Source organism: Lolium perenne, chromosome 3 (assembly GCF_019359855.2).
Source record: "Lolium perenne isolate Kyuss_39 chromosome 3, Kyuss_2.0, whole genome shotgun sequence".
Classification (NCBI taxonomy): Eukaryota; Viridiplantae; Streptophyta; class Magnoliopsida; order Poales; family Poaceae; genus Lolium; species Lolium perenne.
In genome coordinates, this window is record NC_067246.2 from 191,571,783 (window position 1) to 191,643,871 (window position 72,089).

Genomic DNA, 72,089 nt, shown 5'->3' on the forward strand with positions numbered 1-72,089 from the left:
GCAGTACGTCGTAATCGGTCATGCTTTTTGACGCCAAGTACTCAGCTTGCATCCCGAAAGTTTCTGATAGCCGATGAAAATCCTTGTCGCATTTATCGGCTAAGGCAAAGCTTCCTTTAACTGTGATTGGTCCCTTTGGTCCAGGCAATCTCCACAACAGGTATGTATAGTGTGGCACCGCCATAAATCTAGCATATGCTGGTCGTCCCAACAAAGCGTGGTACTGTGACAGAAAATCCACGACTTCAAATTCCAGCCTCTCGATTCTGTAATTTTCTCGGGTCCCAAACTGAACGTCGAGATTGATCTTTCCCAATGGATAACTTGGTTTCTCGGGTGTGATGCCGTGGAACCTTGTGTCTGTTGGTTTCAAGTTTGCTAAGGATATGTTCATCTTCCTCAATGTATCTGCATACATAAGGTTTAGGCTGCTGCCGCCGTCTATGAACACTCGGGAGACATCAAATCCTGCGATAACCGCCGGCGAGAATAAGTGCTGACTGCCCTGGTCGAGGGACTTGCTGCGGGTGATCTGCTATTGTGAAGCCAATATCTTGTCCTGACCAATTAAGGTACTCAACTGTTGGTGGAGGCATTTTTTCTGCCATAAACACCTGTCGTGAGATTACTTTCTGAGCTCTATTGGACGGCCTTCCCTTCTGAATCATTGACACCGCTCCGTTGGAGTTAGGATCAACATAAGGTGGTGGTGGAGGTGCTGCCGCTATTCTGAGCTGATGCCGATTGTCGTCTGTAATCGCGGGAGGAGGCGGCAAGTGAATCTCGCTTCTGGGTTCTCGAGGATTTCTCTGTGTTGCCCGCGCGTTAGCGTTCTCTGCATATCTTAGCATTGCCTGAAAATTTCGACAGTCTTTCTGCAGGTGTCCTGACTGTCTTTTACCGTTGCTGTCGAGGAAAAAGTGCATTTGACACGGCCCATTCATCATCTCTTCAGGGGACACGAAAGGCCTTGGGAACCTAGGCCCGCTATTTTGTCTGTTGTTATGAGAATCATCCCTGTTGTCGCCTCGCTGTTCACTGCTTCTCTGATAATCCTCTCTGTTGCTTCCTCCTGTGTTTGCCCGAAAACCTGCCGAAATTTGCCCTGGAGCGTCATAGTTCGGGTACTGCCGAGGAAATCGTCGCCTCGGTTGATAATTTCGACCACGGTCCTCCTCTGGCGACCTGTGTCGCTTGTTGTGGACAGCGTCTTCTCCATCTGCCCATCTGTTTGCTATCTCCATTAACGCAGATACTGTCTTTGGATTGGTCCTTCCTAAGTCCTCGACAAAATCTCCACGCCTGATTCCTGCGACAAACGCATCTATTGCTCTCTCGTCAGATATATTTTCTGCCGAGTTTTTGATGATATTCCACCTTTGAATGTACTTTCTCATTGGCTCATCTGGCTTTTGTCGACACGCTCTCAACTCCTCTAACGACGCAGGTTTTTTGCACGTGGATCTGAAGTTCTTGACGAACATATCCTCGAAACTTTCCCAGCTGTCGATAGATCCTGGAGTGAGTTTCTTTATCCAAGATCGTGCGGCTCCACTCAAATGCACCTGGATGCTTTGCATAGCTGTTGCCCTGGTTCCTCCTGTGAGCTTCACTGTCTCGAGATAATCAACTAGCCAATCCTCTGGATCTTGAAGGCCGTCGAACTTCTTGAAGTTGTCGGGTAACTTGAATCCTGAGGGGACTCGAGTTTTTCGGACTCTCCTCGTGAAGCATGGCAGGCCGCACATATCTTCATCATTAAGCTCTGGAGATTGCCGATGATCCCTTCTGCTTTGCCGCGCTCTGTCGACCCTTGCTTGTCTTCTTTGTGTCTCTTGCTCCACTTGGTCCTTCAGTGCCGCCGTTGCTGCTGCAGGTCGTGGACTATTTTGCCGTGCCGCTCCTTCGGGAGGCGTTGATACAAACGCTGTCCCCATAGCTCCAACTCCTGCTACCGCCATATTGTATAGTGTTTCCCTTGGATCACCTGGAGGTGGTTTAGATGCAAGGATAAAAGCATGTGTCGCCATATACCCAGCCTCTGGTGTCTTAGGGATGATATTTCCTCTTGTATCTATCGACATGAAGGACATGTCGAGGTTTTGGACCAAGTGCTCTCTTTCTGCCTCGGGTATATGTTGCAACCTTGATCTTGCTCTGTTCCGAGCCTCCCTGTGGCTATCACCCGAAGTTCTAGATTGTCGACTTAGATCTGCCCTTCTCCTGCTGGATGCAGAAGCTGCCTCCTTTCTCCTGTTTAACTCGGCTGTCTGTTTTTCCACTTCTCTGGCAGCTCGTGCGAGCCTATATTGATATGCTTGTAATTCCTCTGGTGTGGCCGTGGTAGCCATTGGTTCTGTACCATTCATAGCTCTCGCGGCTCTGTCCCACGCTGCTTGTGAAAGTTGAACTCTATCTCGCGGCTCTGGCCCGACGTATTTGTTGCCCAGGCCTTGTCGCAGGTTGGAGGGATCGACGTATGGATTTCCCAGATCGTCGAAAGCCTCAGATGTTTCCTCTTGATCCTCAATGGCATAAATCTGATGATATTTTGTATTCAGATCTATGTTGGGTTTGGTGACATCATCGTTGAAATTGATGAAGACCTTGCCCACTGTGATAGATTTGTCGATGAAGTCGTAACTGTCGACATCGCTTGAGCCATCGCTTATATATGAGTCCGCAGATGACTCAAACGATATGTCGTTGAAGATCTTGGCGAGTTTCTCTCTTGCTCTGGTGCTGACGTAGCGTGTCGACGAAGTTTCTTCTTCTCCTGACTCGGTTGACGATGCATAGCTTGAAAACTCGGAATCGACCGCCGACGATCCCGACGAAACCGGAATCTCGACACGATACGATCCTTCCTTCTCGACGCGAAAGTGAAACCTTCCGAACGTCATCTCCATGGGCTCCGCCAGATACGCATATGCATCCAAACGGGAGGGTGGGTGAGGAACAAAATTGACAAGACCAGCAGCGATCTGTTTACCTCGATCCATTGTGTTGCTTGCGGTTGACGATGTCGAAGATCTTGAACATGCCATCGAGATCAGATCCTTACGCCTCTAGTTCCCACAGACGGCGCCAATTGACAAGGTATCAACTTGTCAATGCCTATGGATTGTAGGCTAGGGTTTAGTTAGAAGTAGAGGGCAAGTAGATCTCGAAGGTTTCAGCCGAAAAGTACTCGACGATTATGAAAACTAGGGTTTGTAACAATGATTCGATTGCCTCTTCGTCCCTCGACTCCCCCTTTATATAGGAGGCGGAGCCGAGGGTTTCGTTTTGTACAAGTTACAAAGTCCGGGACGGTATCTAACTCATCCCGCCAGATTTACAAATAACACTTCCTATTACAACTCTAACTTTCCTTAATATATCTTGGGCTTCCGAATCTTCTTTATTCTTCGGGTATTGGGCCTTCAGTAAACCCCGGGTACTATCTTCGGTAGGCCCATTTGGGATGCCTATGTCACCGGGAGCTTCGCCGGTCGCGAGGAAGACGGACTCGGCGGCGGTGATTCGAGCGCTCCCCGGACGATTCCTTCGACGGGGAGGTTGCTGGCGGCGATGCGGAGCTCTTGGCATGCTCAGATGGACGCGGGGTGGCCGGTAGTGGCGGTGCGAAGCGGTGACTGCCGGTGGCCAGGGTTTGGTCGCGAGCGCGAGCAGAGCCTGAGAGAGGGGCGCGCGAGAGAGGGGAAGATAGGGACGAGGGGGAGGGCTTCGTCGGCCTTATCCTCGCCCAGGGGCGGCGAGCGGCGGCGCACACCGCGGTCGGGATCGACGGCCAGAGCGCTGCCAGGCAGCTCTCTGCTTGTCTGTAGGTAGAAGACAAGGGCTAATTTGCCCATAACCCCCTAGGTTTTGGGGTTTCTCTGGAATTTTAAAAACAGGGTTAAAATCACTTATATTTTGCTGTTTTGGACTATTTTAAAATCCCAGAGACCCTCCAAACTTGGTACAAGTATTATGTGGCATTCTTTGAACAATTCATAAATACCACATAATAAGATTTTGAATGTTTGAAACATTTCAAATAGAGGTAGAATTTTGGAATTTAAGGTTTCCACTTCATTTTGAAATGCAAATTTTTCTTAATGCATTCTAAATGATGCTCATGAATGCACAAACAACTCCTAATTAGGGTTTAGCAAAACAGGGATGTTACAACTCTATCCCCCTTACAAGAATCTCGTCCCCGAGATTCCTAAGGTTGGAAAAGAAAAGGTAACAAGGACTACACCGATCTTCAACGAGCTTGTCGATACCATGATGATCTTCTTTGTTGAAGAAGTTGATCCATGACGTCATGAATGAATTTGGTCCACAACACCACGAATGAAGCACTTCATTTTCTTCCTTTGAAGTTGTTGCTCAACTGCACCTAAAGGAAAGAGGGAATAACATTGGACGGTGGATCTTTACAAAGATCGAGTATCTCATGGTCAACTCATGGAAGGAGTGTTTAAAAACAGCTCTTGAGCTAACAAACATGAAACCCATCAAGGTAACGAAGGGTACAAAAGAAGTTTCAAATTTTGGTAGAAAATTGCTCCACACTTGACAAGAATACGAAAGGATAAGGTATCGTAGAGTTGAATTGTCTTCGATACCATGACAAGGGACTCTTAGAGAGGGTGACTCGTGGAAGCACAAAGGACTATTCAACCATAGCAACTTTGGATTTAAGAATCATAGTCACTTTTCTAACATGGGTACATGAAATGATTGTTGTCTAATCAAAAGGCTGGGGCCTAGATGACTGACAAATTCACACAACGTGTGAATTGATTGGAACTTCAGGTATAAGCCAAAGGAAGGGGAAAAGCATCATCGAAAGACGTAGCAAGGATCACCGGGGAGTGAATTTTTTTTCTTACGAAGTTGTTGTCACCGGAGAAATGATTTCGAGGGATTAACCAATAGACATTTAGCAACTCTGCTTCTAATGTTCTCCTTGATGTTCTAGACACTAATATCAGGCGATTGACTAGCCTTCAATAGGTCATCAAGCAAAGGTCAAGACTTCAGGATTTGAAAAGACATTATAAGGAAACTCCTAGAATAAGTCGCACAAGATCCTTATGGAGAGTGGTTATTCTTGTTACTTCAATAATCTTGGCATTAGGTCTTCCGACTAATTGTGTTAACCACGACATCAATCCTGCCGGATTTACAAAGAGACCTATACCATGAATCCTTGAGAACCACTAACCATCATTGCCGCTTGAGATTCAGCTTAGGTTAGGTGTAAAGATATTTCGGACTTATTATGTCCAATTAGAAATTTTCAACAGTTACCACCTACGTAAAGTTGATAGATTCTTAAGATATGGACCACAATGTCAAGCTCCAAAGGATTGAGCTAGATTGCATAACACATATGGATGCGTCTGCCAAAGGCAATTGCGTGCATATGAATTTGCAATGTAACACAAGTGAGTCCTGATGGGGACATCAAAGAAGATTTTGAAGTTCTTAAGCTTCTTCTCTTTCTTGAACAAATCAGTCAGCGGCTTAATGTGCATAGAGGAACTTTTCAAGGAATGGAGGTAACAACCTTGCATCTCAAGAATACTTCGCACATGCCTGACCGACTTGCGATGATTCCCGAGGAAAACAAAGGGAACTCGACTCAGATCCACGGCGACATCTTTCAGCAAATGCACATGAACCAGAGAAGGTCAATTCCAACATCCATAGCACATACTTCATGATAACACAAAGATGGTTCTCAAAAGTTTCAACATTAGTGCCAAACGTCCAATATGAACCTCTTTGAACTTGGAGGGATTAAGAATGTCATCGATGGGCTCAATAACAGACTTATCAAGATACTCCAATGAGGGACTCATATTCTATATGGACTCGGCAGAAATATTGGTCAGATCAAAGGACATGAAGGTATACTCAGACGAAACACCATGAGTATAAACATCATCAAAATAGTCCTTGGAACTGAGTTTGACTTGACGATAGCCCAAGCTCAAATCAAATATGGGAAAGATAGCATATCCATAAAGGAGATACTTCCTGACTTCAACACAAATAGAACTAGACATTCCTTTAAGATGAATCAAGTTGGATAGAGCTCTTGTCTTTCAACTCTCCAAGTTGTTGATTAAGCTCAACCAACTAGTCCAGGGTTATCCAGCACGGTTCTTGGAGAAGGAGTAGTTGAACGAACCAACGTACTCATGAACTCGACAACACGGTCATGTAACAACATGGTGATACTCCTAGAAAAACATCCAGAATATCACAAACCACCGGTATATCACTAAATTCAATAGGGGAACTTGCTTTACAAAGCAAACGATATGGTCTCGAGAGCTTTGGCATAACCTAACTCTTTGACCGAAGATGTGTGCCTGATCGAATGGACTTGGCAACACCATCAAACTTCGCTTAATAATTGGCAAAGCAATTATGCTAAAGATGACACAATTGTCCTTGGATTTCGAAACAATAAGAATTGCTAAGAAAATCTCGGATAGCCACATCAATAAGTACACCCCAACATTCCGAAGCATGGACAGCTCGGAGGAAGGGTGAGTAAAGACGTGCAAGATAATCACTTCATTAATAAGGCCATGATACTCAGCACGACCTCATGATATAAAAGAGGGTGATACTCTAAGGTAGAACAGAGCAGAAGCTAACGAGGCCTCTTAATCTGCGGATTGCAAAACTTTGACCAAGTCCTAGAAATGGACGAGGTACTGGAGTTTGTTTCTCCTGACATACCAAAGTGGAATGTCCTGACAAACCACAAGAGTAATATGCACTGGAAAACACCAATGCACATTAGCAGACAAAGGTCGGAAAGCAACTAAAGAGGAAGAACACAATCAGGATAAAAATTCCTGAGAGGTAGATGCACAAGTTAACACTCTTGGGAAACCCATGCTGAAAAGGGAGGTGTGGCAGAGTCACGGACATAGATGCGAGACTCACAAAGAGCACTCTTGTCGTGATCCATTTGGTTCAATGAAAGAACATCTGCGATAGCTAGTGAAAGGGAAAGATCTTTATTGCCGCAATTCAACACGACAATAACCACAAGCTTGAAGGGTAGCTTGATTTTAGTTTAACCATCCTGATGTAATGTTTGAACATTAACACCGGTGTTTAATGGAATGGATCTTTGGTTAAAGGCCAACTTCATGTACTAAGATTCAAACACTTGAATCCAGCACAATCGGGGACCTTCGGTTCAAATCCAAGGGTTAAAAGCCGAGAAAGAAGTAACTACTAGATGAGTGACACAGAGGACACTGCAAGGTAGTAATCACAAGGTAACTTTCAAGAAGCCATACCTAGCTTCAGAAGTATCCAAGAAAAAGGAAAAGGAGGTATCCAAGGTGAAAGGAAACCTCGAAACCGAGAACAGAAGGATGTGAAACCCACAAAATAGAAAGACCGTGATGGAAGGAGATCTCTCTATCAAAAAAACAAACAAAACAAGGAGGAAGCAAAGAACACACACAACTCTAGAGAACCCTGCACTAGGTCAACTGGTTTAGAAACGACATGCCTTCGAGGCACCTAAGTTTGAAAGACTAGAGACGATAGGAAAATTTTCAAATCAACACAAGTTAAGGCACCTTAGAATTAGAGCGATACCAGATAAGGAGTAAAAAGAAACCTAATCAGATTTTCGGAAATACTTTTAGCTTTCAAATAGTTTTCACAAACACTAGACTCAACATCGACCAGTAGAAAGGGTTTCTACAGGCAGTCCTGCTCTGATACCAAAACCTGTGGCACCCCCGGGATCAGGGTTAGACAAATACCAGATCTTCGTCTGACATAAGCCTAACCTAGAGCTCGAGAGACTACAGTGAGAGAATCGGTAACACAACAGTGACTCTACGACTCCAAGAAGTAATACAAGCTCATAACCGAGCAAAGAACCAAAGTATTACAAGCAGAGGTCACTGACCTGACATACATCAATCAACAGAAGCGAAGTTATGCTATTAGACATAGCAAGATAGCAAAAAGGCCTAAGAGGCCAGGAGCATAACGGCGACGTCCCAGCCCATAGATTCCAGGCTGCCACCTGGGAACCCCAAGCTACTCGTCGATGTCGACCTAGAAACCACCATCTGTCGGAGCAACTTCGTCTGAAACAAAAGCATGCAAAGCTGAGTACAGGGACTCAGCAAGACTTAGTACAACCTTTTAGCAAAGCGGGTATGCGGGCTTTCTGTGGAGCTTCTTTTGCGTAAAGCTAGTTTTCCTTTGTTAAACAAGAGGGATGAGAAGCTCGACTACTCAGAACCTTTAAAAGGGGATAAGAGAGCGATATCTCTATCTCTATTGATCATCATGTTGTATCCACCAATCTTCATCATCTCGAACCACTATCCTCGGATCACCCCCTCAACACCCGGAGAAGGTATCCGTAAACACACATTGGTTGCCAAGTTTTACGATTAGCTAGGTTCATGTTCTCTATGATCTCCACGTCCGTTCCCAAGTCGTCCGTAACCGTGGACACGGCTTTTCGAAAAGATTCATAACCCTGCAGGGGTGCACAACTTTACCCACACGCGCCGACCGACTCTTAATGCCACTAGTATAACACACTTCCTTGGTGTGCTGGTAGAGGGTGGTCGACCACGACCTTTACCTTGCTGTCGCCGAGACCATGAGTCACGCGCTAAGGATTGCTTCGCCGTAACGGGTCAAGTCCCGAAGTCGGTCCTTAACGATGTGTACCGAGGTGGGTTTCCCCAGAGGCTGCAACCCCCAGCCACCACGACCACGCTTACCTACCTGTTATGTACCTTTTCCCCCAAGCAAAATGCAATGCATATGACCAGGTAACGGGCAAACTATGTGACTCATGGAATCTACTAGGCAAGTTAGTCAGTCGAGAGGGTACCATAATAGGGCCTCATGTGGTTGTACGCTCAGTCTTGGTTCAAGAGGCGAGAACTCGGTTCCTAGGGTCGGCAGAAACGAAACAACCCACCACATCCCAATGTGGCCTTTCGTCTGAGCCTTTAATCAGGTTTATCAACATCTCTACACTTACCACGTCAACCTGTCATGCTAGATTCATTTCATTGTAAGACTCCAGTCCGAAGATCAGAGTAGTAGCGTAACATACTAAGCATGGCTAAGCATAAAGATATAAAGGCTCTATCGATGCACACATGCCAAACCTAGTTATGCTAGGAGCTGTGGATTAGGTATTTGAGGCTACAAGGGTGGAACATGCAATAGATAGGATAACTCTACCTATCGATAAAAGACAGTTGAATCGTATGCGATATGTAGGATCCAGAAGTAAAAGCATTTCAAAATCATATATGAACCAGGCTAGGGCTTACCTTTGTCCCTGACAAACCAATGTGCATCTCCGATAATCTTGTACTTGACTTGTTTCTCGGAGGATGAGTATTGATCTTCAGGGTGGTTGATCTTCATCGTCTCAGACTCGTGCTCTATCGCTCGCGAAGAAGCAAACACTAGAAATAGAGAAATAACAATCAACACATGGCATCGATGCAATGGGCATACAAGGATGATGATATGACATGTTTACTTAGGTAGTGAAGCTAACCCTAAGACATAATCATCAATTTAATTGGGTTTCGGTGAACTAGGGTTAGTAGTCCCGGAACCTCAAAGGGGTTGTTAAGTTCTTCTATTAAGGACAGGGTTCAAAGTTTTTTAACAATGCATGCTTTTGATACTAATGTGTAGATCTCATTTTTCTGAAGATTTTGATATATTATACACATTTTTCTGATTTAAAACGAAATAGTTATGGATTTTACAAGTTTTACCCATTTTATGGAATTTCTGGAAATTATTAAAAATCTGACAATCGGACCCACTGTCAGGGTTTTATTTATTTCCTAAACATTTACGAAATGATTAATCTCTGACGAAGGGCCCCACCTGTCATGGATTTATTATTTACAGAAACATGAAACAAAAACAAAAGAAAAGAAAAGAAAAAGGGCCGGGTCCCAGCGGAGTCAACCGCCGGTGGTTGACCACGGCGGACCGGCGCCAGGGATGAGCGGCGCGGCGGCTACGGGGCGCCCCTGGTCGGGCGACCAGGCGCGTTAGACGCGCGCTGGCGCGGCGGTTCCAGTGGTGCCGGCGCCGCCCGGAAAAGGTCGTCGGAGCGGCCGTGCTGGCGAGCAGCGCGCGGCCGGGCATGGGTGCGCGGCGGCGACAGAGAGGGGGAGGGAGGAAGAGGAGGGGCTCAGGAGGAAGCCCTGCTCACCAGGAGCGTGAAGGGCTAAGCAGCGGGGTCGGAGGAGGCCGCATGGCGAGTCGGCGGTCGCCGGGAGCTTCGCCGGTCGCGAGGAAGACGGACTCGGCGGCGGTGATTCGAGCGCTCCCCAGACGATTCCTTCGACGGGGAGGTTGCTGGCGGCGATGCGGAGCTCTTGGCATGCTCAGATGGGCGCGGGGTGGCCGGTAGTGGCGGTGCGAAGCGGTGACTGCCGGCGGCCAGGGTTTGGTCGCGAGCGCGAGCAGAGCCTGAGAGAGGGGCGCGCGAGAGAGGGGAAGATAGGGACGAGGGGGAGGGCTTCGTCGGCCTTATCCTCGCCCAGGGGCGGCCAGCGGCGGCGCGCATCGCGGCCGGGATCGACGGCCAGAGCGCTGCCAGGCAGCTCTCTGCTTGTCTGTAGGTAGAAGACAAGGGCTAATTTGCCCATAACCCCCTAGGTTTTGGGGTTTCTCTGGAATTTTAAAAACAGGGTTAAAATCACTTATATTTTGCTGTTTTGGACTATTTTGAAATCCCAGAGACCCTCCAAACTTGGTACAAGTATTATGTGGCATTCTTTGAACAATTCATAAATACCACATAATAAGATTTTGAATGTTTGAAACATTTCAAATAGAGGTAGAATTTTGGAATTTAAGGTTTCCACTTCATTTTGAAATGCAAATTTTTCTTAATGCATTCTAAATGATGCTCATGAATGCACAAACAACTCCTAATTAGGGTTTAGCAAAACAGGGATGTTACAGTGGAGATACATTTTTGGGAGGATATATGGTTGGGAATTCGTGAACACAGTATCCGGCCTTGTACACTATTGTTCGTCACAAAGGGGATACTTTGCAGAAGGTGATGGAATCTTCTCCCCCCTCTATGACGTTCAGGCGTGATCTTGTCGGTCCTCGGCTAGATTCCTGGAATGAACCGCTTCAGCGGTTGGATTCTATCCAGCTAGTTCAGGCGACAGATGAATTCCGTTGGAGTCTCACCAAAAATGGCATATTTTCGGTTAGCTACATGTACAAAGAACTATTCCTATCTACACAACCGGTTTTAAATAATAAATCCATTTGGATGATGAAGATACCTCTCAAAACAAAGGTCTTTGCATGGTATCTTCGTAGAGGTGTGATTCTTACTAAAGATAACCTTGTTAAGCGCAACTGGCAAGGCTATACGAAATGTGTGTTCTGTCATGAGGAAGAGACAATAAAACACCTTTTCTTCAAATGTCGTGTTGCTAGATCTATATGGTCAATCATTCAGATATGTTCTACCTTATATCCTCCCCATAGCATTGCAAACATTTTTGGCAACTGGCTTAATGGGGTGGATTCTAGGTACAAAACGATTATCAGAGTGGGAGCGATTGCTGTTGCATGGTCGCTTTGGCTATGTAGGAATGACAATGTTTTTAATGACAAAAATTCTTCTCTTATGCAGGTCATCTACCGGTGTACGACTTTGCTCCATTCATGGTCGCCATTTCAGCGTTTGGAGGATCGCGACCTCTTTATGGAGGTGTCTACACGATTGGAGAACACGGCCACGGAGTTTATTTCCCAACATGGGTGGCTGCATAGTAGGAGAATTGAAGCCAACAGAGTGTCATAGTAGTTGGCTGTATCTTTTTATTTATCGCATATAGATGGATCCTAGACTTCGGAACGGTTGTGTGAATCCTGGTTATACAGATGCTGGGTGTAATACTTAAAACTCTTTGAGTAATAAAGTGCCCCTTATCGAAAAAATCTTTCTCCTATGTGCGACGCGGGCAGGTAGGAGGCTGTCCATGTCTTGCCAACGACCTTAGAGACAAAGCGACTATATTGGGGGAGGAAAGACCACCAAGCTAGGCTGGGCGAGGGGGAAGCGAGCATAGGCTCCCCACCATCGTCATCCACTGTTGGACGACCTCCTCCAGCAATGATGAGGAGAAGGAAGGTTAGCGGCGCTCGTGCGTTAAGGTCCCCCCAAGTCGCCCTAGGCGAACGACGCGAGAGTATAACGGGTCGATCAAAGATATTGACTATGCCGTCTTCCCGACTCCTTCCTCCACTGCGCCGCCCCGGCCACCTACCTATAGCGCCCATCCTCTGCCAGCTTCTCTGATCCACCTCTCGGGCGGCCACCACCTGCCGTGAATCCACTGCCGAATAGCACAGCCCCGGCTGCATGGCCATGGATCGGTGGATGCCCTTCGTGGCGTCACCGTACCTCAACGGCTGGAACTTCTATCGACTACTCTACTCCCGCTGCTTGGTCTTCCCTGACTCACCCGGCTGCAGCTCACAGTTGTGCTTTCTCAGGGCATCTCCAGCGCGGCAACCCATCCCGCGCCCGCGCGTCCGGATGGGTTCAATCGGACAAATCCGCGGCCCAACGCGGCCATGCATCGCAAATGCGCATGGCCGCGGGTGTCCGGGACGACCCAAATCCGGTCCAAATCTGGGCGAGTTTTGCGTGGCCGCGGATGGCACGCGGCGTCCTAGCGTGTCCGCCTGGTCCGCGTGGCTGGCCCAGCTGTCGGTGCCCCAGTCCTATTAAATGTGGATTGGGGAGGGGGACTGTCCCTATCCAGTCTCCACTTCGGCCGCACGCACGCACGAGCTCGAGCTTCCGCGCCGCTATGGCCCCGAAGCGGGAGTTCGAGCCGTCCGCCAACGACCACGAGGCCGGCAACAGCCGGCGAACAGCGTCGGCGGCGTTCGAGATGGGGCCGCCGGCTCTTCCCATCAGCGACCGGATCTACGTCACCGTAGCGGTGGCACAGATGTTCTGGGATGCCGGCGTCCCAATGCCGTGGGGCGACGTGCACCTCCCCCACGGCTGGCACCTGAGCTCAGATCGGGTTCCGGTGCCACCGATCTCGGGCTCCTGCCGCGCCCGCATCGCGGAGATCCGAAGGCGCCGCGTGCACCTGCCGGCGGACCTCCGGGAGCACCCCGTCTACGGCGACACAAGTCCCAACTGGGACTTGTGGTTCGAGGTGGAGCATGATGCGCGCCTGCGCACGTGCTTCACCTCGGCGACGGCGAGGCCTCGCGTGCATCCGTGCACGCCTGCTAGGCGGGCTGGCCGCCGCCCCGGCGGCCTCTACATCAACGAGCCCGCGGCGGCACCACAGCCCCAGCCCCAGCCCTAGGAGGAGGACGACCCCGAGCTGCAGGCGGCGCTGGCAGCGTCCCGCGAGCTCAACGACCTCGAGGAGCTGGCCAAATGGCCGCACCTCGCCTCCACGCTGCGCGCCTCCACGCTGAAGGAGATGGCCAGGAAGGCCCAGGAGGATGCCCAGGCAGAGGTGTGGGCCTTCCTCGAGATAGTTCGCCGGGAGGAGGAGGAGCGCCAGGCCGCGCTCCGGCAGGAGGCGGAGCTGCAGGCCGCTGCGGCGGAGCAGATCCGGAAGGAGGCCGTGTGGCTGGCACGCCTGCGCAGGCCGGCGAGCCCTATGGACCCGCACTCCGTCTGGGAAAGGGCGCAGTGGTCGCCATGGCCGGAGTCCCCGGCGCCTCCGGCGTGTCCAGCCGGAACAGCGCGTCGCCGCCAAGGGGCGTCGTCCTCATCGACGGCGACGACGACGAGTACTACTGGGAGTAGTACTGCGCACCGGCGGCCACCGCGTCTCAAACCCTGGCCTAGGGTTTTCTTTCTCTTTTTTTTAGTTTAAAGCTCATATAGGGCTTTCTTTTGTGTAAAAATTGCCCAAAATAGGGCTAAGTTTAATGAACTCTAGTTTAAATTTACTTTTTGTTGTTTTCCTTTTTTATATTTATTTTCTTTTATTTTTTGACATTTGCGCTGCGTCCGCGCATTGGGCGCTGCGTGCGACCCAAACGAACACGCGGGCCGCTGTTCGGGTGACCGCGCGACCACCCAAACGGCCCGGCCCAACGAGTCCATTTGGGTCGCAGTGGTGGAGATGCCCTCAGATCTTCGGTTTTTTTCCCGCTGTCTTGGATCTTTGATTTGGTGCTCCTGCCCCAGGCTCCTGTTTCAACCGTAGACATCGGCAGCGGTGTTGATTAGATTTTCCCATGCGGTGATTGGATCGGAAGTTCAGAACATCGTATGTATATGGAACTATGGATTGGATCTGAAGTTTACAACCTGCGTGTTGCCGTGTTGTACTGATGCGTATCTTGTGATCTTGTATGTACAGATCAGCTAATTGAGACTCTTTCAGTATTCATATGACACATTGAACTCCAAAGAGGGCGATCAAACCTATTAAAAATTGACACGTGTTAAAATTGTTGGTGTGCAGAAACCTTCATGTAAGCCCCCTATACCGCCTTGTGTCTACGAGATCCTTGTGTCACTGAACTCATCTACCCAAATTTATGCCTCTAATATAGATAACAACCTTGTGTTCTGCCTTGCGACCTTTTTCGTACAATATCACAAAGAGTACAATCATTTTTTTTTTTGAACAAGGTAAGGGCCTAGAAGGCCCCAGAGGTTCCATTATATCACACGTGGCAGGTACAATTTACAAGGAGGTCCTATGACATCTATTGCACAGAGAAACCATAAATTGTAGAAAGGCCCTCCAGAAATTACAACAAGCACTCTGAGACAAAAACTAGAAACGCAATCAGGTCCCTGGGCGCCTCCGCCACCAATCGCTGGCGTCCTCCAGGCGTCGCCGCCGAGGAGCAAGGGCCAGCTGCTCGGGAGCCCCCTTCCGACGAGCATCCGATGTCGTTGTCCACCTCCATCCTGCGGGGAACGAATCACTTCGCAGGAGAGAGGCTTCGAGCACCCGCGACGGGGACAGATCATGGCCTCCTCATCGGAGGTTGTAGAGTTGTCGTCCTCACGGCGATGGATAGCAACGTCGAGCTCGCCGGCTGCTTGGAAGAACTCAGAAGAATAGCACCACGCATGCAAGGGTCGTCGAAGCTGGCCTTGAGGAGCAGCTGGTTCGTCGCACCTCTCCTCCTCGCCACCTCGGCAGGCCAGGAGAGCGTGCAGCCGAAACGCCCACCACCTCGAACAGCTCCGGCGACAGGAACCACCACCTCCCAGATCCAAAAACAGCAGATCTTGCTCCACCCCTCCAGACCACCACGGCCAGTAAGGGGAGGAACAGAAGACCGCTTCTCCACTCCAGATCGGCTCTCCCCCTCGCCACCACGGCCGGACAGAAGAGCTTCACCAGCGCCGAGAGATCGAGGAAAAGCAGGGGCTAGAACCACCAGATTATTACGGAAGGAGGCGTTGCCGATGCTCCTTCTTCCCTTCAGCCGCAGGAGAAGAAGAACAAGCAGCAGCCACCCTAGAAGCTCCATGGATCCGGTGGCCGGGATCCGAAGCTCCGCCTTCAACTAGGGGCAGAACGCCCAAAACGCCGGCAGAGGCCGGAAAACACCAAGAAACTACAGATCTAGGGACCTAATCTACTCCGGTGCCAACCTAAACCAACTCCGGCCAGCTAATCTGGCGGAGCGGCCGTCGGCGGCCCGGTCAACAACGGTGGCCTCTCAAGGGCACTGTAGCGAGAGGAGAGCGATGTGGGGGGAAATGAGCACCAAAGAGTACAATCATGTGTATAGGGGATAAAATATGAGCCCTAGATGGGCTTGGGAGTTGGAAAGCGATTTGTAGAGTGTGTAGGGTTTACGTGGCTTCTCCGGATTGAACATTCCTCCATCGCCGTCATGGCCTCTGATTCCTTTTATATGCACATTTTGTCTTGATATCCAGGTTGATGGAAGTTTAATGTGGCAAGGAGATCGGGGTGAACGAAAAAAATAATTAGTCGTTTAGTCCCGAAGATCACTTTTCTTACCCACATATGAATCATTACTAGTAAAAATGCCCGTGCGTTGCAACGGGAGGAAAAAATCTGTTTATTTGCATTATTATTTTCCAGAAAAGATTTTACTATCGGTTATGACCGTGAGTTGTCCAGAACTCACAAATCATAACCGTCGTTTCCCAGACACAATTACGCCACCACCATCGATGTCTTCCATCAACTTCACAGAATTGACAGCGTGTGTGACCACCGTCAGCATGACAACAAGCTCGTACTCCACATAGTTAATGATCGGAGCTGCCTCCCCAACAACCTCCTTCTCAGTCCACCCCTCGCCCGCCGGAGGCAGCACTACTTTGCGCCAGCCCGCCCTGCCCAACCACGGATGGCGCCTAAAGGGCCCGGATCTGGGGAGGGAGGGCACCGCTGCTAGCCACCAATGAGCAACGCCATCGCCACCCCGCCGCCTGGTGCTAGGCCCCCCGACATGACGCACCATCGCCACCGATGGCACCACCTGGGCTTTACCCGGCGGCCTGCACCGACAACGGCGACTGGGGAGGGGAGGAGAGAGGGTGGCTTGGGAGCTAGGGTTACATCGCCCATGGGGAGTGACGAGGAGGGCCGAAGCGGTTTTTCTGGGGACAGAACATTAATTTGAGCAGGGGGAAATCATATTGAAGATGGATACATGTGGACATGTTTCTCATAATTCAGTTAGAAATATCAAAATGTATGCACCCTCTATCTATGAAATACGAAAAGTAGCATATCATCCTGGCCTCCTGGTCCAGACCTTGACATTTTTTTTTCGAAACACGACGCTCACACATACGTACATACATTCACCCCTATGAAAGCACGCACACCCTACCCCTATGATCATCTCCGAGAGACTGAGTTCAAGAAACTGATCCGGCGGGTCTTGAAATTGACGAAGTCACCACGGGCGCCTCGCTGTCGACGGGAACGTCGCCTCCCACTATAGAATATTCCGCCTTTTAATGTGACATCAAAGTGTCAAAACTGGAATTTGAACTCTGATGGACCGACCGAGGGTGTCACTACCCTCGTAACCATCCAACCACAGGTTGGTTCTCCAGACTTCTTATCCTCCATAGTGCTTTCTGCTTTCCTTTCATCGCTCTTGTATCGGTCCGTAGAGGCCTGCGCGCCTTCGCCGTGGAGCCTCCTGCTGACTCCTCTTACTCGCCGTCTTGCGCTCCGGTTGCAAGTTGACGAAGTCGTTTTCTGATTTGCCCATCGCCACCAAAGAGGCGAGCCCGCTCCGCTGCTCCTCTTGCTCTGCACAGCCGTTGATTCCTTGCCCGCCAGTCCGCCACCGCGGCCCGTTTCCTTTCCCACAGGCCACAGCCCGTCCTCGCTGTCTCTAAGGAGACCCGTCCGATCTGTCTCTTCGTTCTCCTGTAGACATCATCTCATCTCTGCTGCGGGCAAAAATCCGACGAGCCAGCGCTTCCCCGAACCGATTCATCGCGGCCAGGCCCTCCCCTCGGTTGTCTCCATTGATTCGCGGCAAAGATAGGACATAATAGCGGACGGGAGAGAAGCGGCGTCGTGCCTAGCCGGAGAGGAGCAGGCCATGAGGGCGACCTAATCAGCGGAGGCGACCTTCACCGCTCTGCTGATTAGGTCGTGCGGGGAAGAGGATGCCCTGTCGAGCCAGGCTGATGTCATGACGAACAGGTACGCGGGTGGACGAAACTGTTATAGACTTCAGCGGTGGCAACCCTTGTAATTTCACGTGATAAATAGGGGCACTTTTAAAACGGACGAAAAAAGTGGGGAGAAACCTTCCTCCCTTTATTAGTAGGTAAAGATATAGGTATAGGTATAGATAGGACAATGCCCGCGCGTTGCTGCGGAAAAATAAAATGCGTTGCTACGGGAAAAAAAAAGGATGAAAAATGTCATGTGACCCATTTTAGCACAAAACCCGTGTGTTGCTACGGCTGCAAATTTTCTCTCGTTCCTCACAAACGCGGTGAGCTGCCGGCGGCCTTGCTTCGCTCCATCTTCCCAGCTGGTGCTCGCCACACCGCCCAATCCATTGCCATCGGCCTTCTCCCGATGCACCCCCCGGCGGCTCTACTTTGCTGTCGTACACCGGCGCTTGAATCCAAACTAAATTTCTAGGACACGAGGTCTTGGTAGGCGGTGCTCCATGGGAGAGATAGAGCAGCAACAGGGATACACCGTTGCAGCCGGTGAAACTTGGACCGTGGGATGGTGTTTGGTTCTATCGACCAATGGAGGGCGGCCACTACGGTGGCCGAAGATGTAGGAGGGTGGCGGCCAGGATGGCTCTATTTGGAGGGTTCGTTCAAGGGTGTGACAAGTGTTTTCTAAACTTGCCAGTGGCGGGGCTGTAATTTCTCCAAGAATCGAGCACAAAAATAGATGAACGAACATAAATCTTTATTTTGTTTATTATTATAGCAAATATGCATGTGCGTTGCTACAATAGAACGGATTTAGACGTATACATGCAAATAATAATTCATCTCTTGCAAAAAAAAAAAATCTCTTATAAAGTTATAAAAAAAATCAAGAAGTGCAAGCTCACTAATCCCACGCTTTAATAAATATATGGGTTGCAATAGTAAAAGCAACAAACACTGGAGAGGCCTTGCCAGATCGATCATCTCCTCCAACACGTAGTACTCGACGTATTGAAGCAGCATCTCACGCACATTGTTCAGTTCTTCGGGGCATGAATTAAATCTCAGTAGTTTTAGGCCGCGTGCTGATTCTAGCTCCATGTTAGAATCGTTCTTGTTCTGGTTCTAGGACGCCAAAGAGCAGTGGCACGAAGGCGGGTATCTTGGCCGCCAGCGCTTGTTGTAAAGACCGACTGTGCCTTCGCTTTGGTGCAAGTGATCATCCAAGGAGCGGCCTGTCGGCCTCTGGCATAGCTCCTGCGATCATCTCGAATACTGTAGGCGCGTCTCCACGGCTGCCGGCAATCGTCCCAGTAGAGACGCCTATCGCCATCTTCGGATGTACTGAAAACAGAGTAGACATAACTGCAGTTTGTGCGTAGTACAGTAGATTGATCCAGCTAGCTTTGCTAGCGATATCTGCATGGAACAACTACAACTACAGGTGGACGGCGGCAACGGCGGTGTGCGATCTGCTCTCAGCCGTGTAGCTCTGTTTTTCGGCGCGAGAAAACGATCGCTTGTTGTTTGGTATGTGTAGTCGCAGCATCACCAACACCTTCCGCTCGGAGACGTGTTGATTCGAGAACGACTCCACAAACCAGAAGGTCGTTTGATCAAAGAACTGGCTACCTTCCAGCCGGCCGTTCCGGCCAATTCAAGAACGAGTCCACCAGCAGGAAGATCATCTGATCCAGACGAGACTAAACAGATCGAAGACCTTCCAGCTCCACCGTTTCGGCCAGGCGGTCACCGGAGAGGGGTAGACCGGGAGGGCGAGATGGACCGAAGAACGGGGGCGCCTTGGGCCATCGGATCCGACGGGCCTCCGGCCATCAAACGCGGGTCACCAGGGCCGCCGCCGCCAGGTCGTGCTTCCCCTAGCGAATCAAACATATCTTCAAAAGCACGTACAAGCTCCGATCTAGCGCCCCTGTCTCGCTGGACAAGGTCGGCGGGCGAGAAATAAAGGGCGACACGCTTGCGAGAGTCTGGGCAGCAGCAAAGTTGAGGTTCAGGGCCGGCGCCGCCTCTTCGGGAGTCGGAGTACATGTTCGGCGCGGGAGAGCGGTATGGGGAGGAGAGCTGTGGCGCGGCGGCAGGCAGTCAGGCACAACTCGGGTAGAGGAATCGCAGATCGGACGAAAAGTAGGTCAGGCTGAACGAATCTCTTATTGACTTACCGCTGGCACTGCCTGTAAATTCGACCGAAACTTATGGGTAATTAAAAAACGGACGAAATTTTTAGGGTGAAACTTTCCTTCCTTTATTAGTAGGTAAAGATTATGTAGAGTAGATTAGGTGTTCTAGAAGGACCACCTCTAGCGGTATGTAGTCAAATTGTGTCGTGTATTTTTTTTTTGAGCAAAAAATTGTGTCGTGTATAGGTAATACTATATTCTACACGTGGTGCACGCATTTTCACCAAGGTCCCTAATACCTAGTTGTTACTACGGTGAGACGACAATACCCTAGATCGACTTCACTACGGGAACAACCTTCTACGCCGACGGCCCCGCACCGTCGGCACAGTGTACTTCACCGTCGGCATAGGCTCTGCCGACGGTGACCGTCGGCGTATCGTCGTCGGCACAGCTGGCGTCGGGGTTCGCGCAGGCACCGTCGGCGTAGCAGGACACCGTCGGCACAGGAGTACGCCGACGGCTGGACGGTGGCCGTCGGCCGCTCCATCATCGGCACACCCACCTTGCCGTCACGCCGGCTGCCGTCAACGTGGCCACCTGTGCACAGTTTCACTTTTTTTTCCCAGAACCGGCGGGAAACCGTGATGATTCGAACTGGAAAAAAACGCGCGAAGCGGCACAGCTGTGCCGACGGTGTCACCGTCGGCACAGACCCTGCCATTTGGCACAGCTATGGGCCTGTGCCGACGGTGACACCGTCGGCACAGCTGCTGCCCAGATTTTTTTTATTTTCCTGATTTTGCTCCATTTGCACAGCAATTGCATATAAAATAGCAGTATCATATATGAATTGCACACATATAGCTCACATCACAGATATAGCACAAATATGGCACCAAATCCCAAATTTAGTACAAATATAGCACACAAGCAATACGGTACATATAGTCATCCTACATAGATCATTCTACACATATACCATGTGTCATGTAGCTAGTACAATGTAGAAACTATGGTGGTGCACCACCCGAGAGACGATCTAGCTCCGAGTGGGTGAAGCGAGGCCGCAGTACTTCGACGGTGCTCGGGGAGGTAGAACCACGACGAGAGCCACCGGAAGCAGAACCATGCCGAGGTTCGGCAGAAGCACCAGGAGAACAGCGACCGGGGTGCATCGGCGTACCATCAGGAGCGTCGTTCCCGGATTCTCCCAATCCCTACATGTTGGAGGGAGTTAGCAACTTAGCCATGTCACACCAAGTTAGCAACTTAGCCAAGTTAGCAACTTACCGGGGTCAACTGACGCTGACGCTTGTACATGCAATAGAACTCCTCCTTGGACGGGAACACTGGCGTCGGCCCCGGATGAGGTGGCTCTGGGAGTGGTTCCTCTCGCACTCCAGTCATCATGAACCGAGTGAAACTCTGCAAGAAACGGGAGAGATAGCTCAGATTCAAACATGGGGACTTATGATGTTTTGCAACCATAGAGATTGAAACTTACCGCCATCTGGTTGCTCGTCCACTAGACATAGACATCTTTCACAAGGTCATGCTCCTTAATCTTCTCGAGATACTCCTCGTAAGCTACTGCATAGGCCTCCTCGAGCTGAGCCTACAATTTCAGAAATAATGCGTCTCATCAACATAGCCATTCAGGAACAAGAGTCAAAACAGAGGATGAAAGTGTGGATGACTTACATCTACCTCTACCCGAGAACGGCATGTAGTCCGCGAGGAGGTAGCGTAGCTGCCGGAGGGGAGGGTAGCCTTGATCTGCGTGAAGTTCCTCTGAGGCTTGAAACCCCCAGCAAGGCAGGCAGGACGTCCATGCGGCTGGCCGGACCCCGCCAGCATCATCGCCACCTCGTCGACCGGCTCGGTCATAGGGTCCTCCACCTCTGGATGGAGCTTGGCGTACTCCTCGCAGTATTTTTCCTTGCTCTCTTTGGCCTTGCCGTAGTACATCTCAGGCGCGGGCCGAGGCTCGTTCGGACCGGGCGTCACCAGCTTCATGTGTGTCCACGCTTCCATCTCACCAACTTCCCTCCCGAGCTTCTTCCCCTGCATCACAAAACAAATGTTATGCATATCATCGAAAATCAAAAAAATGCAACTTGTTCCATTTTTATATGTACCAGACGGTCCCGATAGCGATCGGTGTTGCTGCTCCCCGCACTGTGTTTTCCCTGATGCCCACGGTTGACCTTGTTCCGGTCGCTAACGGCCTTGAAATCGGGGTTTTCGCCGACCCAATTCTTGACCAACTCCATGAAGGCGGCCCTCTTATTATTATCAGCCCAATGTGGTACAACCTGCAAAATCAAAACTCATTTGAAGAACAAACAATATAGTTGCAAGTTAGCCGTAGTACATAGAATCGCATTGACAATTACTTACCGACATGAAGTCCTCTATCGTCATAGCCGGGGCGAGTCCCTGCACAATCTCAGGCTTTGTGTACCTTACGCCCTGCTCAACATAGAAGTGGCCGATGCACGTGATCCTCTAGTTGTACCACTGCTGCCGTGTCAACTTCCGACACATGTTACGGAGGATCATGTCCGCCCTCTCCTTATGCTCAGTCGCCACCCTATAATTGCGCTGCAATCAAGCATAAGAGAAAGTGTGAGAGGCATGAGTTATCACGGTGGGGTTATCAACTACATATGAGCGAAACCCAAAGAGTATGCATTACGTATCCAAAACTTCTTGATCACGGCGTCGGCGGCGGAAGTAAAGCCAGGGTAAGGCGCTATCTCAAAGTCTTCCCAAGTGTAGGCTAGCTTGGACTCGCCCCCAAGGACCGGAGTGTAGATCCCCGGCCAGTACTTCCTAATAGCAGCTCCAATCAGACTCCCTGGCACGCGGACATTCTTCCTCGTATATGTGAAATTTCTGCACAATTATCAAACATTAGAAAATGCTAAGTGTCATAACGAAAATGAAATCACCTTACTACTTACTCTATCTTTCCTGGGACAAGGAGCCACTTGTCATCCTCCGTAGCAGGTTCCTTACTCTCATCGGGAACCTGCGCTTCCCCACGAATCCGCAACTTCTTCGGAGCCATCTCTGTCGAAGCCTCCTCGTCCCTAGACTCCTCCTCTGTCTCCTCCTCCTCCCTAGTCTCCTCCTCCTCCTCCCTAGTGTCCTCCTCCTCGTCCATAGACTGTGAAGCCACTGAGCCAGAAGCAGAGGGAATGTCAGCTAGAAGGAGTTGTGCATCCCCCCTCGTCCTCCAGCTCGTCCTCCCCCTCGTCCTCCAGCTCGTCCTCCCCCTCGTCCTCCAGCTCGTCCACCCCCTCGTCCACCCCCTCGTCCTCCCCGTCCTCCGTCTGCGTCTTTGTAACGCCGGGTGGGAACAATGGGTCTTCCACTCCGTCTGGAAGCACCCGGCCCTGGCTTCCGCTGATGCATCTGATCAAGCAAGGAGCTCGATGATGCCTTCCGTCCGCTCATATTGGGCAATTACCTGCATAAGAAAAGAGAAAATAATTAATAAGCATGTTGAAAATGAGTAAACACTAAGCATAATGACAATGTAGGTACTAAGCATAATGACAAATGTAGGTATTAAGCATAATGATAATGTAGGTACTAAGCATAATGACAAATGTATGTATTAAGCATAATGATAATGTAGGTACTAAGCATAATGACAAATGTATGTATTAAGCATAATGATAATGTAGGTACTAAGCATAAAAGACCCTCACCATTCATCACCACTCTCATCTCTAGGCATTGGGTTCTCAGCCTCACTATCAAAATCAGTATCATATGAGTATTCATGGTCGGCATTGGGTTCCGGTTGAGTCTCGACAATGTTGTCTTTGTTCGCATGGCGCTTGGTGAGCATAGCTATGTCCTTCAGGTCCACCACGGTCTCACCACGCATTTGTACATCGTTGTGGAGATCCTGAAGACCTATGTCTATTTGAAGGTCCCCGAACTGCTCTTCCTCTTGATAGAAAATTCCCTCATATGTTACCGGGTCAATGTTGTTGTAATCGTCCTCGGAGGGGATGGGTAGCTTACCATGTGGCGATACCTGGAACACGACTTCCCAGCCCATGAGTTCCTCATTCTGACATGGGTAGGACAAATAATAAACTTGCTTGGTTTGGTGAGCCACAACATAGACGTCGGATCCGCTGTAGGTGGTTGAAGGCCTAACTTCAACTAAACCATCAGGGAACATCACGTCATATTTGAGCCACGTAAATGCCTCCTTCTTGCCGGCGCTATCAAGACAGTACTTGGCTTGCGGCTTTAACCAACCTTTTCGATTGCCCTCAGGAGGCTGCATGTGTAGAGCCACCCTGTCACATATCTCCTCAATATCGACTCTAGCTGAAACATTATCCCTTGACTTGCCTGGTATGTTGCAGCAGGTGTTAAGGAATGCCTCCCCGCAATTCTTTTCGGTGTGCATCATATCGATATTATGGGGAAGTTCAAGGTCCTTGTAATACTCGAGCTCTGTTATGCCTGCTATGTGAGTCCAGTTGTGCGTTTTACCATATCCCTCAAATTGGTGGCCGGGTTCCTTACTAGGCTGGAGAGCACGTAGCTCAGCATCAACAGTTGCACCATCGAACTTTGGTATTTCTTTATGTTCAAGCACAACTACGCCTTTCGTGAAGTTCTTCTTGTCAGATCTGAACCGATGCCCTGGACTGAGGAACTTGCGGTCTTTGTCAAAGGCAACATATTTGTGTCCAGCTTTTAGGTGCCTGAATTCTAGTTCGTGCCTGCACACTGGGCATGGAAACTTACCAGCTGTACTATGCCCACAGAATAGGGCGTACCTGGGTAGGTCATGCATCGAATAGTGGAACCAAACTTTCATGATGAAGTTTCTCTTTGATGCTCGGTCGTATGTCAATGTACCGTGATGCCACGAGTGGTGCAAATCATCCACAAGTGGTTGCATTAAGACACTCAATTTCTTCCCTGGATATTCAGGCCCTGGAAGGATCATCGACAAGAATATGTTCTTCCTTTGCATTACGACTCCAGGAGGGAGATTGAGCGGAATAACAAACACGGGCCAGCAGCTGTACGCGGCAGTCGACATACCATATGGGTTGAATCCATCGGTTGCTATCGCAATTCTAACATTCCGAGCCTCACTTGCCTCATTTGGGTGCTTTTCATCGAAGTGCTTCCATGATTGACCATCAGATGGATGTACCATGGGTACCCGTTTCTTCTCGTCCTGCAATCTTATCCCGGTCTTATGCCATGTCATCTGCTTGGCAGTCTCCTCGAACATGTAAAGCCACTGGATTCTTTTGATGAATGGGAGATAACGAAGAATCTTTATGGCTACTTTTGTCTGCCTCTTCTGACCATTGCCTACATCTACCTCATGATACCTAGAGTGACCACACTTGGCACAGTACTTGTCATCCGCATAGTCTTTCCAAAACAAAAGGCAAAGTTTTGGACAGACATCATATGTTACATAATCCATTTTCAATGCTTTCAAGATTTTCTTCGTTTCGTACATGGTCTTGGGCAAGCAATGACCTTCAGGCAACATGTTACCTACTGTGTTCAGAGTCTTTTCAAAGGATGCTCGAGTACTCTCAAACATGCACTTGTCGGCTAGCAACTGCGTGATGCCATCAAGTTGAGACATTTTTGCACCGGGTATAGAGGCCTCCTAGCTGAGGCCATCATATCAATGAAGGCCCTCGCGGTTGGCTCAGGTTCCTCCTCTGGAAGTTCCTCCGGTTGTGGCGGTCCCTCCGGTTCAGGCGGTTCCTCCGGTTCAGACTGTTCGTCCCATGGTAAATCTGGCATGTTAGCATCCCGAAGATCATCTAGAAAGTTTAAGATGCCATCGTTCTCATTGCCATCGATCCGCTGCCGCATCACCTCACCTCTATCACGTTCGTGCCGAGAAAAGTCGACCGGCGGGTCGTAGTCACGCATATACCCATTCCACCAAAGGTGTTTAGTCATCTCTAAAATATCCTTAGGATGACGCCTCCTGCAGACACTGCAAGGGCAACGGGGACGAACGACCCCCTTCGAACCACGAGCTAACTCCTTCACTAACAAATCGGTCTTCCATTTCCATTCATCTGTCACTTGAGTCGAACTAACACGGCCACTGTACATCCACTCATTATCAGCCATCCTGCTTTATTGCGTGACAAACAACAAATAGTAGCATGAAATTGAATGCATCATATTTTTATTTTTCTACCGGCAAAAACGCGTGCATCAACCTACATCTCTACTAGGTGGGCTCCTAGCAGCCCCCGGACTCGTAGTTGGGTACGTTCTCCATGTTCTGCTCGGGTGCGAGACAGAATTTCGGCAGCACCTCCCCGCTGCTCTCCCGATACACGTCTCGGCAAAAAGCCGAGAGGATGTGCATCCGGAGAACAACAGGGAGGCGCTGACGAAATCCTGTCTCGCACCCGAACAGAACATGGAAAACGTACCCAACTACGGGTCCGACGACTGTCCCGGAAATGCCACAAGCGTTACGGTTCAAAATATGCTGACCACTAATGCATATTTATCTGTGTAACGCTTGCGGACGGGAATTGACACCTAGGTTACGCGACTTGATGGAGAAATTAAATCTAGTGACATAAAAAATGCGGAGGGGGAGTCGGCAATTCAGCTCACCCTCGACTGTAGAGGAAGTAGTCGAACAACCGGTGATGTCGACGGCCATAGCGATGCGCCGCAAGATCCGGGGTCGTCACGCGGGGTGCTCACTACGGGACCTAGTTAAAATAATAATAAAAAATCAATGCAAATTCATCAATTGATATAACAAATGCATTTCTACAAAATTCTAATTTATTTCATTTCACTTTCCATTTCAATTTTCATTTCAATTTCCATTTCAATTTCAATTACCATTTCAATTACCATTTCAATTTCAATTTCCATTTCTATTTACAAATCCATATACTTTCCTACAACTAAAATATTTCCTAATTCCTACAACTACAGGGGCTGCGGCGCTTACCATGGCGGCAGGGGGAGGGCGGGCCGAGGGCGAGGGGTCGGCCGGTGAGGAGGCCGGGGCTGCTGCGAGACGGGGCGGCGCCGGCAGCTGCGGTTCGGGCGGGTCGGGAGGCCGGGCGGCGCCGGCAGCTGCTGGTCGGGCGGGTGAGGGAGGCCGGCCGGGCGCCGGGGCCGCTACGCGCCGGTGGGAAAGGAGACGGCGGCGCGCCGGTGGGGAAGGGGACGGCGGCGCGGCGGTGGGAAAGGGGACGGCGGCGCGGCGGTGGGGAAGGGGATGGCGGCGCGGTGGTGGGGAAGGGGACGGCTGGTGGTGGCGGCGGGTCGGGGTGGCGCGGGATCTGGCGGGCGGTGGCAGTGGTGGTGGCGCGGCGGCTGGGAAGGGGACGGCGGCGCGCGGGAGGCAGCTTGCGGGCTGGGGGAAGAGTGTGGGGCTGAGAGCCCCGCGCGCGTGTCGGTCTGGCCGTTAAGGCGGGCTAGCTGTGCCGACGGCTAAGGCTATGCCGACAGCCACCGTCGGTACCATTATTTTTCTTTGTTTTTTTAAATAAACATTGTCACTATTTATTCCAAATAGTAAAAACAGAATATATCATCTCAAATACTAATACAATATCATCTCAAATAATAGGGTTTAGGTTGTGCCGACGGTGACCGTCGGCACAAGTTTTTTTAGTTTTTTAAAATAAACATTATCACTATTTATTCCAAATATTAAGAACAGAATATATCATCTCAAATACTAACACTAATCCTAACCCTAATCCTAAACCCTAGATCCGATGCTCGATTTCTGACGAAACCCTAGTTCTGTTGACCGCGCCGTCTACCCCTTTGACTGCATCCCATCGGGGTTCCCCCGGTGGGCGTATGCCTACGTTTGAGCTTGGTTAGGTCATAGGTACATGTGGAAACAAGGATCATCCCATATGATCCCAAGGTTCTCTCTGGTTCACCTCCGAGGGAGTTCCCACCTATACATGCAGAATCTGCCTAAGTGTAGGAACCCCCTGTCCGAGAAGCCGGACACACCCGGAGGGGGTAGCATTGGATATAGAACCATCTCAAATCACTTTTGTGCATGCCATGTGGACACACACAAGTTTTGGGGCCATTCCCTAGATCCGATGCTCGATTTCTGACGAAACCCTAGTTCTGTTGACCGCGCCGTCTACCCCTTTGACTGCATCCCATCGGGGTTCCCCCGGTGGGCGTATTCCTACGTTTGAGCTTGGTTAGGTCATAGGTACATGTGGAAACAAGGATCATCCCATATGATCCCAAGGTTCTCTCCGGTTCACCTCCGAGGGAGTTCCCCCCTATACATGCAGAATCTGCCTAAGTGTAGGAACCCCCTATCCGAGAAGCCGAACACACCCGGAGGGGGTAGCATTGGATATAGAACCATCTCAAATCACTTTTGTGCATGCCATGTGGACACACACAAGTTTTGGGGCCATTCCCTAGATCCGATGCTCGATTTCTGACGAAACCCTAGTTCTGTTGACCGCGCCATCTACCCCTTTGACTGCATCCCATCGGGGTTCCCCCGGTGGGCGTATGCCTACGTTTGAGCTTGGTTAGGTCATAGGTACATGTGGAAACAAGGATCATCCCATATGATCCCAAGGTTCTCTCCGGTTCACCTCCGAGGGAGTTCCCCCTATACATGCAGAATCTGCCTAAGTGTAGGAACCCCATGTCCGAGAAGCCGGACACACCCGGAGGGGGTAGCATTGGATATAGAACCATCTCAAATCACTTTTGTGCATGCCATGTGGACACACACAAGTTTTGGGGCCATTCCCTAGATCCGATGCTCGATTTCTGACGAAACCCTAGTTCTGTTGACCGCGCCGTCTACCCCTTTGACTGCATCCCATCGGGGTTCCCCCGGTGGGTGTATGCCTACGTTTGAGCTTGGTTAGGTCATAGGTACATGTGTAAACAAGGATCATCCCATATGATCCCAAGGTTCTCTCCGGTTCACCTCCGAGGGAGTTCCCCCCTATACATGCAGAATCTGCCTAAGTGTAGGAACCCCATGTCCGAGAAGCCGGGCACACCCGGAGGGGGTAGCATTGGATATAGAACCATCTCAAATCACTTTTGTGCATGCCATGTGTACACACACAAGTTTTGGGGCCATTCCCTAGATCCGATGCTCGATTTCTGACGAAACCCTAGTTCTGTTGACCGCGCCGTCTACCCCTTTGACTGTATCCCATCGGGGTTCCCCCGGTGGGCGTATGCCTACGTTTGAGCTTGGTTAGGTCATAGGTACATGTGGAAACAAGGATCATCCCATATGATCCCAAGGTTCTCTCCGGTTCACCTCCGAGGGAGTTCCCCCCTATACATGCAGAATTTGCCTAAGTATAGGAACCCCATGTCCGAGAAGCCGGGCACACCCGGAGGGGGTAGCATTGGATATAGAACCATCTCAAATCACTTTTGTGCATGCCATGTGGACACACACAAGTTTTGGGGCCATTCCCTAGATCCGATGCTCGATTTCTGACGAAACCCTAGTTCTGTTGACCGCGTCGTCTACCCCTTTGACTGCATCCCATCGGGGGTCCCCCGGTGGGCGTATGCCTACGTTTGAGCTTGGTTAGGTCATAGGTACATGTGGAAACAAGGATCATCCCATATGATCCCAAGGTTCTCTCCGGTTCACCTCCGAGGGAGTTCGCCCCTATACATGCGAGACCGCCTAAGTGTAGGAACCCCCTGTCCGAGAAGCCGGACACACCCGGAGGGGGTAGCATTGGATATAGAACCATCTCAAATCACTTTTGTGCATGCCATGTGGACACACACAAGTTTTGGGGCCATTCGCTAGATCCGATGCTCGATTTCTGACGAAACCCTAGATCTGTTGACCGCGCCGTCTACCCCTTTGACTGCATCCCATCGGGGGTCCCCCGGTGGGCGTATGCCTACGTTTGAGCTTTGTTAGGTCATAGGTACATGTGGAAAAAAGGATCATCCCATATGATCCCAAGGTTCTCTCCGGTTCACCTCCGAGGGAGTTCCCCCCTATACATGCAGAATCTGCCTAACTGTAGGAACACCCTATCCGAGAAGCCGGACACACCCGGAGGGGGTAGCATTGGATATAGAACCATCTCAAATCACTTTTGTGTATGCCATGTGGACACACACAAGTTTTGGGGCCATTCCCTAGATCCGATGCTCGATTTCTAACGAAACCTAGTTCTGTTGACCGCGCCGTCTACCCCTTTGACTGCATCCCATCGGGGTTCTCCCGGTGGGCGTATGCCTACGTTTGAGCTTGGTTAGGTCATAGGTACATGTGGAAAAAAGGATCATCCCATATGATCCCAAGGTTCTCTCCGGTTCACCTCCGAGGGAGTTCCCCCCTATACATGCAGAATCTGCCTAAGTGTAGGAACCCCCTGTCCGAGAAGCCGGACACACCCGGAGGGGGTAGCATTGGATATAGAACCATCTCAAATCACTTTTGTGCATGCCATGTGGACACACACAAGTTTTGGGGCCATTCCCTAGATCCGATGCTCGATTTCTGACGAAACCCTAGTTCTGTTGACCGCGCCGTCTACCCCTTTGACTGCATCCCATCGGGGGTCCCCCGGTGGGCGTATGCCTACGTTTGAGCTTGGTTAGGTCATAGGTACATGTGGAAACAAGGATCATCCCATATGATCCCAAGGTTCTCTCCGGTTCACCTCCGAGGGAGTTCCCCCCTATACATGCAGAATCTGCCTAAGTGTAGGAACCCCATGTCCGAGAAGCCGGGCACACCCGGAGGGGGTAGCATTGGATATAGAACCATCTCAAATCACTTTTGTGCATGCCATGTGGACACACACAAGTTTTGGGGTCATTCCCTAGATCCGATGCTCGATTTCTGACGAAACCCTAGTTCTGTTGACCGCGCCGTCTACCCCTTTGACTGCATCCCATCGGGGGTCCCCCGGTGGGCGTATGCCTACGTTTGAGCTTGGTTAGGTCATAGGTACATGTGTAAATAAGGATCATCCCATATGATCCCAAGGTTCTCTCCGGTTCACCTCCGAGGGAGTTCCCCCCTATACATGCAGAATCTGCCTAAGTGTAGGAACCCCCTGTCCGAGAAGCCGGACACACCCGGAGGGGGTAGCATTGGATATAGAACCATCTCAAATCACTTTTATGCATGCCATGTGGACACACACAAGTTTTGGGGCCATTCCCTAGATCCGATGCACGATTTCTGACGAAAACCTAGTTCTTTTGACCGCGCCGTCTACCCCTTTGACTGCATCCCATCAGGGGTCCCCCGGTGGGCGTATGCCTACGTTTGAGCTTGGTTAGGTCATAGGTACATGTGGAAACAAGGATCATCCCATATGATCCCAAGGTTCTCTCCGGTTCACCTCCGAGGGAGTTCCCCTATACATGCAGACCGCCTAAGTGTAGGAACCCCATGTCCGAGAAGCCGGGCACACCCGGAGAGGGTAGCATTGGATATAGAACCATCTCAAATCACTTTTGTGCATGCCATGTGGACACACACAAGTTTTGGGGCCATTCCCTAGATCCGATGCTCGATTTCTGACGAAACCCTAGTTCTGTTGACCGCGCCGTCTACCCCTTTGACTGCATCCCATCGGGGGTCCCCCGGTGGGCGTATGCCTACGTTTGAGCTTGGTTAGTTCATAGGTACATGTGGAAACAAGGATCATCCCATATGATCCCAAGGTTCTCTCCGGTTCACCTCCGAGGGAGTTCCCCCCTATACATGCAGAATCTGCCTAAGTGTAGGAACCCCCTGTCCGAGAAGCCGGACACACCCGGAGGGGGTAGCATTGGATATAGAACCATCTCAAATCACTTTTGTGCATGCCATGTGGACACACACAAGTTTTGGGGCCATTCCCTAGATCCGATGCTCGATTTCTGACGAAACCCTAGTTCTGTTGACCGCGCCGTCTACCCCTTTGATCGCATCCCATCGGGGTCCCCGGTGGGCGTATGCCTTGGTTTGAGCTTGGTTAGGTCATAGTTACATGTGGAAACAAGGATCATCCCATATGATCCCAAGGTTCTCTCCGGTTCACCTCCGAGGGAGTTCCCCCTATACATGCAGAATCTGCCTAAGTGTAGGAACCCCATGTCCGAGAAGCCGGACACACCCGGAGGGGGTAGCATTGGATATAGAACCATCTCAAATCACTTTTGTGCATGCCATGTGGACACACACAACTTTTGGGGCCATTCCCTGAGACTGCATCCCTTTCGTGCTACTTCTCTCCTGCCCTTTTTTTTCCGCCCACCCTTTCCCGCTGCTTCTCTCCCGTCCTTTTTTCCCGCCCACCCTTTCCCGCTCCTTCTCTCCCGCCCTTTTTTCCCGCCCACCCTTTCCCGCTGCTTCTCTCCCGCCCTTTTTTTTCCCGCCCACCCTTTCCCGCTGCTTCTCTCCCACCCTTTTTACCCGCCCACCCTTTCCCGCTGCTTCTCTCCCGCCCTTTTTTCCCGCCCACCCTTTCCCGCCCATTCTCTCCCACCATGTTTTCCCGCCGTTTCAGCCCCTCGTCGGCCTATATATAGCCATGTCTTCTCCACTAACAGCACCAGCAACATTTCTCCCTTCATCACTTCTCTCATCCAATAGAACCACAAAATCCTCTGAGCTGAGCTGCCGCTGAGATGGCTCCTCGTCGCCGTAGCAACACGGGCTTCATCGGCGTTCGCCTGCGGCCTACGGGACATTTCGCGGCTGAAATCACCGCCGGTGGTACGCGTGTGTGGCTCGGCACCTTATACACGAAGGAGGCTGCTGCCCGCGCATACGACATTGCGGCTTGGAGGTTTGGCCGGTCGCGCCACGAAATGAACTTCCCGGAGGTCAGGTCTCTGACGGAAGCTCAGAGTCTCTCTACTGAGCCGCTACTTCGCTCACAGGGTGAAGCGCGGCGGTACAGGGCTGGCCAGCGGCGGATTGATACCACCGAGGCGGACGAGCAGTTCATGGCACATTGGCGCAGAGACCATCCCGAAGACGTCGAGGCAACGCGCGCATTCTGGAAGGAGAAGCAGACGTACAGGAGAGAGAGGAGGGCGGGAAAGCGGCAGAGGAAGGCCGAGGTTGAAGCAGAGTACGCCAAAGGAGAGGCGTCGACATGGGGGGAGAATGATGAACGGTGGTCGTGGAATCTCACAACCACCGCTTCAGAGGACACCCCCAGCGAGGATGAAGATTTCGACTTCCCTGATTAATATGTGTGTGTGTCGAGTCCGTGTGTCGAGTCCGTGTGTCTAGCGGGTCATGCGTCGACCCAGTGTTAAGTGCTTTGTTCGTGTGTGTGTGTAGTTCTTTAAATGCTTTGGTTTGTGTGTGGGTCTAGTTCTTTAAGTGTTTTGGTTCCTGTGTGTGGGTGTAGTTTCTTTAAGTGTTTTGGTTCCTGTGTGTGGGTGTAGTTCTTTAAGTGTTTCGGTTCGTGTGTGGGTCTAGTTCTTTAAGCGCCTTGGTATGTGTGTGGGTCTAGTTATTTAAGTGTTTTGTATCGTGTGTGGGTCTTAAGTTCTTAAATGTATCACTTTTGTGCATGCCATGTGTACACACACAAGTTTTGGGGCCATTCACCCCCCTCCGAGGCTCGATTTCTGGTGAAACCCTAGTTCTGTTGACCGCGCGGTCTACCCCTTTGACTGCATCCCATCGGGGGTCTCCCGGTGGGCATATGCCTCCATTTGAGTTTGGTTAGGTCATAGGTACATGTGGTAACAAGGATCGTCCCATGTGATCTCAAGGTTCTCTCCGGTTCACCTCCGAGCGAGTTCCCCCAATACATCCAGAATCTGCCTAAGGGTAGAACCCCATGTCCGAGAAGCCGGACACACCTGGCGGGTAGCATTGGATATAAAACCATCTCAAATCACTCTCTGATCCTCGATTTCTGAGAAAACCCTAGACCGGGGTCCCGGCGGGGGATCTATACCGCCCTTATACATATATATAGGTTTCCCGCAAAGGGGTTCGCCAAAATAGCAGTGAGAAATAAATAAACAAAAAAATGATTGGGATTAATAATTATATGGGTAATAATTATCTCTTTGATGCAAAAAAATGAAAAAACAAAAATGTGCATATCAGTCTATGTGCCGACGGCCACCGTTGCGCCGAGGGTCACCGTCGGCACAGCATTAGAAGGACCCACCTGTCAGTCTATGTGCCGACGGCCACCGTTGCGCCGAGGGCTACCGTCGGCACAAAGTGTGACGCCAGTGATGATTTAACGGCGGAGCCCGCCTTGTCGGCGCATGTACTGACGGCCGTCACACAGCAGCCGACGGTGACCTTCGGGCACCAGCTTCGTGTGCCGACGGTCCATTTGGCGCCGACGGTGACCGTCGGTGTCGCGCGCGGTGTGCCGACGGTGACTGTGCGCCGACGGTCAGCTCCGTCGCCGGTCGACGAGTGCTTCTGTGCCGACGGCCCCGACATTTGGCCGTCGGCACATGGGCTGGCGTCTCTCCCTTAGTGCTTGGGTGTTGGAAAGCGATTTGTAGAGCGTATAGGGTTCATGTGGCTGGTGCGTTTGTGGCTTCCGGTACTTCAACTACGCCATAATTACCATGACATTATTTTCTTTTGAAATGCGAATATTTTCCTAGCATGATGTTTTATGGAATAATGTATATTCTCTTTCTTTTCTTGAGAAATAATGTTATTGTTAGAATGCATAGATATGGTTAATTGATTGTTGGCACTAGTTACTAATACTAGCATTTTTAGGGTGTACCAAACCTGCCAAGTTCACATCTTAGTGTACTCTCAAATGCTCATGGACATGCTTTATATGCTGCTCCAACAATTACAATGCAAGTGAAAACAATGTTCCATGGGTACATTGCATTGCACGTAGAAACCGCAGTGCATTTGAGTGGCCTCGAGGAGTAGCTCCTTGGACTCGTCCATTATTGCAGCGGTCACTTCAAACCTAGATGCTTTTGGGAGCATCGCGTGAGCCGAGCGCCTGAGCCTACAGTACCCCAAATCGTGTTTGACGGCAAGCGAGCACGGCAGGAGTAGCCGTGGCCCTTTCCCGCAAAGAGAATGCTCAGGGTGACAGGCGGGCCGGCCCCATACCCACGACGCCCCCATCAACTCCGTTTCCCGTTTCAGCATACCATGTAGCAGCTCCCTTTTCCTTTCTCGCGCCCAATTCTAGCAAACACCTCCACACCTCACTCTCACTACCTAGCTCACTACCTAGGCGAAAAACCCTCTTCATCCTCGATCGCCTCCTCGGATCCCCTTCCACCGCGCCGGCCAGATGCCGAGGCAGTCCGTCGAGATCCGCCGCCGCCGCGCGCTCATCCTCAACGACGGTGACGACGACGACGGCGGCGGCCGAGCGGGGGAGGCTGGCGCGGGCGGCGCGCCGTCATCCTCCTCGCAGCCGGTCGCTGCGGCGCGCGGCCCCGAGATCATCGACATCGACGATGACGACGAGGAGGAGGAGGAGGGGGCGGAGGTAGTTGCGGACGCTGAGGTCCAGCTTGGCGAGGGCGGGGGGCTTGTCGTCAAGGAGGAGCCTCCCACTGATTCCGACTCCGGCGACGTGGACTGGGACGAGCTCGAGCGCCTCTACCCAAGCGACGAGGAGCGCAGTGGCAAGGCGAGCTATGCTGGGGGTAGGAGGAGCGGCGGCCCCACTGGCTCTCCCGGCGGCGAAGTGAACGGTGCGACTAGCACTAGCGGGGGGGCCAGCACGGGTCGGCAAGAAGGTGCTTGTGAGGTAGCAGGCGAAGCGGAGGAGATGGATCTGGAGGATGACGACGGTGCAGAGGAGGGGCAACAAGACCACCAAGAGGAAGAAGATAAAGATGAAGAGTACGAGGTGGAAGAGGAGGAAGACGACGACGACGAAGAAACGGAAGAAGATGAGGCGGGCGACGAGGAATCTGAGGCAGGGGAAGGACCGGGCCGTCGCGGCGTGCCTAGCAGTGCCAGGGCGGCCGCCGGCGACAGCGCCACGGAGGTCTTCCTGAGGCGCAAGTTCGAAGGGTGGCTCATCTCCAGGGTAGCGGACACCGCCAATGACGCCGGCAGCACCGTCGCGGCACGGACGCGGTCACGTCGGAGGTGCCCCAACAGGAAGCTGCTCAGGCGAGGCACCTGCAGCAAGCCGTACTGCGTCGACACGGCGTCGTCGGAGTCCGCCTGGGAGTCGTCAGAGTCAGAGAAGGCGCCACCTCGTGCTCCAGCGCCGTCGTCCAGTGAGGAGCGTGAGCCGGGTGCCGGCGGCCGCGGCAGCTACCGCAGAACGGTGACAGGGAAGAGACGGCGCCGAGGGATGAAACCTGCCCACGGGGATGACGGCTCTGATTCCGGTGGTGGTCAGGGAGTGGCGGCCAAGAGGAGGGGAAAGTACATGAAAAATAATGCTGAACTCGGCGGTGGTGGCGGCGAAGATCGGGGAACGGCAGCAAGGAGGAGGGGCAAACGGGCCATGGAACCTGATGCTGCTGCTGATGGACATGGGGACGACGATGAGTCGGACGGACCCTTTGCATCTTCCAGGAAGCCAAAAGGAGCCTACGCCTTCAAGAACAAGGATGGATTCGGCGATGTTACCTTCAAGAATAGCTCCCTCGTCATTCCGAGGGGGCAGGGCCGCAGGGAGCGAGAGACCTACGACGATCTGCTCGACACCATTTTCGAGGGAATCGAGAACTACCACAACGGCTCTGCTCCTCCGGATGCCTCTGTTCCTCCTGCACAAGGACAGGGATGCGACACGTTGTCTTTGATCTTCTCATTCGGGGATGAAGAAGAGGTGGTGGTAGAGAAGACAGAGCATGAAGAGTTTGTGGACGAGCTGTTTGCAGACTGGGACAACCTCGTCCTCGAGGAGCAACAGCAATACAACGATGACGCTGCCCATACCCACGACAAGGTAACCGACTAATTATGTGCTATGAATCATGTGGATGTTGAATTTGTAGTCTTCACTATGCCGTGTGTTCTAGAAAAGTAGTAACATATGTTCAGTTTTGTACTTTTGTTGGACAGTATAAAAGTGTTTCATAAAAAAAAATCCTTACTAAACAATCTATTCAATCCTATTAAGTTTCAAACTGAAAACCTTAAGTAACTAAGTATGCATTCTATGTCCATACATCGTGTGGACTCGAAAAGTTTCCACTATGATTGAGAATTATGTAGGAAAAATATGTTCTGAACCAACCTAATATGAAAGGTAATTCTGCATTGACGAGTAGCAATTCTTCTGCACTGTCAGGATCTTATTGTCGTTTCCCCTACAGTACCATCACTGTACTGATTACTGAACATCAGTCATCAGGCTGCTTAGGCTTATGGGTCAATAGCAGGGTGTTTTATTCTTGTGTAGCGTAGACAGATATCTTGTAATTAGTATGCTTCCACTTTTTCTGGGTGTAAATTCACCTCTAACTCAATGACAAGCAGTGCTGATTGTTTTTTCGTAGAAAGAAAAAGAAAAACTTGCAAGATGCAGACACATTATTTCTAGTCAATATTAACTATATGACACTGCTTTTTTCAGGATGAAAAGAGCAATATGGATGGAATTCTTGCTGATGGAGCAACTTCATGCAGATGCAAGCCAGGGAAACATGTTCTCTTTCTTGATGACCAAATAGGTATTAGATGCAAAATCTGCGATTATATTGAAATGGAAATTAGAGACGTATTCCCCGCTATGGTAAGCAAAAGTTGATTTGGCATGTTTGCAGACAGCATCAATACCTTTCTTCTGATTAAATCATATGCATTTCTCTTTTTCCTCACTCAACAGATGAAGGACTTTGCGGACAGGGAACCGGCAGCTGACCGGGAGTTGGACTTGCTCTTTGATGATATCCTAAAATCAATTGGACATGAAGGAGCGAGTGACGTCGGTGGTCACAAAACTGGCGTTGTCTGGGATCTCATTCCCGGGGTACGCGAAGACATGTTTCCACACCAGCAGGAAGGCTTTGAGTTCATGTGGAAAAGACTTGCAGGGGGAATCGACATTGAACAGCTGAAGCAGACCATGAACAGTGATACTACAAGTGGCTGTGTGATTTCTCATGCCCCAGGGACCGGCAAGACCCGGCTAGCAATTACATTTGTGCAATCTTACCTGGAGATTTTCCCGCACTGCAGGCCAGTGATAATTGCTCCCAGGGGTATGCTGGCTACATGGGAGCAGGAGTTCAGAAAATGGAAGGTGAAGCTCCCTTTCCATGTGCTGAGTTCTAGTGATATTCAGTGGAGTGAAGACAAGACCATCCAGAAACTGGTTTCACGAGATGAAAGTCTGCGGCACAAGTTGTCTGCGAACAAACTGAGCCAGAAATCTACGCTAATGCTGAAGCTGGCATCCTGGTATGAAGGCAGCAGCATCATTGGTCTGAGCTACTCGCTTTACAGGAATCTTGCCAAGGGTGAAGGCGCCGACGGGAAAACGGTGAGGAATCTTCTTCTTGAGAAGCCTGGCTTGTTGGTCCTCGATGAGGGGCACACACCAAGGAACAAGAAGAGCCTAATCTGGAAAGTCCTTGCAGAAGTCAGCACCGAAAAGCGGATAATTCTATCAGGGACTCCATTCCAGAACAACTTCCTAGAGCTCTATAACATCTTGTGCCTTGTTAAACCGAAATTTGCAAGGGATTTTGCTTGTACAAGACTCAGCAAGAAAGGACAATCAAGAGCAGCACCTCACGTGGAGGAGGATGAAGGCAAGGAATTCTGGACTTCACTGAGGATAGGTAACATAACAGATGAGCATATCCGTGAAATACGGGAAAAGCTGGACCCTTTTGTGCACATACATAATGGTGACATTCTTCAGAAGTCTCTTCCTGGACTGAGAGAATCTGTTGTGATTCTGAACCCTCTTCCCCGTCAGAAGGAAATCATCGCAATGATGGAGAAAAGTGCAGGGAAGGGTTTTCTTGATGCAGAATACAAGATATCTCTTGCATCCATACACCCGTTCCTTGTCACGGGCACAAAACTGTCAGACGAAGAAGCATCTATTGTGGAGAAGATGCAGAGTGTACGGCTGAACCCAAGCGAAGGAGTCAAGACATGGTTCGTCCTGGAGATTGTCTGTCTTTGCGAAGCATTGAAAGAAAGAGTGCTCGTGTTCAGCCAGTACCTTGAACCACTGGCCCTGATCATGGATCAGCTGACCAGAAAGTTTAAATGGACTGAAGGCAGGGAGATACTGTTGATGAGTGGAAATGTGCGTGTGAAACAGCGCGAAGCCTTGATGGAAGCCTTCAATGACATGAACAGCGAGGCTAAGGTGATGCTTGCATCAACCAAGGCCTGTTGCGAAGGCATAACTCTTGTTGGTGCATCGCGTGTCGTTCTCCTCGATGTCGTGTGGAATCCTTCTGTTGGAAGGCAGGCGATTGGCCGAGCCTATAGAATCGGTCAGGAGAAGATTGTGTATACATACAATCTGATCGCGGAAGGAACAAAGGAGAAGGTCAAATATGACAGACAAGCTTCGAAGGATCACATGTCCAAACTACTGTTTTCAAATGAACTGCAGCCTACAGGGAGCAACCAGGCACAAGAAATGTTCAGTGACAGGGTTTTGGAAACTATGACTGGACGCGAAGACCTCAAAGACATGTTTGTGCAGATTTCGCATTGACTGCACAGATGATCACTCAACCTTGTAAGTGGAAGCTTCTGGAGTTAATTTGCCGGTAATCGTCGTTTACACAATGGTGCTAATTTGTTTTATGTTGTCTGTGAACAGGGAGGCACGATCTATTTCCATCCATATCTTAACCTTCGGAGTCTCCAAATAACAAGTTACTAATAACTAGCATCTTGCCCTGCCTGTGGTGTAGCTGTTCCTGGGACATGGTCCTGCGTGTTGTAGGGTGTTAATGGGTTTCCGTCCCGTAGGTCTTCGCTCGAATCGGCAACGAACAGTGGGTTTCCCATTAGTGTGTTGAACTTGTTTCTTTCCCTTCGAACCTTGCTTGCTTTCTGCCGGCCAGACTATGTATTTCTGTTATGCAAGACTATATAAGTTTGCTAGCTCAGCTGTTCCAACAATCCTGATGCACCACCTGAACTTTGTTTACCAGATGCTAACTTTATTTCCTAGAACCTGAACCTATGCTACCAGAGTATGTGGATTAATTTGTGCTACTGGAGTAACCTACTTCTCTGAATAACTACGGCTTTACGTAACAGTTGCTGGGTTTTAAAGTTAGCGTGGTTCAGTTTATCTAAGGTAGTAAGGTACTTGGATGAGGGGTGGATCATCAGTTTAGATATGCAAGCAAGACATATATACAGAGCAATGACCGCAGCAACTGTAGGCTATCAAAGATGGTTTTCATTGCATCTTTTTCAGAGATGTGCAGGTGAACTTGTTCAGTCATCAGTCAACATATACCAACATACACGTACCAACAGGCAGTGATCTTGGGTTACATAGTCCAATTCCAATAAAGGAATATGTAGGTGCAGCTAAACATGCATTCCATCACAACTAGATGATACTGAACTGCTGGTCTGTATTTCGTTATCTGGTTGATAATGAAATTCAATCCCCTCGTTGGATCGCTTGGGTAAAAAAGCTAAACATGCGTTCCTACCGAACCTGGACTTTTATTAGCATTTTACATGATAAATGGCCTGAACCTAAACTCCAATTTACATGATCTAAACTGTTTTCTTGCATAAAAAGTACAGATACAACTCTAACTGAAAATTCAAACAACAATTGGCATGCTCTCTAATCTTAGAGCAATATGGTTCAGCTCATTTCTAAACCCTCCACAATATTCAGAAAAGCACGCAAACAGATATGAGGTATATTAAGTACTATGGGATAGTCACTTGGGAATATTTTTTTTATACAAATAACCTGAACTACTATGAAAAAGAATATAGATCGTTTGTGTTATTGTACTTTATGGAAGACTGTCGCTATGTATTTAATTTCCGTATTTCTGTCCATGACGTCAACTTCCTCACTGTGGAATCTCAAATGTATCACGAAAACTTCGAGGTTGTTGGGTGCATAAGGTTTAGTAGATTGACTATATTAAGACTACAGTTGATTCCATCACTCTACATTTTCATGTTGTTTTCTTGTTTGCTCTGCTTTACTCTGTCGGCTAGCTAGGTTGTCTGTAAAGTTTCCATTCCAGCTTTAAATCATGAAAAGTTATGCTACTACCTTTTCATAAAAGGGAAAATGGTAGAAATTATGCAATTTAGCATGTAGAAAGTCACCACAAACTGTGCCAGAGTTGGGACTAAAAACAGTAATAAGTGTCTTCAATGAATATTCCTATGTATATATGTTCTGTTACTACTCCAGTTCCAACAGTTGCCATGCTGCATGGTCCAACATTCTAAAAACTGAAAATATATTACTATCAACAACAACATCCGGCAGGATAATAATATCAACAGATTAAATAAAAAATCACAACATTATATTTTCTTATTTTGTATACGAGTATGTCAATACTCAATACTACAGTACAGAATTCAATCCTCAACTCTCATCCTGAGATCGTGAAGAGGACAAAGATGACTTACGCTTGAAACCAGATGGTATAAAGTTATTCCCACAGTTTCAGTTTCTTGATTTCACTCCTTAGATTTCCTGGCTCATAACTCCGAAAGCTCGTGATGGATAATGCAGTTTCTTCAACAATGCCACATGAGATGAGCACATTCAGAACTATAGTCGCCTGCACTGTTAGAAAATAGTGGAAACATAGAAAAAAAGATTCATCTTCCTATCCAGTATCAGTGGTTTCATGAAGATTGATAAATAATGTAAGGCCACCACTGTTGTTTAGCAGCTTTCATCAGTAAGCCATCATGTGAAAGTGAATGCTGGAAACTTTTAAGTTGTACAGAGATGACCAACACACTGCACTGGTAAGTTACACACAAAAACATGCTATGGTGATATGCTGACATATTGGTCATGGAGTGGAGGTACTGCATTTGAAACTTACGTCCAAGTGATGAATATCTGCATGACTTTTAGTGACAGTTACTGGGCAGATGGCTGTGCGCATTGGTGCCGTCTGAATAATTTGGTTGAACAGGACCATCTTTAATCTGTTTGATTTTCTACTACGAGCATCAGCTCATCTAGGATCCACCATTCAAACGCCTCACTGAAATATTTTATCTTGATCAGCCTTTTATCTAGGAAACTTTCTTTTGCTCACCAGACCAGTGTGAAAGTACACACTTTCTTGCGGCAACCAGCCTAAGACGTGAATACTTGTGCTTGTGAATTCCAGCACACTAAAAAAATAGGATTTGAGGCTGTATAATTTTGAACCTGTGGACTCAAACATATGGGTAAAACCCAAGGATTTCGAGTCAACGAGTCGTCAGGGTACCAACTCATAGACTAGTCGTGACAAGTCTAGACTACTGCTCGACTAGTCGACATGTACTTCAGCAGTAGCTAGTACATATATGACAACCAGATATGAGCAGAACCAGCGGAGGGAGAGCATCACAATGCTTCTTATCCCCACCGGCAGCGGATGGTTAGTGGATGGAGGCAGCAGCCTGGTCCCGGGTGAGGCAGCTTGTTCTGGAGGAAACCTGGAAATGGCTAGTGTTCAGCCTTTCCATCCTGCGGGCTGAGCGCCTCGCTTATTCATGCCCAAATTGAATTGATCGACTCAAATACCACTACTAATTGAGATTACTCTATGAACTAGTCAAGTCGAACAAGCTAGTCGACAGTCAAATTAAGACTCATAGACTAGTCGAGCGACTAGTTGTTAGACTCATAATCCTTGGTAAAACCACAGTTCATTGAGACCACAAACACAAAGCTCCTACAAAACCAGGGCTTCACATAAAGACTTGCTAAGCATATGAAATAATGAAGCCCCATATATACCATAATCTGGATTTTATTCATTCTTGTGGTTGGCAGTTTACAACTATCCACATTGAAAAGAAATCGACACATGACAAATACTACTGCAGTGTTTATATCTGCACAAAGGACCAGAAGGTGACCTATATGAAAACATTGCACACACCAGTGTGAAGAAAAAGTACAGTGAGAGGGTGTTACATGCACGAGCATATCCATGTACATGCCCATCGCTGAGAAGAAGCATCGAGCTTAAGCGTACTTGGCAAGCTCTTGGGCGAATACAGCGGCATGTGGCTCCTCCACGCAGCGGAGCATGAGCCGGATCCCGCGCTTGGGCGTCGGGGGTTTCAGGTAGATCACCGACGCGACGATGTTGACGTCGTCATTGAGTGTGAACACGTACCCCGGCTCGCCGAAGCCGTAGTCCACCTCGTTGAACCCAACCCGGCTCCAGTCAGACACCGTGACGGTGCCGTAGTCCAGGGGCACATTGTAGTGGTCGCCCTTGGCGTCGCCGTGCATCCAGTCCGTGAAGCGCACGGTGAGCGCCTCCTTGGCCTCACGCATCACGCTGACCACCTCCGGCAGCGCCGCCTCCCGGATGGTCTTGCTGCTCCGGGTGATGCCCACAGGGTACACGCAGTTGCCATAGTAGCCGTCCACTGACGGCAGCACGCCCTGGAGGAGGTGCCTCGTGCTGGCGGCAAAGCCGAGCCGGACTTCAGCGTCGTCGGGTAGCTCCACCGCCAACGCACGGCACTTGAAAATCACGGCCGTCACAGCGTCAAAGGTAGAGCAGGTTTGCCCCCCGGTCGCGGCCTTGAACTCGTCCTTGATGCGCGCGATGTTCTCCGGCGAGATCTCGACCACCTGGGTCACGAAGTTGAACGCCGTGAACGACGGCGGCGGCCCGCGTGGCAGCTTGGGCGGGTCCGGGATCGCTTCGCGGTCCCACACCGGGGCCACCGACGGCGCCGGGAGCCCCCGGGCCAGCTCGCCCGCCGCCTTGAGGAACTGCGCCGCGCCCTGCCCGTCGAACACCAGGTGGCTGAAGCAGATCCCGACGGCGAATCCGCCGCAGGTGAATTTCGTGACCTGCAACACAGCGGCGCTCGAGCTTAGATTCTCCCTGGATCAGCTTTCAAGCACTCGTCCCCTTTTGTTGGACTGGATCGGGAGAGAGAAGAGACGAGCAACGAGACGAGAGTTGTAAATCGCGCGCGAACCTGGGCCATGAGGATGAGGTCCTCGAGCTTCTCTTCCGGGGGAGGGCGGGGGATGAGCTCCGTCTTGGGGATGAGCAGCGGGCGCTCGAGGCCGTTGACGTCGGCGAGCGAGCAGCTCGCGGCGGCCTCCACGAACCAGACGCCCTCGCCGGTGCAGTCCACCACGAGGTCGCCCGGGGACGGCTCCCCGATGCGGCCGGCAACCGGGTAGTACGGCACCAGCGCCCTCGCGAACCCTTCGCGCATCGCGGCCACCTGGTCCCCGGCGGCCCCATCGGAAGAAGACGGGGGGAAGACCTGGATGAAGTCGACCGAGACGCGGACGGCGGCGGTCTTGTCGATGGAGGAGAGCGGCAGCACGCCACCCGGGGTGGGTCCCGCTGGAGGGACGAGCACCGGCGGCGACTTGGCGACGGTGGGCGCGGCGGCGGCGGCGGCCATGGTCTAGTGGGTTGGTGAGGGAAATGGGATGGCGCGGGGTTGGTTGATTTGCCGCTTTCGCTCCCCCCACTGTGCTGTGAATGGAGGTTGTTGCCGACTGGTGGTGGCTGCCACGAGCTCAATTTCTGGTTTGAAAAGCTGTTGACTTCTTAAAGATTTTGGTAGGCAGATCTGACCTGTATGCCAGTGATTCCGGTACAGTTCCGAGTTCGTGGACTTCATGTGGCCTCATCTTGCCCAGTTGCCATCTTGGTAATCCTTTCTACATCTCTAGTCTCTATAATTTGTTACGGCATCTTCAGCAGCGCGCGACGCATTTCGGACGCTCAAAACTGGTCGCGAGCGTCCGTTTGCGTCGCCCCGCGGACACCAAATTGACCGCAAGGGGCGAAATGTCCGTTTGCGTCGGGGGCTACCTCCAGCGGCCCGACGCATTTTGGACATGCAACTGTTTTTTTTGTGCTACTTCTTTACAGTTTATAGTTGAATGATCAAGTTTTAAACGCGAAAAAGATGTACTCATGATGTCACGTTGGTCCAATCGAATAGATTATAGCCTAAACAATTAACCGGATACGTCAATCGACTAGATTCAAACATATTTAACATATAAATAAGAAGAAATTTAAAAACATATAAACTAAAACTATTTTTTGGCCTTCTTGTTCGAAGGCCCTGCGTCGTCGTCGTCGTGGAAACTCCTCCGCCTCTTGCTTGTCACCTCGTCGTCGGAACTGGAGGACGACGCGCCCGTCGAGGACTTGAAACTGGAAGAAATGGTGTCTTCGTCGTCGTCGTCGGTGAACGGACGACGACGCGCCGCCCACGCCAGCGCCCTGGACTTCTTCCTTGCCGCCGCCTTGTCGTCCGCCGCCTCCTGCGCCTCCAATCGGGCGAACTTGCTATCGGAGTCCTCCTCCTCCTCCTGGCCCTCCTCCACGTCGTCCGCGTCGCTGGCAGCGCCGCCTCCGTCCTCCTCCTGGCCTTCGCTGCCATTGCCGCCTCCCTCCTCCTCGTCCTCACTCGGTGTGGAGGTAGGGTAGCTGGGCGTGGAGCCCGGATCGCTTGGCGTCGCCGGCGATTCCCACCAATGCAGGAATCCGGGCGACTTGCCCTCGCTCTCCGAGTCGGACGGCAGCGTGTAGTCGCTCATGACGTGCCGATGTTGAAGAAGAAAAGAGGATGAAGAAGGAGGCGGTTGAACTTGAATTACCGTAGACGCGGGGGTTATAATGTGCGCGGATTAACGGCGGCGCGTAAAACGAAGAGGCCGGCAGTTGCTCTTCCGCGGCGGTTCGGCGCTCCATTGCGGCGGTTGGTCGCCGACGGTTGTGAATTAGAGGCTGATCGAACCTAGGTCGCTGCCATGAGGGCCCGTGGGGACGCGAGCGGACGCTCGGCGTCCGAGCGTCCGCGGAGACGCAAGCCTGGCGCATATTTGGGCCAGGTTTGCGTCTCCGCAGACGGCCCGGTCACTTTGCGTCGCCCCGCTGGAACAGGTCCCAGACGCATTTCCGGTCACGGCGGACGAAAACGGTCGCTTAGCGTCCGTTTGCGTCGCGCCGCTGGAGATGCCCTTAGGCAGTGGGCAACTAGTTCTTTTGTAAAATTTAAGCTTAAGCTGGGACTTCCTTTCCCCCTCCTCTCCCACTACTCTCGCTCTTTCCCCTTGGTACTCGCAGAGGACTTACGGGCTGCCCCCGACTCCATCTCCGGTCGGCGCTCTTTGCCCAATAGTTGGAGACGAGTGACAGATCTCGGCGCCCACATCTTGCTTGCTCTAGGGCTTCTCCTTCCCCTATTGTCGCTCCGATGGTCAGAGTAGATAGTGGAGGGGAAACCCACCGTCTCCCTGAATAAAGCAGTGGTTGCGGGCCACTTTTTGGCGCCCGGCTGTGGCGCTCCTCCATTCTTGTTGGTCTGCCAAGGTGGTGAGGAGGAAGAACGGTGTTGCGCCATCCAACGTGTGACATCGAAGCCTTTGGCCGAACGTAGTAGAAAGGAGAGGCAGAGGTGCTCATTGGTGGCCTTTGCGTCCAGAAGTGGCGTTTGCCCTCCGGTGGCGGGGGTGGCTCATGCGGAGCAATGGAGGCGACATGGCTTGGCCTCCCTCTTCCAATCTGTCAAGGTGACGGCGTGGGGTGGTACATCATCTGTGGCATGCGTCTCTTCCTTCTGTTCTGGGGATCGATGAAGAGCGGGTTTGTCCTCGCCCTTCTCAAGTTGCAGATCCTGGTGAATCCAAGCTTCGCGCTAGACGAAGCTATCCGCGGCTGAGAGAGCCGCTTTGTGCTCGGCAGAGTCCGAGCCTCCTCTTCCCAGAGGCTAAGAAGAGGTCCAAGAGGAAGATCTTCCGCTCCTGCCATGACGCCGAACCAACTGGTTCGTCCACGACGTCGGCGTCCTCTTTGCAGCGGAGCAAGTCGACGGCGAGATCCATCAGAAGCGATGCAGAATTTGGAGGACCTGATGGCTTTTACTAGGGTTCCTTCCATAAAATTTCAATCCTTATCCAAAAAAACTGATATGTAGGGGCATTGATGTAAAATGTAACCACAGCTTGGCCAATATGTTCAGCTTCTAGGGTCTTCGGACCCTATCCCCGTTAAAAAAAATGATGTTAGGCACATGCTAGTATATCAGATGAGAAGTTTCTGCAATAGCGACAAGTTGATGGTATAAATGCAAGGGAGAACACAATCAATACCATATGCTCCTTTTGTCCCTTGGAAAAACTTCTCAATTTTTTCTAGATACAAATATATATATATATATATATATAGATACATATGTACAAATTCATCCGTATATAAATAAAGTTGAGAAATTTTTTAATGGATGAAATATATTATATTTTAAAAAAATTAAGAACGCGTGTTTGTTTATAGGCAAATGAAAAAACCAAATACAAAATCTACTCTCACAACACACAGGGCCGAAGCCAACTTAGGCTAAGTGAACTACTCAAAAACAAAACACCAGTTTCCACCAATCCTTCTCTTTGACAATCACATCAAGGAGAAAGGCTTTTGTCCCGCTCTTGTCCTTGAAGAATCGATTCTGGCGTGATGAGCGCATATTGCACACTGTTGGAAAACCCTAAGAGGAAGGTATGATGAGCACAACAGCAAGTTTTCCCTCTGTAAGAAACCAAGGTTTAATCGATCAGTAGGAGAAAGGCATGATTTCTGAAGGTGTTGCTGGCTGACTATTGGCAGGACGCACTACCAACGTCAGCAACAACATGGAACCTGCACACATCACATCCAAAATACTTTGCCCCAACTTACAGTGAGGTTGGCAATCTCACCGGTTTCGCTGAACATAAAGAATTAAACGTATCGAGTGAAAGGAGATGTTTGCAGTAATTAAAGAGATCAGAGCTTGCAGTGAGTAAACAGAACATGATTGCAGTGGATGAATTTATCAGTGTAAAGGAAAGGACCGGGGTCCACAGTTCACTATAGGTGTCTCTCCTTAAAGATAAATAACATGTTGGGTGAACAAATTACAGCTAGGCAATTGATATAATACCGACCATACATGACAAGATGATTACTATGAGATTTGTTTGGGCATTACAACATAATACATAGACCGTAATCCAACCGCGTCTATGACTAATAATCCACATTCCGGTTATCGTCCGAACCTCTTCCAGTATTAAGTTGCAAGCAACAGATTATCGCATTAAGCAATGTGTGTAAATTAAACAATAGAATTGCCCTTGGATAAAACATTGTTGTTTTCTCCCTAGTAGAAACAACACATCTACAATCTTAGAAGTTATTGTCACTCTTCCAGAAAACTAGAGGCACGAACCTACTATCGAGCATAAATACCCCCTCTTGGAGTCACAAGCATCTACTTGGCCAGAGTATCTACTAGCAACGGAGATCATGCAAGATCAAAAATAACATATGACAAGAATATATAATCGATCTCAACATAGTATTCAATTCATCGGATCCCAGCAAACATAGCATGTAGCATTACATAAGGATGATCTTGATCATGTAGGGCAGCTCACAAGATCTAAACATGAGGCACAAATTGGAGAAGACAACCATCTAGCTACCGCTATGGACCCATAGTCCAGGGATGAACTATTCACACATCACTTTGGAGGCGGGCATGGCGATGTAGATGCCTCCGGCGATGATTTTCCCCTCCGGTAGGGTGCCGGGAAGAGCTTCAGAACCCTCCCGAGCTAGGGTCTGCAATGGCGCCCGCGATGGAACTTTTCGTGGATGGAGGCTTGGGTGTTTAGGTTTTTCCCGAGACCGTGAATAAATAGGCGGAGGGGCGATGTCGGTGGAGGCCAGGGGGGCCACACCACCACTAGACGCGGGCCAAGGCCATGTCGTGCCTAGGGCTGGTCTGGCCGCCATGTTGCCTTTCTTCGACTCCCCTCTGGACTTCGTCTTCGTTACGGTAAAATATTGACTTCAACTTTTATTTCGTCCAATTCCGAGAATATTTCCTATAGAACTTTTCTGAAATACAAAACAACATAAAACATGGAACTGGCACTATGGCATCTTGTTAATAGGTTAGTGCCAAAAAAATGTATAAAAGTGCAACGAAGCATGAACACAACATATATAAATTGGTGTAAAACAAGCATGGAGCATCAAAAATAATAGATACATTTGAGATGTATCATGGCGCTCAATCCATATGGACATGGTGATAAGTAGGAAGAGGGAGCGCACTTGCCACTGCAGCTTATCCAGCCAAGTAGCAGTTTAAAGGACACTGATGCCGCCTAGAGGGGGGTGAATAGGCGGTTTAAAACTTTTACGATTATGCCTTAACAAATGCGGAATAAAACTAGTGTTTAATTTGCCAAGCACAAAACCAATATAACTAGGGTTCACCTATGTGCACCAATAACATGTGCTAACCAATACAAGCAACTATGTGATAGCAAGACATATAACTTCAAGCATGAAGGCTATCACAAAGTAAAATTCACAAGTAAATAGCTCGGGTATAGGAATAACCGAGGTGATGCAGAGACAACGATGTACCCCGAAGTTCACACTCTTGCGAGTGCAACTCTCCGTTCGAGCGGTAGCAGTGTGGAGGATAAAGCACTCCAAACGCCACGAAGGCCTCACCGTATTCTCCTCGAGCCTTCCCACTAAAAGGAAAGTCCTAGATCCACTATGGTACCTTGAGGGTGGTAACAGAACCCGCACAAAGCTTGGGGCTATCTCCACATGGAGGCTCCCAATATTCCGCCACAAAGGCCTTGCACTGGAAGAATCTCCACAACTTAATTGGAGGCCTCAAGAACACCACAAAGCTACAAACTTGAGGCAATCTCCATAACTTAATTGGAGGCCCCAAGAACACCACAAAGACCACTAAGCCGTCTAGGGTCCAAGGACCTAAGAGGAACAAGCTCCGGGAACAAGCTCCCGAAGTGTATATCTCACGAACTTTTACCTCCACGTATCACCGCGAAGAAGTCAACCCGATGCACCAAATGCAATGGCAAGAACACCACAAAGATGCTCCAATACTTCTCTCTCAAATTCCAACAAAGCTACAAAAGCTATTGGGGGATAAGAGAGGAGGAACACCAAATTTCTCCAAGATCTAGATTTAGTGGATTCCCCTCACAAAGAGAGGGGTTTGATTGGTGAAGATGTAGATCTAGATCTCCTCTATCTTTCTCTCAAATAGATGCAAGATTCATGGAAGGGAGAGGGACATAGCAGGCTCAAAAAAGGTCAACAATGGGGGCAAAACCGAGCTCAAACGGGTAAGGAACTTTGGGGAAGAATACCCCCTTAAATAGGGCAACAGAAATCTGCTTGTTATGCACAAAACTCGTAATTACCGGAACTTCCGGTCATTTGGGGCGGTACTACCACCCCTCGGTAGTACCGGCCTTACTTCTGGAATTGAACTTGTCTTACAGCATGTTACTACAAGAAAAAAATGCTATTTTCGGAAGTTGGGCGGAATTTGACCGGTACTACCGGCCCCGAAGACCGAAACTTCCACCCCGTGAAATCTCCAAATATTCCTATACGAAAACTTCAAGATCTTTTGCATCAAGACTCCGATTTCGATGATCTTGGGCTCGTTGAAATCACAGCAACAATCTCTACAATAATATGCATAGAAACAACATAGTCCGGAAAGGTAAGATAGAAACAAATTAATAAAGTTTTTACCTATCTATAAAAGACAAACCGGTAAAACCACCTATATCGAAAATGCAATAGAGAATGCATATGAAATCCATTTTTGATGAACTAGAGCTTGTCATGGAGATTAATATAAGCTCTAAATCCTCTCATGGATAAGAATGAAATAAGAACCAAGAAAGATGATATCAATGATGCAAAGATTTGAGCTCTCTCTGAACGATACGATGAAGTTACTCACTTGACAGACCCTCTTGATAGTACGGCTATCTATCCTATAACCCGGTATCACAACTAACACCATGAGACCAGTAAGAATCAAACCCTGTCAATATCCTACCTTTTCCTTGCGCATATTCCACTTCAGGTTGATGATGATGATCTTGTCCACCTCAAGATAGAACACCTTTCTTGATTAGACTAGCTTGTTGAAGACTTGCAAATTGCTCCGTCATAATCCTATGGGAGAGCATCTTCTTTGGAAATGTCTTCACATATCCATGATCACCATAAGAATGTCAAGCTTCAAGCCTATAATCTCTTCTAGATGCTTATCTTGAACTTGCACTTCATTTATTCATTCTTCATCATGTTGATGTCTTTAAGATACACATGAGAGATCGCTTAATCTTCTTCTTCAAGACATATTCTTCATAAATTTCTTCTTATTGCAACCTTGAAGCCAACATATGCTTCAAGCATTGCCTATGGACAAACCCTACAAAATATGACTCAATGCAAATATTAGTCCATAGAAATTGTCATTAATTACCAAAACCGCACATTGGGGCCCTATGCTCTTTCAGCAGTCACACGTGACCACCACTCAAGGAGAAAATCCACACTTTTCGCATGAAGGGATGCATGATTCAGCCGCTTAAGGACCTCGAACCAAACAGTCCTAGAGTAAGGGCATTGAAAGTGTAGATGATTGATAGTCTCGGAGTGTTGCGAACATAAAGCGCATGAATTAACATTTGATAGGTAGTGGCTCCTTGTTTCTCCATTCTAGCACCGGTTCCAGCCACTTTCCACGCAAACATTTTGAATTTTAGGGAAACCTTGCACCTCCAAATTGGATCATGCAATAGCCACGAGGTGCGACCCTCAAAGAAGGCCAAGTAGGTCGACTTGGCTGGGAATTATTTAGAGGCTGTCCAAATCCACAAGAATGAATCAATAATACCATCCACCAAATGGATCCCCAAAATCGCATTCGCGAGATGAGGTACTGCACCAAGGCCGGAATCGAGAGGCTGCAGAAATAGCATGCACCAAGCATGGTTAGTCAGCCCCTACGCGACGGTACAGTTACGTAAAGCACGCTTGTCCATAAAATTTAGAAGTATGGAGGCAAGCATGTCCACGCTCTAGTTATTGATCCACCTTTTCAGGAAGAGACAAGATTCATCATTGCCAAACACAGGCAATACCGAAGCCTGGGAAATTTCTTTGGCATTAGCCGAGCAAGACAATTGGTCACAAGTACACAGTTTATAAGTCGAAGTATGATATGTTATATTGTGATCCAAATTCATATACTAAAGGGAGTCTAACTTCTGACGAGCGGAGCGAGGCCCATCGCCGGTAGGCTTATGCTCATGTTGATAATGGGAAGCTAGAACCTAGGGCTGTTAAATGTGTGTTTCTTGGTTATGATTCAGTAGTTAAGGCATATAAGTTATGGAATACTGAAACTAAGAAAGTTTTGCATAGCAGGAATGTTGTCTTTAATGAGGTCATCATGTTCTATAAGAGTTCATCTACAGATGTTTCTGATGCTATTTTTTATGTTTCTGATGATGAGCAACAGAGGATTAGCATGCAGGTGGAGCATGTGGAGGAGAAATAAATTGATGTTGCTGAGAATGAGAACACTGTTGTTCAGCACTCACCACCTGTTTTGCAGCAAACAAATAGTTCCATTGCTACTAATAGACCGAGGCGTAACAAAGGTCCACGTCCTCGTTTAATTTAAGAGTGTAATCTTGTTCATCATGCTTTGAGTTGTGCTGAACAGGTGGAGCATGATACTGACCCTGCTACATATGCTGAGGTTGTTGCATCCGTTGACCGCGTGAAGTGGATTTCCACTATGCAAGAGGAAATGCAATCACTTGAAAAGAATGGCACATGGGATGTTGTGCGCTTGCCTAAACAAAAGAAGGTTGTCTGATGTAAGTGGATATTTACACGAAAGGAAGGTTCCGTAACTCGAAATAAAAAGTGCTATATATCAATTTTGATCAGAAAAATGTGCTGAACATTAATATGCCATCCATTTATCTGTTTGTATCCCGCATCATGTCGCGCGTTGATAGTCGTGCATGTTCACCTAACATATATGCGGAGTATTTCGGATATCCAACTAGGGTTTCCCCGATCCGTTTAATATTGTAGTAGCTCACCCATGCCATGTTATGACATGCTAATGAACACTTAACTTTGTCGGTAGAAATGCAACTCGAACTCCTCATGAGCCTCCGAGGTTTAAGGAAAGGTTAATAGCAAAAGGTTTCAGCCAAATTACAGGTATTGATTATAATGATGTATTCTCTCCGGTTGTGAAGCATAGTTCCATTCATGCATTCTTTGGTATTGTGGCTATGCATGATCTTGAGCTTGAGCAGCTAGATGTAAAGACTGCTTTTCTGCATGGTGAGCTTGAGGAGGAGATATACATGGACCAACATGAAGATTTTGTTGTGCCTGGTAAGGAGGTTCTTGTTTGCAAGTTGAAGAGGTCCCTTTATGGTTTGAAACAGTCTCCAAGACAGTGGTATAAAAGGTTTGATTCATTTATGATTGCACATAAGTTTAAGAGATCTCAGTATGATAGTTGTGTTTATATCAAGTTTATCAATGGATCACCAATATACTTGTTGATATATGGTGATGATATGTTGATTGCTGCCAAGAGCAAGAAAGAGATCACTACTTTAAAGTCACAATTAAGTAGTGAGTTTGATATGAAGGATCTTGGTGCTGCTAAGAAAATACTAGGTATGAAAATTACAAGAGACAGACAATCTAGTGTGTTATTTCTTAGTCAACAAAATTACATTCAGAAAGTTCTTCATCGTTTTAATATGCATGATGCAAAGTCTGTTAGTACACCTATTGCTCCTCACTTTAAATTGTCAGCATTGCAATTTCCTAGTACTGATGGATATATTGAGTACATGTCACGAGTTCCATATTCTAGTGCTGTTGGTTCCTTGATGTATGACATGGTCTGTTCTCGCCCTGATTTGGCATATGCTATGAGTTTGGTCAGTCGATACATGGCTAATCCTGGTAAAGAACATTGGTAAGATGTTCAGTGGATTTTTGGGTACCTTCGTGGCTGATACGTCTCCGACGTATCGATAATTTCTTATGTTCCATGCCACATTATTGATGATATCTACATGTTTTATGCACACTTTATGTCATATTCGTGCATTTTCTGGAACTAACCTATTAACAAGATGCCGAAGTGCCGATTCTTTGTTTCTGCTGTTTTTGGTTTCAGAAATCCTAGTAAAGAAATATTCTCGGAATTGGACGAAATCAACGCCCAGGTTCCTATTTTGCCCGGAAGCATCCAGAACACACGAGAACCGCCAGAGAGGGGGCACAGGGCCACCAAACCCTAGGCCGGCGCGGCCAAGGGGGGGCCCGCGCCCCCCTATAGTGTGGGCCCCCCAGAAGTCCACCGACCTTGCCCTTCCGCCTATTTAAAGCCTCCGTCGCGAAAACCCTGAGACGATCGACGAAACCCACAGAAACCTTCCAGAGCCGCCGCCATCGCGAAGCCAAGATCTGGGGGACAGGAGTCTCTGTTCCGGCACGCCGCCGGGACGGGGAAGTGCCCCCGGAAGGCTTCTCCATCGACACCACCGCCATCTCCATCAACGCTGCTGTCTCCCATGAGGAGGGAGTAGTTCTCCATCGAGGCTCGGGGCTGTACCGGTAGCTATGTGGTTCATCTCTCTCCTATGTGCTTCAATACAATAATCTCATGAGCTGCCTTACATGATTGAGATTCATATGATGATGCTTGTAATCTAGATGTCATTATGCTAGTCAAGTGAGTTTTACTCATGTGATCTCCGGAGACTCCTTGTCCCACGTGTGTAAAGGTGACAGTGTGTGCACCGTGTGGGTCTCTTAGGCTATATTTCACAGAATACTTATTCACTGTTATGAATGGCATAGTGAAGTGCTTATTTATATCTCTTTATGATTGCAATGTATTTTGTATCACAATTTATCTATGTGCTACTCTAGCAATGTTATTAAAGTAGTTTTATTCCTCCTGCACGGTGTAATGGTGACAGTGTGTGCATCCGTGTTAGTACTTGGTTCATGCTATGATTATGATCTCTTGTAGATTATGAAGTTAACTATTGCTATGATAGTATTGATGTGTATTATTCCTCCTACATAGCATGAAGGTGACAGTGTGCATGCTATGCTAGTACTTGGTTTAGTCGAATTGATCTTTCATGCACTCTAAGGTTATTTAAATATGAATATTGAATTGTGGAGCTTGTTAACTCCAGCATTGAGGATTCGTGTAATCCTACGCAATGTGTTCATCATCCAACAAGAGTGTAGAGTATGCATTTATCTATTCTGTTATGTGATCAATGTTGAGAGTGTCCACTAGTGAAAGTCTGATCCCTAGGCCTTGTTTCCAATACTGCTATCGCTGCACATTTCTGTTTTTCTTGTGTTACTACTGCTGCGTTACTACTGCTTGTTCTTGTCCTGGGCAAAGCACTTTTCTGGTGCCGTTGCTACTGCTTATTTATACCACCTGTATTTCACTATCTCTTCGCCGAACTAGTGCACCTATTAGGTGTGTTGGGGACACAAGAGACTTCTTGCTTTGTGGTTGCAGGGTTGCATGAGAGGGATATCTTTGACCTCTTCCTCCCTGAGTTCGATAAACCTTGGGTGATCCACTTAAGGGAAAACTTGCTACTGTTCTACAAACCTCTGCTCTTGGAGGCCCAACACTGTCTACAGGAAAAGGAGGGGGCGTAGACATCAAGCTATTTTCTGGCGTCGTTGCCGGGGAGGAAAGGTAAAAGGTACTCACACTCCGGATCTCGGCTACTAAGCTATTTTCGCCGTTGTAAGTACTCGAAGCTATTTCCTTTAGATCCTGCAATTGCATCTTTTTGTTTCTTGTTTACACTAGTTTGGCATAATGGACAAGAATGAGCTTCTTATTCTATTTCCTGATTTAAAACATGGATTGTTTGATGCGAAAATTAAAAAACCTATGGAATCTTATTTGCATGCTGGTAGTAATATTAGTATGAACGCTTTGAACACCATTGTTGATAATGATATAGAAAGTTCTAAGCTTGGGGAAGCTGGTTTTCATGAACTTTTTAGTCCCCCAAGCATTGAGGAGAAAATTTTCTTTGATGATACTTTGCCTCCCATATATAATGATTATAATGATAGTGGTCTTTTGGTGCCACCTACTATGGAGAGTAAATTTTGTTGTGATTATACTATGCCTCCTACACTTGATGAGAATAATAATGATAGCTACTTTGTTGAATTTGCTCCCACTACAACTAATAAAATTGATTATGCTTATGTGGAGAGTAATAATTTTATGCATGAGACTAATGATAAGAATGCTATATGTGATAGTTATATTGTTGAGTTTGCCCATGACACTACTGAAAGTTATTATGAGAGAGGAAAATATGGTTGCAAAAATTTTCATGTTACTAAAACACCTCTTTATGTGCTGAAATTTTTGAAGCTACACTTGTTTTATCTTCCTATGCTTGTTACTTTGCTCTTCATGAATTTATTTGTGTACACGATTCCTTTTCATAGGAAGCATGTTAGGCTTAAATTTGTATTGAATTTGCCTCTTGATGCTCTCTTTTGCTTCAAATACTATTTCTTGCAAGTGCATCATTAAAACTGCTGAGCCCATCTTAATGGCTATAAAGAAAGAACTTCTTGGGAGATAACCCATGTGTTATTTTGCTACAGTACTTTGTTTTTATTTTGTGTCTTGGAAGTTTTTTACTACTGTAGCAACCTCTCCTTATCTTAGTTTAATGTTTTGTTGTGCCAAGTAAAGTCGTTGATAGAAAAGTTCATACTAGATTTGGATTACTGCGCAGAAACAGATTTCTTTGCTGTCACGAATCTGGGCAAAATTCTCTGTAGGTAACTCAGAAAATTATGCCAATTTACGTGAGTGATCCTCAGATATGTACGCAACTTTTATTCAATTTGGGCATTTTCATTTGAGCAAGTCTGGTGCCATTTTAAAATTCGTCAATACGAACTGTTCTGTTTTGACAGATTCTGCCTTTTATTTCGCATTGCCTCTTTTGCTATGTTGGATGAATTTCTTTGATCCACTAATGTCCAGTAGCTTTATGCAATGTTCAGAAGTGTTAAGAATGATTGTGTCACCTCTGAATATGTTAATTTTTATTGTCGCTAACCCTCTAATGAGTTGTTCTAAGTTTGGTGTGGAGGAAGTTTTCAAGGGTCAAGAGAGGAGGATGATATATGATCAAGAAGAGTGAAAAGTCTAAGCTTGGGGATGCCCCCGTGGTTCATCCCTGCATATTCTAAGAAGACTCAAGCGTCTAAGCTTGGGGATGCCCAAGGCATCCCCTTCTTCATCGACAAATTATCAGGTTCATTCTCTTGAAACTATATTTTTATTCGGTCACATCTTATGTACTTTACTTGGAGCGTCTGTGTGATTTTGTTTTTGTTTGTGTTAGAATAAATTGGATTACATCATGCTTGTGTGGGAGAGAGACACGCTCCGCTGGTTCGTATGAACACATGTGTTCTTAGCTCATAATATTCATGGCGAAGTTTCCTCTTCGTTAAATTGTTATAAGGTTGGAATTGGAAAATAATACATGTAGTAATTGCTATAATGTCTTGGGTAATGTGATACTTGGCAATTGTTGTGCTCATGTTTAAGCTCTTGCATCATATACTTTGCACCCATTAATGAAGAAATACATAGAGCATGCTAAAATTTGGTTTGCATATTTGGTCTCTCTAAGGTCTAGATAATTTCTAGTATTGAGTTTGAACAACAAGGAAGACGGTGTAGATTCATATAATGTTTACAATATGTCTTTTATGTGAGTTTTGCTGCACCGGTTCATCCTTGTGTTTGTTTCAAATAACCTTGCTAGCCTAAACCTTGTATCGAGAGGGAATACTTCTCATGCATCCAAAATACTTGAGCCAACCACTATGCCATTTGTGTCCACCATACCTACCTACTACATGGTATTTCTCCGCCATTCCAAAGTAAATTGCTTGAGTACTACCTTTAAAATTCCATCATTCACCTTTGCAATATATAGCTCATGGGACAAATAGCTTAAAAACTATTGTGGTATTGAATATGTACTTATGCACTTTATCTCTTATTAAGTTGCTTGTTGTGCGATAACCATGTTTCTGGGGACGCCATCAACTATTCTTTGTTGAATATCATGTGAGTTGCTATGCATGTCCGTCTTGTCTGAAGTAAGAGAGATCTACCACCTTATGGTTAAGCATGCATATTGTTAGAGAAGAACATTGGGCCGCTAACTAAAGCCATGATCCATGGTGGAAGTTTCAGTTTTGGACATATATCCTCAATCTCATATGAGAATAATAATTGTTGCCACATGCTTATGCATTAAAGAGGAGTCCATTATCTGTTGTCCATGTTGTCCCGGTATGGATGTCTAAGTTGAGAATAATCAATAGCGAGAAATCCAATGCGAGCTTTCTCCTTAGACCTTTGTACAGGCGGCATAGAGGTACCCCTTTGTGACACTTGGTTAAAACATGTGCATTGTGATAATCCGGTAGTCCAAGCTAATTAGGACAAGGTGCGGGCACTATTAGTATACTATGCATGAGGCTTGCAACTTGTAAGATATAATTTACATGATACATATGCTTTATTACTACCGTTGACAAAATTGTTTCATGTTTTCAAAATAAAAGCTCTAGCACAAATATAGCAATCGATGCTTTCCTTTTTGAAGGACCTTTCTTTTACTTTTATGTTGAGTCAGTTCACCTATTTCTCTCCACCTCAAGAAGCAAACACTTGTGTGAACTGTGCATTGATTCCTACATACTTGCATATTGCATTTGTTATATTACTCTATGTTGACAATATCCATGAGATATACATGTTACAAGTTGAAAGCAACCGCTGAAACTTAATCTTCCTATGTGTTGCTTCAATGCTTTTACTATGAATTATTGCTTTATGAGTTAACTCTTATGCAAGACTTATTGATGCTTGTCTTGAAGTACTATTCATGAAAAGTCTTTGCTTTATGATTCAGTTGTTTACTCATGTCATTTACATTGTTTTGATCGCTGCATTCATTACATATGCTTACAATAGTATGATCAAGTTTATGATGGCATGTCACTCCAGAAATTATCTTTGTTATCGTTTACCTGCTCGGGACGAGCAGAAACTAAGCATGGGGATGCTGATACATCTCCGACGTATCGATAATTTCTTATGTTCCATGCCACATTATTGATGATATCTACATGTTTTATGCACACTTTATGTCATATTCGTGCATTTTCTGGAACTAACCTATTAACAAGATGCCGAAGTGCCCGATTCTTTGTTTCTGCTGTTTTTGGTTTCAGAAATCCTAGTAAAGAAATATTCTCGGAATTGGACGAAATCAACGCCCAGGTTCCTATTTTGCCCGGAAGCATCCAGAACACACGAGAACCGCCAGAGAGGGGGCACAGGGCCACCAAACCCTAGGTCGGCGCGGCCAAGGGGGGGCCCGCGCCCCCTATAGTGTGGGCCCCCCAGAAGTCCACCGACCTTGCCCTTCCGCCTATTTAAAGCCTCCGTCGTGAAAACCCTGAGACGATCGACGAAACCCACAGAAACCTTCCAGAGCTGCCGCCATCGCGAAGCCAAGATCTGGGGGACAGGAGTCTCTGTTCCGGCACGCCGCCGGGACGGGGAAGTGCCCCCGGAAGGCTTCTCCATCGACACCACCGCCATCTCCATCAACGCTGCTGTCTCCCATGAGGAGGGAGTAGTTCTCCATCGAGGCTCGGGGCTGTACCGGTAGCTATGTGGTTCATCTCTCTCCTATGTGCTTCAATACAATAATCTCATGAGCTGCCTTACATGATTGAGATTCATATGATGATGCTTGTAATCTAGATGTCATTATGCTAGTCAAGTGAGTTTTACTCATGTGATCTCTGGAGACTCCTTGTCCCACGTGTGTAAAGGTGACAGTGTGTGCACCGTGTGGGTCTCTTAGGCTATATTTCACAGAATACTTATTCACTGTTATGAATGGCATAGTGAAGTGCTTATTTATATCTCTTTATGATTGCAATGTATTTTGTATCACAATTTATCTATGTGCTACTCTAGCAATGTTATTAAAGTAGTTTTATTCCTCCTGCACGGTGTAATGGTGACAGTGTGTGCATCCGTGTTAGTACTTGGTTCATGCTATGATTATGATCTCTTGTAGATTATGAAGTTAACTATTGCTATGATAGTATTGATGTGTATTATTCCTCCTACATAGCATGAAGGTGACAGTGTGCATGCTATGCTAGTACTTGGTTTAGTCGAATTGATCTTTCATGCACTCTAAGGTTATTTAAATATGAACATTGAATTGTGGAGCTTGTTAACTCCGGCATTAAGGATTCGTGTAATCCTACGCAATGTGTTCATCATCCAACAAGAGTGTAGAGTATGCATTTATCTATTCTGTTATGTGATCAATGTTGAGAGTGTCCACTAGTGAAAGTCTGATCCCTAGGCCTTGTTTCCAATACTGCTATCGCTGCCTGTTTACTGTTTTACTGTGTTACTACTGCTGCGTTACTACTGCTTGTTTACTGTCCTGGGCAAAGCACTTTTCTGGTGCCGTTGCTACTGCTTATTTATACCACCTGTATTTCACTATCTCTTCGCCGAACTAGTGCACCTATTAGGTGTGTTGGGGACACAAGAGACTTCTTGCTTTGTGGTTGCAGGGTTGCATGAGAGGGATATCTTTGACCTCTTCCTCCCTGAGTTCGATAAACCTTGGGTGATCCACTTAAGGGAAAACTTGCTACTGTTCTACAAACCTCTGCTCTTGGAGGCCCAACACTGTCTACAGGAAAAGGAGGGGGCGTAGACATCAGTGGCACATCCAAAACACGCTTGAAGTTTGGCAAGACTGGTGAGGGACTCCTAGGCTATGTGAAATCAGATTTTGCTGCCGATTTGGATAAGAGAAGATCCCTCACAGGTTATGTGTTCACTGTTGGTGGATGTGCTGTGAGTTGGAAGGCAACATTACAACCTGTTGTTGCCCAATCTACGACCGAAGCAGAATATATGGCAATTGATGAAGCTTGCAAAGAGTCTGTTTGGTCGAAAGGTTTGTATGCTGAGCTTTGTGAAGATGATTCTTGAATTAACTTATTTTTTGACAGTCAAAGTGCAATATACCTTCCTAAAGATCAAATGTTCCATGAGATGACAAAGCACATTGATATCAAGTACCATTATGTCCGCGACATTGTTGCTCAAGGTAAACTGAAGGTATGCAAGATAAGTACTCATGATAATCCTGCTGATATGATGACAAAGCCAGTTCATGTTTCCAAGTTTGAGCTTTGCTCGAGCTTGGTAGGTATAACTGTTTAGCCCAAGTGGCTGTTGGCGCCAGCAAGTGTTTTTCTTTGTTGTTCAGGAGATTGTTGAAGTTCATGCTACAAGATGGAAGCCCCCCACGGTACGGATCGTTGTCACCGCCTATATATACATCTTGTAAGCCGCTGGCTAGGTTTTATAAGATTATAAGATAACCCACGATGTTTGTAAACACTCCCCGATATAGTGAAGTTTTGCTAGCTGGCGCCCGTGGTTTTTTCCCTTGTGTGTTGGAAGGGGTTTTCCACGTTAAATCTCGTGTCTCCGCTGCGTTTTCTTTTATCGTTCTTCGTTATTTGCTTGTCGCGTTTTTAACAAGTGGTATCAGAGCCCGTGTTTCAATCTAGGGTTTTGCGACATGTCTTCCTTGAAGTTCGATCTACCGCAGCTGGATTATACCACGAGATTTTCTCTGTGGCAAGTGAAGATGAGGGAGATCCTTACCCAATCTTCTGATCTGGATGAAGCTCTTGATGGATTTGGCAAGAAAGATGCCAAGACCTGGACCGACAATGAAAAGAGGAAAGACCGTAAGGCTTTTCATTAATCCAGCTTCATCTATCCAACAATATCTTGCTGGAAGTGCTGGCTGAGAAATCCGCAACGGCGCTGTGGTTGAAACTGGAATCAATCTGCATGTCTAAAGATCTAACTAGTAAGATGCACGTGAAGATGAAGTTATTCTCGCACAAGCTGCAAGAAGGTGCGTCAATGATGAATCACCTATCGATCTTTTGAGAGATCGTTTCTGATTTGCTGTCCATGGAGGTAAATTATGAGGATGAGGATCTCACTCTTATACTGTTAGTCTCATTGCCTAATTCTTTTGCGAATTTTCGAGACACCTTGTTATACAGTCGTGATGAACTAACCCTTGCCGAAGTTTATGAGGCCCTCCAGCAGAGGGAAAAGATGAAATCTATGGTGCATGCAGAGGGTTCGTCATCTAAGGCAGAAGCACTGCAGGCCCGATGCAGGACCGAGAACAGAAACAACAACTACAACAGAGATAAGAGTAAGACTGACAGAGGTCGCTCAAAGTCCAAGGGACGATGTGGGGACCTCAGACTAGCTGTCTGAAATACCTGTTATGTACTCAGTTGATGATCCCATGATCAATGCACCGTGAACACATAACCGAACTGATATCAAAGTTGCATCATCCATTACAGTACCAAAATAAGAATATTACAAATGGGTCACATGACCAATACTTACGTAATAGCCTCGAAAGGCCCAACTTAACACCAGAGTAGCGGAATCAGTTCAATAGCGCAGAGCCCAAGTCATCTGCCATAACCCTACAGGCAACTGACCGGGAGAACGTTCCTAGCTCGCATAGACATCGTCCAATCCTTCTTCATTTGTCGAAATCCTTCAAGTCTGGCCAAGTAAATAGCCAGGGACAAAGCCGTGAGTACATTTGGAATTGTACTCGCAAGACCATCACGAAAGATAGGGGATGCATATTTGGCATTAGCAAAGAAAAAGGTGGTAATCTAAGGCGACAAAGCGAGAGATAGTTTCTCTCGTGATATAACATGTGTGGAAGAGACAATTTCTCTAGTGGAGATAACATCTCTATATCTTTGTTGAAGAAGATACTTCAAAATATTATTAGACCTAAAACCACTAGGATGGGGTAACCCTAATTTTCCTTCTGGCCATTTCCTTATGACCACCAACCTTTCCCGTACCCTTCCGGCACTCCGAAAACAAGTTCCTTAAACCATTTCTAAAACAAAACTCAACATAGCTAAGCAACAGCCATCCCAACTGTCCATGACCGCGGACGCGGCTATTCGAATAGACTTTACTCTGCAGAGTTTGCACACTTTCCCCACAAGATCCGCAAGTCTATCATGTGGGCATCTTCCCTGCATATCAACTATGCCATGACAAAAACTCGGACATAACCTTTCGCCTATTCGTCTTAACAGGGAAACCTACCCTATGGAGTATATACCTCCACGGCAAACCATGGCAGCTCGCCTCACTTTGAGCATGACTCCATTGCCACGGCGGGAGACCCATAGTGTATTCCGGACGGGTAGCCCCGAGGGCATCCCGTTATATGATTGTCTCCACCAACGACAATCCGGATTCCGGGGTGTCATCACCCTTATATAGTTGTGAGATATCCCAAATTAAGATGAACAAACTACGAGCTAAGCCCCGTGCCCATGTTGGGGTAATGTGGTTGCGCGGGTTGGTTGTTCCAGGCGAATACATAGAACCATGTGTTGTTTTTTCTGAAAACCATTTCATAAACATTTTTTTCCTCCAACAACTTCATTGTGACAACTTCTTTAAGAAAAGCAACATCATGTCCACGTAAAACTTTACACTTGGGCAAGACCAATTCTTCCCAAGGTTTTCAAAACAATTGCATAAGCATTTCCAAGGGGTTCCCAACCTATAGTTTAAGTCTCATGAACAAGGCTACAACAATGGTGTATGATGCTAACCAACATACAACTAAGGGGGTGATTAGGTATCAAAATGGTATCATACAACTAATGAGGTGGTACCTAGGTATCAATAGAGCCAATCAAACTTGGGAAGTTCAAGTTTAACAAATAGATGAATATAATCAACTCAAGATAATGCAAGTGGCAAACACAAGTAATAGTGCATAATGCAAATAGGATAGAGGCATGATATCAAAAGATGGCTTGCCTTGGTTGGCTTATTTGTCCCTGGTCTTATTCAAATTCTTCATATCCTTCCTCTCCTTCAAATCCGACAATGTCAGAATCTATCATCGTGAAATAAAATGGGAACTCATTCAACACATTGCACAAACAAATCATCATGCAACACTCAATAGCTAGCCACTTAATCAAGGGCTACCATACTAAGGACTCATAGTCATTACAAAACAAACTTATAATTTTATTTTAAGAAAAACCAATTTATTTCACTTAATAAAGGCAAGAGAACCTCAAAAATTAGCTAATGTCCCTCTGCTTATCACCAGGGCTTAAACCTAATATTCCCTGGTAGATAACATCACAAAGAGGACATTTGCATTGGTTTTGTACTAAAAACTTTGATACTTTATTTTTAAACATTTTTGGAAAAGAAGAAATCAATTTCCTACTTTATTTGTCTCACAGTACAATACACAATTAAATCAAGCAAACATTATACCTCTGGATAGCTATTAAAACAAAGATCCATACAAAATTGGATTCACCAATTTTGATGTTTTAAAAGATTTTTAATAAATAAGAAACTAGACAGAGGGTATTTATCAGTGTTTAAAATCTTACAAAATCTCAGATGCTCAAATAAATCTGAGCTCTGGATATGTTGCTAACAGAACTAATATGAGTACAACAAAATGGTTTCATTCAAAAATATTATTCTAAGCTCCTGAAATAAATTCTCAAACACATATTTTGAATAAAATTGTACTAAATACCACAATCTCAAATTTTGACCTAAAATCCTCAAATCAGTTCCAAGGTATGGGCATTACTTTGTAGTTCAATAAAAATTGGATTTGGATTTAAATTCTAAAGTACACTCTCAAATTTGAATTAACAAGGAAACTACATGCTTGTACCATTTTAATATCACAGAAATAATAAGAACATATATTGGTCTAATTATTATATGTGGCGGTCAGGATTTAATTTTGGAATACTACAAAATTTGAATCACTCGATTTGGTTCAACGGATTTTTGGTGAATTTAAAGCTAACAGCTATGCCTGTAGGGTTTATTTTCAGAAAAAGAAAAAGAAGGCACATGCTGAAACTTAGCTGGGCCGCCATGAGTGACTCGGGTCGGCCCGTGAAGGTTTCAGTTGGAGGGAAAAAGAAAGAAAAAGAAAAGGGGAGAGGGCCCGTGGAGGGGCCCGGCTGCATGGGCCGACGTGGCCAGCATGCCATGCAGCCGCACGACCATGACGTTGCCTCCTTCCTCTGGCCATGCACGCAGGAGGACTCTAATGGAGAAAAAACATGGCGCCTCGGGGGCTCACCGGCGGAAGGCGGCGATCTACGGCGAGGCTCCGGTGAGGCAGCGTTCGGGGCAATTGACGTGCGCGTACAGCAGCTCCTCGAGCTTCCGCAGCAGGTCCTCCCCACGGTCGTACGGGCGGCTTCCTCTCCGGCGTCCCACTTGGGCATCGACGGCGGCGACGGCTACCACTAGCTCTGGATGACGGAAATGCGCGCGTCAGACAAAGGAGAAGCATGGGTTTGCTACGGAGAACAAATGAGGGAGGGAGAGCGTTGGGGGCGGGCTCCAGCTTGCTCGCCATCCGCACGGCGACCATGGGCAGGTGGTGACTCTGCCGGCGTGCAGCGGCAAGGGGGCACCTCAGTGCTCACTGCGGGTGTTCTGGGGTGGTGGGAGAGGTGGTGTGAGGGAAGTGGGGGAGGTAAGATGCGGTTGTTATACGCGAGCTAGGAGGCAGCGGGCGGGAGCGCGGCGGTGGTGTCGGCCAATGGTCGCGCAGAGGGTGACATCAGGGCGCTGGAAGTTGCTGATATCTCATCGCTGGTGTCATCGAGGGAGGGAAGTGACGAGGGAGGGCGTGCTCTGAGGTGCTTGGGAACAGGCGGTGTGTAGGCATGCTCCTAGGTGTTTGATGTGGTAAGCTCGGTCGTGGGTGAAGAAGGGTGGCGTCTCGTTGTTGCTTCGGTGTCCTGACACTAGGCCATTATAGGCTACGGCTTGGTGTGGCCAATGAAGCTCTGCTGCTCTTGGAACGCGAGAGCACGGCCCAGACGGGGTGACTACTGAGGGGGCTAGCTTGTCCGAGCCAAAGGGTGGGGAGACTTGTCATTGGGAGCAAGCTTATGAGAGGGGAGTGGCAGGACCCATCCCTAGCGTGGCCTCGGGAGCAGGAGAGGCCTGCAGCTCGCTGTCCAAGAACGAGGCGGCCAAAGAGGGATAGACAGGGAGAGGTTGCTGCAGGAGGTCCTACTCCGTTTTTCCTAGGACGTGGGGTCGCGGTGGTGCTGCAGAGAGTGCTAGAATGAGAGCAAGTACAATAAGGCTGACTCAGTAGGCTATAAGAATTAAAATAGTGTTGTTTTGCTTAGGTGGATGAGAGAGAAGTAGAGAGAGAAGAGAGATGGGCTCTCAAGCAAGAGCCAGCTCTTGCACGTGCTCCTAGGCACTTTGTGAGTATGTGTGGTGGGCCTTTTACACATAAAGTTATCAATCCTTAAAGCCAACTATTATACAAGTTAGCTATAAGCTGACTATAACTGGCCTTATAGCCAGCACCCGGCTACACTATTGGAATTGCTCTGAGAGTGGTGGTCGACTAAGCAGTGGAAAAGATGAGAGAAGTGAGTCCTCCAAGTTGGTTTCCAATAAAGGTGTGTGTATGAGATGGATGGTGGTCTAGCTAGGGAGCAGGGGAGTGGTGTAGGTCGTGCATGCTTTTGGTATCTCATTGGGCACGTCATGTGAGAGAGAGGGAGAAGAATAAATGGAAAACCTTGCCATGTACAAAACATGGACGGCATCCTCATATTACCAACCAAAGTGAGAAGGAAGGTGGCCACTTGACCATGCAACTTGTACCAGGCATGGTGTAGGTTACCAAGGTGCACCAGGTGGGTTTGAGGAATTTTTGAAAAAAAAAGATTTAGAAATGGAGGGATAGGAAAAGATATTATTGCTTATAGCCATCATGATATTCTTAAGATTGCACCTTTATTAGGTCAAGGAGAGGATAGTGTGAGATATAGCAAAGGGATGTGGTGGATACTTAGAAGTTGTCAGTTGCAATTAAGGATATTAAAAGAATGGATATTGATCACTACGTGAGAGTTGACCCAAACTTGGATGGAGTTTACTTGAACTTGTAAAAAGAAAAATATAAAGGAGACAATATGATATTTTTAAATAAAATAGATCTACTTGCATAACCAAGCATGGTATATTTTTCCTAAATTTTATTTTATATCAAAGGTGCAGGAAAAGACATAGATACCATCAACATGCATTTGGTTCGATAGGACAAATAGAATAAAGGAAAATAATTTAGAAGAAAATTATTTTTGAATGGAAATGATATGATATAACATATTGTAAGGGTACATTGCCCCTATGTGTGGTTTTGGTAATTAATGACAACCTCTATGGACTAATGTTTTCATTGAGTTTATATGAAGGAATATTCCATAGGTTCTACTTGTATTCCATGTGTTGGATTCAAGTATGGATGCCATATAAATAAAGATACATCTTGTGTATTGGCATCAAGATCATCGATTTGAAGACATATATGTGATATGATCAAGAAGAAGAAATGAAGATGGAGTTCTTATGTGGAACTCAATATTAGTCATGCTCTATCTGATGAGAGTATGAGAAGATACAAGGTTGAGTTGGGAAAGTTCAAGATGAGCATCTCAAGTGGATCACATGCTTGAAGCTTGCCGTCCATTTGGTGATAATGGACTTGTGAAGATGTGCATCAATGAAGCTTTCCCATCATAGTGTATGGGGGAGCATTTGTGAGTCTCACTACAAGAAATATGCTGACTGGTGACCCACCCTATTGGTCGTAGAAAAGGTCTTAGTAGTCCTTTCATGACCTTTTCTTGACAAAAAACAGTAGGTCACATACCGAGGGTCAGTAATTGCAAGTCACGACCTTTTTTTCTAATTGGTCATGGACTTCTACGACCAAAACAGAAGGTCATGGGCCTATGACCAATTATTTTGGTCAAAGTCTATCTGCCCTGTCCACGTCAGCCAATCCTACGTGGCAGCAGATTCAGCCCGGTCCAATTCAGCATTCTAAATGGGCCGAGCCCAATTACTCAGCCTAGTGAGTTGTGTTTTCCAGGTCCATATGAGCTAGTTTTTTTCAATTTTTCCTGGGCCGCAGCCTTTTTCCCTTTGGGCCTTGGCCTTTTTACAGTCCAACTGTTTTTTCAGATCTTGGCCTTTTTTACAACCAGTTTTGTTTTTAGATTTATATAAAATGTTTTTAAGAATTTATCCATTACAACTTTCACAGCCCATTTACTTGACCAGTATTTGGCCGAGGCCTATTTAACCACTTCCAGCATTTGGGCCATGGCCAAGATTCACATAAAGATTTGAACTCAGAATTTAGAATTTTATCAAATACCACAATAAACTCAACAATAACATAAGACATACTTCAGCTTCTCACACATTCACATTATCACTTCCATCTTACTTTCATATCACAGGTTCAAAATTCTCACAGGTTCACATTATCACTTTCATCTCACAGGTTCACATTATCACATTCATCTCACAGATTCAAAATTCTCACAGGTTCAGAAGTCTCCAGCCAAAAAAGAGAGCCAACACAGAAGTTGAACAAATAGTTCTGTGAACTAGTCCAACAGATGGCAAACTTGTTCACAGAACTAAGAATCACATTTGGCAGCTCAAGCCTAGTTACCAATAGCCCTAGCTCCAAAAAGAGATATGAAGTGATTAAATTTCTCTTCCTGCTCCTGTGTGTATGAATCAAACAAGCCACAATTACATGACCATCAGTAATTAAGAAAACCAAACCAAGCACCCAAGTTAAACTAGAAAGGCACATGTTTCAATCAAGTGTTTACAAAAACAGTGTATTAAAGAAGCTGACACAAACAACAAGTATCCCTGAGCATTGCCAACAATCTTTAAGGCAGAAGTACATGACCAGCATTTGAAATGACTTACAATAGCAATCTTGGCTGTTTCTGAAAACCCATTCTTTGTGCTGTTTTGTGTGGCCTTGAACAAGTCAAGCGCAGTCAGCTCCTCACCATTACGCTCCTCCTTCTGAAATGTTATTGAACAAGAGTCAAACGGCAAGATTTCGAGAGAAAAGATACTTGGGCCTAATAAAGAGAAAATATGCATTGTCCTTACAGTGGCATAGATATGTGCTGCATAGGACCTAGAACCAGTTTTCTGCTGAAATTTCACCTTCAATCTATTCGCCTTGTTCGATTCACAGGTTTTCTACAAAAAGAAGACTGTTACCATGGGATAGCACTAAAAAACACATGCCACAAATATAAATCAAGGAAGACTAGATGATCACTTAGATGTGAACAAAAGCTGAGAGCATGTACATGCAAACATCATCAGATACATCAAGGACTGCATGCAATGAGACCAAGGGCAACATACCTTGTGTCGCTCTGTTGACCACAACTTCAGCAGCGCCTGCCATTGATCATCCGGCAAGCCTTCCACGGGAGACTTGATGCTGAGCTCACCAGGTGCAGCGTTGTCGAAGAAGTCCTTTTTGATCTGGTGCCGCCTATTCTTTGATATTTTCTGCAGCTTCTCGGTGCACGCTTTTTTGATGGTCCGCGAGTTGGTGTCCATATCAAAATTTCCCTACAAAGAAAGAAAACAATGAACGGGCATGATTAGCAGTCATATGAAAGTTGTAACAGGAAGAAAGAAAAACAATTAAGAAAAGAAGAAATTAACTTACTGCAACTTTGCCAATGTAGTCCTCAATTAGGTTGGGTTTCTTTTTGTAGTCCTTGAAGTGGGGAAGAACTGGTGTGTGGGTTCTTGCGTTGTATCCACACTCCGAAGCAAACATTGCCACCTGCAAAGGCTTCTCAGGCCCGTTCATCCCTTCAGCAATTTCAATGGTTGCCTTGTTACCCATTGACTTTGTCATCCTTTCCAGCCCTTTGCCTTTTCTTATACGCTTGACAGCCACAATCGCATCGTCTGAATAGGACACAAACTTTGATTAGTACCTAACATTTCACATTCTTTCTCAAACAGAATGAATACAAGCAACCAAACATGGAAACATGTTGCTAACAGTAGCATTTAATCGAACAGAAGCAAATGCAAGTGTACAAGAAAACAATCGAAGATGAACTTACCTTCATCACCAGTAGCCTGCTCAGTTTCTTCAGGAAAGGTGTTCCTGTCCACGAAAGGTGCAACAGGACTTTGCTCCATTCCGACATGGCTGGGCTCCATGCGGACAGGGCTGAGCTCCATTCCAACATGGCTGGGCTCCATGCGGACAGAGCTGAGCTCCATTCCGACATGGCTGGGCTCCATGCGGACAGTGCTTCCTTCCTCCTCATCATTGTCTTCATGGATGGCTGCAGCAACCGCCTTGGCTTTCTGTCTAGTGACTCTAGCAGGAGCAGGTGTCTCCAGTTCTAGCAGTCTCTTTGACCCTCCTGGAGGTACCGCAAAGATCCTTCTGGGCCCATTTGACTAGATGTATCTTCTGGACTCTTTCTACTCTTGTTCTTCTTCTTAACAGCTGACTTCTTTTTCCTCTTAGTAACCTTCAGGGCCTCGTACAAACAGCAGGGACAACAACATTAGATCACAAGTAATAAAATTTTGTAAGAACAATATGAAGGGAAAAAACAAGGAAAAAGATAGCAAACAAGTGACCCTAGCCATCCAAACAAGATAAGAGTTTTGCACCTTAACAGTCTTGTCCACTATATTGTCATCGACTTCTTCGTCAATGACTTCCTCATCTCTAGGATCGTAGTCTGAGCTTTCATCTTGTGCTATGGCAGATGCAGAGGAGGCAGCAGTAGTTGCACTACCTTCTTTACCACCAGCCTTCCTAAACATTGATACTAACGCATGGAGACCAAGGGATTGGAACATGCTGTTGTTCCTCATCATTGTCCTAGCCCTAGCCTTCTCGATTTCGGTTAGAGGTTCCTCTTTACATGAATAAAAAACAGATAACCATTAGATGAATGGTTGAAATGCATAGGGGGCAAGACAACACAATCAGCCAAGGTATTTAAATCAGCTTTTAGTATCATTTAATTATAGTGGATTAACAGGCAGATTTCTATACTGAAAATAAAAACTTAGTGAACAAATTAAAAGCTAACAAGTATTCAGCATGTGTTGAGGCTATACAAAAGCAAGTAAGACAACTCCCAGGTAAGAAACATGGCAGATCAGCAAAACAAGCTATACTAAGCACATAGACAAAAAGATAACTTGCAGCAATGCATGAGGAACAATTTGCATACCTGCGGGCTGCTTCTTCCTCGTGTTCCTTGTCATTGCTGATCTCCAAGTGGTTGGACTGGCTCCTGCAATAAATATGTGGTCAGATAGCAGTAGCACAATGCACTGAAAGAGCACAACATGTGAACATATACACTTAATGGACTCAGATAATACTGCATTACCACCTCTGACCATATACACATGTATTAGTGCCCACTTCACAGCTAAACAATATAAATGAAAAAAGAACAAGATCAATTTCTAGTTAGACACTTATACATGTACTTAAGCAAGATAATGCACTCTAAAAGTCTCAACTAATTGTAAGACACATAGGGCAACCAAATAGATGCTCAGTAGTTACTGGTTAGACAAGAGAAACATGCAGTAAGATTTAAGCAGCATATACCTCAGATGAACTAATTGGATTGGATGATTGTGCCCATACTTTTCAGTTCTATTATGCATCCTACGAGTACCAACATATAAATAACTATCCAAACAATTGATGGCCGGGATTGCAGTCACACACAGATCACAACAGCGAGGTTAAACCAAAAAAAATACAACTGGCATAAGTAAACGCAGAAATTGAAGTACTAGGAACAAAGAATAGTAGCACTAGGACCACAACATCCAATCCACCCTAATCCGAAGAACTCGCTTAACTACCAATCCGCTTGCTTTGGTTTCGGGCTGGGGTGACAGATTGAGGGTGGGGTGGAAGGGCGAGTGGCGGAAGGGATGGACCTTTGGCGATCTGGGGCAGCACAAAACCCTAACCATGGCAGCACAAAACCCT

At 47.5% G+C, this 72,089-nt stretch overlaps 2 protein-coding genes across 2 annotated transcripts; one reads left to right on the plus strand and one right to left on the minus strand.

Annotated features, from left to right (window-relative positions):
- Positions 1 to 35,029: 35,029 nt before the first annotated feature.
- LOC127342934 (SNF2 domain-containing protein CLASSY 3) lies at positions 35,030 to 39,937 on the plus strand. The gene is made up of 4 exons (XM_051368957.2): positions 35,030 to 36,785; positions 37,416 to 37,574; positions 37,668 to 39,548; positions 39,633 to 39,937. Exons 1-3 carry the CDS (start codon positions 35,160 to 35,162, stop codon positions 39,522 to 39,524), a joined length of 3,642 nt encoding a protein of 1,213 aa, XP_051224917.1. The 5' UTR covers positions 35,030 to 35,159; the 3' UTR covers positions 39,525 to 39,548; positions 39,633 to 39,937.
- Positions 39,938 to 42,776: 2,839 nt separating this feature from the next.
- On the minus strand, positions 42,777 to 44,551 carry LOC127342935 (acyl transferase 5). The gene is made up of 2 exons (XM_051368959.2): positions 43,988 to 44,551; positions 42,777 to 43,856 (listed from the first exon to the last, which is right to left on the minus strand). Exons 1-2 carry the CDS (start codon positions 44,426 to 44,428, stop codon positions 43,011 to 43,013), a joined length of 1,287 nt encoding a protein of 428 aa, XP_051224919.1. The 5' UTR covers positions 44,429 to 44,551; the 3' UTR covers positions 42,777 to 43,010.
- Positions 44,552 to 72,089: the final 27,538 nt, after the last annotated feature.

What these genes read in the sequence shown, in the direction of transcription:
- LOC127342934 (XM_051368957.2), top strand. Translation starts at nt 35,160, where the DNA reads ATGCCGAGGCAGTCCGTCGAGATCCGCCGCCGCCGCGCGCTCATCCTC. An exon ending in CTGCCCATACCCACGACAAG is followed by an intron (nt 36,786 to 37,415) that starts GTAACCGACTAA and finishes TGCTTTTTTCAG; the next exon opens with GATGAAAAGAGCAATATGGA. An exon ending in GAGACGTATTCCCCGCTATG is followed by an intron (nt 37,575 to 37,667) that starts GTAAGCAAAAGT and finishes CTCACTCAACAG; the next exon opens with ATGAAGGACTTTGCGGACAG.
- LOC127342935 (XM_051368959.2), bottom strand. Translation starts at nt 44,428, where the DNA reads ATGGCCGCCGCCGCCGCCGCGCCCACCGTCGCCAAGTCGCCGCCGGTG. An exon ending in ACCTCATCCTCATGGCCCAG is followed by an intron (nt 43,857 to 43,987) that starts GTTCGCGCGCGA and finishes GCTGTGTTGCAG; the next exon opens with GTCACGAAATTCACCTGCGG.